This window comes from Struthio camelus, chromosome 2 (assembly GCF_040807025.1).
Source record: "Struthio camelus isolate bStrCam1 chromosome 2, bStrCam1.hap1, whole genome shotgun sequence".
Classification (NCBI taxonomy): Eukaryota; Metazoa; Chordata; class Aves; order Struthioniformes; family Struthionidae; genus Struthio; species Struthio camelus.
The window spans coordinates 138,815,901-138,887,989 of record NC_090943.1 but is presented as its reverse complement, the minus strand read 5'-3'; the positions used below and the strand labels follow the sequence as shown (position 1 = coordinate 138,887,989).

Here is a 72,089-nt window from a genome sequence, read left to right as displayed (position 1 = left end):
AAGAGGAGAAAAAAGAATACACACACACGCATGCGCGTACACACACATACACACAAGAAAAAAATAAGATTCATGAAAATAGCCAAAGTGATAGGACTTAGAACATAGTGAATTATTAGTTGCAAATTAATCTCATCTAACACTCAGAGTACTTCTACTGTTTGCAGATCACCTGAAATTTCATTCTAGTTTCTGCCATTTGTCATTATAAGCATTCACTGAAAAAGCCAAATAAATCATTTTTCCCCTAATGCAATTTTGTCTTTTTGACTTCTCATTACGTGTGGGGTATGTCTTGGACAGAACTGTGGCTTCCTTAGAGGAAGATTCAATTTTGGTATAAGCAATCCCTCTTTGTGCATACAGAGATACTTCTGCCATCATAAACACCTTTGGCATAAATTTATGTGAAATGGCTGCTCTTAGTTTGTATAATGTTTTCAAATAGCAAAGTAAAATATATATGAATCAAGACATTCTCTATAATTCAAAGAAATACTTAAAATAGTATCATTTCAGTACAATAATCAGTTATATTAAGGTAAAAAGCTGAAAAAACATGAGACCAGAAGAAATACTGTAACATACATGTAATATATGTAAATATTTTACATATACACAGAGGCAGTTATTTAGATCTCAAAAAACTAAAACCAAGGGAATAAAAAAGCTTCATTTAAGTTTGACAACATCAGTTTTCCCTATTGGCATATGCTATTAGGCATTGAAGTGAATATAATTCTACCTGTCTTGATATAAAAAGCAAAACCAAAAACAAACAAATACCCACAGATTAAAGCATCTGTATTTTCCTGAAATCTTGACTTCCTCCTGGGAGGAGGGAGGTAGTGGAAAAATTAAAATTTTAACTCTTTTCTTTCCTTTAGCACATACTGAAAGCTAAACTCAAAAAACCTTCATATTTAACTGGGGGCGGGGGAGAAGCTTTTCCTTAATCCCTCTAGAAAATTTTATTGGAAGTCTTAAATTATATGCCTTTTAAAACATAATCATTTCATACATTAAAAAAAATACATTATTGGAAACTGTCTGACTAATACGCAATGGTAGGTACTGTTTGCTGCATAGCGCTTACGCTCATTTGATGCATAAGTGAGACAGATTGAATCAGCATGGACGGAGGGGAAGGAGAGGAAGGAAAGGTTGTCCTCTTGTTAAAGGAACTGGAATTAGACCCAAGTGAGCAGATTTCTACTCTAGTCACCTCTACACAACTTTGTATGTGTGTCTGTCTGTGTGTGACTGAGGTCAAGAAAAGCACTTAAGCAAAGGATTGTACTGAAGTTACATGGGAAGATTTGACTGCACTTTATGTAGTTTTCATCATGGTAACCAGTTAGATTGGGCCTTTCACCAAATATGAGGACTATACAAACTGTATATGTGACTGATAGTGAAAAGCCTATCACTTTTTAGGGTTCAGTTTTCTGTATGTGTCACGTGTTGTCATGTGCATATGTGTCAGAGGGAATTTTTGCATGCTTTCAGTATAGTCTTAGGTAAAGTGCAGGAGAAACAAAGAACCAGATCTGCAGACACCGCCCGAAATGTGAACTTTTGTATCTTGCATCTGCTATATCAGAATGAGAGACTGATTTCATTTGGTACCTAGTCTTTCCCGCCCAGGATTGGAAGGAGAAGGCTTACTGACAATAGAGAACAGAAGAGTAGGCCAAAAAAGATCCAGAAATCCCTGCTGTGCACATTTTTAATTTTCTAATTTAAGGGATGGGATTGTCCTGATAGGAAAATGCAGTCCTAAACATTGTGTGATTTGTACAAGAGCCTGAGAAGAGAAATACCCCTGCAGCATATAGATAGCAGTTAGTTTTCCCTAGACAGAAATTTTTATCTTTTAAAGACAGTGAGGAATAAAATTGCTAAGTCAAATAAACAAAAAGTCATTTACCATTTTAGACTTATCGATGTTTACCTGTAACATCATGTGCTCTGGTTTATTTCCCATTCACAGAGTACTATTGCTTAGTGACATCCATCCAAGACTGCTAGCTCAGCTTTTCTGCACCTACCCTCAGCATCTTCCTACCCCGAAAGGATCTTTAAATATAGGGGTTTTTTTTGTTTTTGTTTTTCTTTAATCACAACCTGAAGATAACTATATGAAACAGAATACTTTCAAAATTAATAGATATATATTTTGGAGTTTAATTACCAACAAACCTTTGGGATCTGAAATTCAGGGTAGACTCCTGTGATTCAGTGAATCAAAAATACCCTTGATAGATCTCAATATTTTCAACTTATGTGTTTTGTGAACCAGCCCAGCTGTTCTTCTGAGCTTGTGTGAAATACATTTGCAGTCAGAATTACTATTCAATCTGGCTGAAAATGCTCATACCTTAGTAAAATCCAGCTTGCGTGCCTTTGCCTGCATTAGCTCTTCAGAGGTGTCATGAGCAGAATGCATTAAGCGTTCACCCACACGGGCAAACAGCTGCTCTCTTGAGCCAACACAGCATGTATCATCATTCTTTGTTAATCACTTTACAGAGCAGATTGAATTTGAAACTTCGGAGATGCCACTGCATTTTTATACTCTGCCTTCATCTTAAGTGCTTACGTTTGCAACAGTTTCCTCATTTCACTTATTTATAACTGAGCAAAGGTATCACATACATGAAAGCTTATTTACTATTCCCAGTTGAATGAGTAGGTCAAACAAAAGATACTACCTCTCTGAATAAGCCTTCTTACATCCTTGGTCTAAGGATGCCATCATTGCTACAACATTTTGCTTTACTTTAACAAGTACAGTCATGTCGTAAGAATTAATGATGTTTTTTATTTGTATTCTACAATGACACCTTTAGATGCAGAATCACTTCTGGTGTAGGAAATAAAACAAGTCTTCTCATCTCTGTTGTCCTGCAATACTCTAAGAAGGACCACACACTAGCTGCATTAAAAATTTATTGAGTTTTCACAAAATGAATGATGCCCAAAGCTAAAGTAAGCTGGCCTGCTTGGATCCCTGGTATTTTGACAGTAATACTTTTTTTTTCTGCTATCATTAAGAATTACCTTAAATATTCAAAATACAATTTTTTTTGTTTGAAAATGAAGATATTTTGAAACTGAATTGTGCTTCTTTCAAAATAGTGGGCTTATACAAAGTTACCCTACGCAAATTGAAATTATTATTTTTCAAAAATCTTTTGATAAACTTTGCTGAGATAATAGAATTTAAAGAATACTGTCAGCTATCTGCTGCAATACAACAGGGAGTCTTGCTCAAAATTATTAGAAAAAAATTATATTTCAAATAGGGGATATAGACATGCAAGTTCATTGATTATAAAACAAAATTTGTACACCGATGGAACTGAGGATTAACTCTGGGAGTAAGAAGGCAAGCGACTCAGCCGTCAGACTAACGTTTGAGATTCTAGATTCGATTCTCAGCATCACTTCAGCAGCACTTGTGTCACTTAATTTGTACTATGCCTCAAATCCCCACTTTTAAAACTAATTTGATATGTTTTACCTTACTGTTTTGTTAGGAATATAAAGACCTATTTCTGACTGTGACAGGCTCACAGTCCAAAGATGATCAGGCTATGGACAGATTTCCTTCACAAAAAAAAAACAAAAAACAAAAAAACAAAAAAAACCACACACACACATACACACACACACACAAAAAAAAAAAAACTAACAAAAAAACCCCAGAGAAATATGTTTAATATTTTCAGTTAAAGATTAAGGGGAAAATCTAAGGGCTGACACATGCTGACAGAGTCCAAATTGTAAGGGTTATACAGGAATTAATCATAAAGTACTCGAAACAATCCAGATGGCAAAGTACACACCTGCTGACACAGGTGATCTGAAAAGCCTCAACTTTGTATCTCAAGTTTCCAAGAAAGCCTAGTAGAAAACACAGGACAAAAATGACAAAATCTTCCTACACTTCTGGACACCAATAAGGCCAATGGCATAGAGAGTTCAGATAGTAGGAGAGCTGGGCACTGGAGACAGTGACAGAAACAAAAGAGCATACACAAAAATGCATATATTGCTTTGAGCTGTTGCATTTTCTTGCTTTCTGACCAGTAGGAGTCCCGAGCTGAACCACAAGCAGGGGATTTGGTATTCTGCATACAGCATCACATGAAAAAAAACATAATCAGAGGTCTTTCAAAATGAACTCTTGTATAAGACAGCTCAGATTCTTTTCATACAACGTTAGGACACATCCTGAGGACATCTGTCACTCCTGGGCCAATGTGTTTTCAGGATCTTTTTTGTTTTCTCCCCTTCGTAACAGTGGTCAAGTTTTGCTTGTTTGTGGGTAACTGCTTTGAAAGAGAAACGGAAAGCTTACAGGGGGGAGTTTGTACCTGTTGGGTGTCAGGAGCTGAGGAACAGCAAAGAGCCTTTCTTACTAGAAACCTGTGCACTGCAGTGTCTCTGACAACAGACCAGATGGCACTCTGTATCTCTTACAGGAAACAGGACAGCTGGTCAATGGTGTGGTACATCCTCAGATGAGGACTTCTGCTGGCCAGAGTAACTCATTTTCCAGAGCCCATCAGCCAGGTGAACATCCTTACTGCCACCTCACCCACATCCTCATAACCGATCAAGAACTTTCACAACCTCACAGGGTAAGTACCTTGCTGGAGGAGATGAGAAGAAAAGTCCATTCTAAAGACTGAAGGTCTCGCTTCTTCTTACTTTCAATAGTAACCAGCCTTTCCTTCCCCATGGGATTCATACCTGCTCCTGTGGTCATGTGATGCCCATGGGCAGTTACCCCAAGCTGAGGGATTTTGGAAGGGTTGCTGATGGCCCCACTGCCAGCACCCGTGGGGCTTCTAGGCCTCACATCCAGGACTTCAAGCTCCCCCTTACCAAGCGCTCTGCAGGGTGCCTGTCTTGGGGATCCAATTATTATCAATGGACTGACATGCATTGCAATATAATCATGCATTTTTTTTTCAATGAGCCCATTTAATGAAGAATCTTCTTGGAGGCTGGAAGTATATCATGTGAGAAACGCAACATCCAAGAATTTTTTCTTAATAGAGATTTTAAAAATATCTGTATAATAGAACACTTGCAAAACTTGTAGTTCATGCATAGTTAGAAAGAGACATTCATGGGAATTTTATACTGAATAGTTGATTTTTCAAGTGTTAAAACCTTCACCTGAAGTCAGTGAAGACTTCTGGTGCATCTCATCTCAGAAAAATAAACTTTAGATGATTTTTTTGAGAATATTATTTAGTGCTTTGTTCTGTTTTCTAGTTGCTTTCAGATGATCCCAATTTCCATAAAAAAAATTTTTGTGTTTTTTTTTCCTTTCCTTCAGTCACTGTGAGAAAATAGTTTTCAGCCAAAGATTTGTTAATTAACAACTAACTTTTCCTGTTTGTTTTTTGCAGTTTCTTGTGTGGGAATCTATAAAGTTAGAAGCTGTTTTTGCTGTCATTTGATTGCATGAAAGACTTGCAATTGGATAATAATGTTTGTCAAATATCTGATTTGAAATAGCAGTAAGCATAGCATTTTTTTTTTTTTTTTTTTTTTTTAATAGAAGAAGTGGTCTTTGGACTTGCATTTGTACTTCTTTCCAAAATAGTAACATTTTATAAATAGCTGATAATTATCCAAACAGCTAGGGATAATAAATAATTAACAAAAAACAGAGAATCAATTTTACATTTTTGTTTGTAAAGATATTTCAATTTCTGTTACATACATACCTGTTAAAATAAACTTATACATGTTTTTGCTACTTTGAAGTTAAAAAGAGCAGAACAAACCTGACCAACTTGTGACTGTTTAGTGTTCACTAAGTCACTGGGCAGTCTCCAGGTGATTTCAATGACTGTTGAAGCATGCCTTTTGTATCCGACGGGAAATTCAAGAACAAAAGACAAAGTTGTCACCTCTACCACTATGCACAGGAGACTACCCCGCTTAAGAGTTACTTAGTATCTTATAAGATTAAGCTGACATAAGAAGTAACTCTGTATTGCAACTCCAGTAGGCCCCGCACATAGCACTTGTCGCATGACATGCTGAGTACATCTGTAATTTCACGGTATGTCCAATACATACAAGCGAGATCAATTGTGCATACATACAGCATGTGATGCAGAATACACCAGACACATATTTTTAGTCCTGCCAAAGTGGACTGAACTGAGACAGAACACCTCTGAATGTGAGAAGAGTGCTTGCCTTCTTTACGCAGCTTACATCTACCTAATTTTCTCAGAACTTTCGCCTAACCACCAATACACGCTGTTCCACAGCTCTCATTAACTCAGAACAGGGCACCACTGTTTTTGCTCATAAAGTGCTAGGATGAAAACGACATAAAAACAGAAGGATCTGATGCAGAGGGATAGCTATTGAAGCTACCAGCTACTTCCAGTTGCAGGCGTTTGTCATATAACACTCTACTGAGTTTTCCAAAGAAATTGAGTAGATTTCCTGTCTGTGCTAAAAGAAATCGGAAGCTTAACAACCCAGATATTATTTGAGAGGACTGAAATTCCCCACTAACATTCTTTTATTCGTAGTATTCTTGAATTCTAAGTTCTATCACTCAAAATAACCTATTTGAAATTCAGTAGATAAGAATGTAATACCAAGTACGCCATGCTGAATGTTTAAAATGAGACTTCATGAAATATGCAGAAAGGAAGTGTTTTACACATAAAACCCATTTATAACACATCAACATCTGGACAGATTTCTATATTACCAAGTAATACTTTTAAAAATCCCATAACTTGAAAGAATTCGTTTTAAATAATTAATCACACATTTATTGGACTATATATCTCATACATGGGAACAATTAGTTACAATATTTCATTAGGTAAGGAAAGACAGAGGCTATGATACGTAATAATGATAGGCTATATGACCTAAGAAAGGTCAAGTCCAAGGTAATATTTGACATTTTCTCTAATCTGTCAATGTTTTCTCTCAGGAAGGAAGAGAGACTAAAACAGATTACTTTTATCCAGTCTGCTGGGTTTATTTTCTATTCCCTTATTCTTAGCCTCTAGAAATAATAAACCGGTTGTATCTACTGACATTTTTCTGGAAGATTGATCTTTTCAGTCACATAGGTTTTGCAAACATAACACCAGCTTGCATTTATATAGCTCATTTCATCTCAAAGAATCTCAAAACCTTTTACAAATTTAATGTAGTGGAATATATACTCATCCAATACTGGATGCAACCATCTCCAGGACAGAGTATACTATGAGACTAGCCAATATTACAGTTCAGGACAGGAAGTAAGAAAGAATATCTTCAAAGACTACTTTCGTGTATCACCTTAAAGTTTTAGGACAAAATTTAGCATTGCTGCATGAAATCAGTAAAGCTACACATCCTTTCTCTTTCTTTTCTAATTGATGAAAGTTGAAGACCCTTCACAGAGTCTCAGAAAAACTATACCAAAGCCAGGCCCTAACAGTACCCGTACTGGACAGACCAGAAGCCCTTTCAACACAGTATCTTATTTCTGAGAACCGGAAGTGCCTGGAAAAGAGCTCAAGAGTAAAGGACTCACACAGTGATACTTCCCCATGTCTCTCTCTGAGTCCCCAAAATTTTGTGGATGAGGAACTTCCTGAACAAAAATAATGTTTTATTAATGACTCTCCATAAACTTTTCCTTTACATGTCTGGCTCTTCTTCAAGCTGCCTCTTCCCCGTTTTTTCTGGTCATCTCTAAATCCTTGAGGAAAAAAGTTCCAAGCTAAACTTTAAGCAATTTTCTTACAGTGAAAATTTCCAAAGCTCACCCAACATGAACCCCAAACCAAGGTGCAACAAGAATCTGCCACTTTTATATAATATTCCTTCATTTTTGTATCAAAAGAAAAGTGAAGTCATTTGCTAATGATCTTCTCCATGGCACTTAAGATTTCTAGGTGTTTATTATCTCTCTCCTCAGTTGTCCCTTTTCCAAACCTGAAAAATCATATTGTATTTATTCATTTCTCAGACACCTGTCATTCCATACTTTCAGCCATCACTGCTGCCCTTTTCCTCTTTATTCTGTAGTTTTACTATATTGTTATTAGATGGGAGGAGCCTGACCTCAATGCTCAGTTTACAAGGACACCAGAGCTTCACTCAGTGACATAATAATATTTTCCGTTTTGTTCTCTGTTTCTTATATAGTATGTTTTGAATAAACTTGTGCTGTGAGAAATCTCCCAGTTGCAAGACCACATAAACGTTTCAGAAAGGTCTTTGCCACTGTAGTTCTGAAAAACTTCACATCTCAGAAGAGCCATCTGTGAAGACCTATTGATCCTCACTCACCCCACGCCCAAAGCAGCACTGCTCCCAAATGGCTAGGAACAGTGCAGGTGGCTAAAAAAGGGAAAGGAGGACTTTAACTAACTCCAGTTCTTCCCATTGCAGGTATATATAGCAGAGTAGAGGCACAGCTACAGACCCAGGCCATTTGGAGAGGGGCTAGGCCAGGTTAGGCCCTGTAAAGGAATGTAAAAATATTTGAATGCAAGACAGCTACAGCCCCTATGCCTAGAAAGTCTGGCTTCATTTGCTATATGTTTTCAGAACTACAGCACTCCTGGTCTATCTTGGTAGCAGGCAGGAGCCTATTGTGACAAACAGTGGTGGGCGACAGGGGATGGTAACTTCCGAAATTACAATGGCTGAAGCCTATGAGGGATCAAGCACTGGAAGTCAAATGTAAGAAATGACTGTGAGTTTCCAACCATTCCACTGAGTTTCACTCTCTATAATGTAAAGGCTTTCATCCTCACCACCCCAAACATATTTTTCACAGATACTTAAATCCTTTTTGGTAGCAGCATTTATCGTTTGTCATTTTCCAGAAAGAAGAGCCCAAAGAGTATTTTAAGCGTGTTTTCACCAAAGCAGTACACTGACTGACACTATGATGTGTGATTTTCTGTATATTTAGATCAGTCATACTGTTTCCATCTTTCACTGCTTCATACTCCCCCTTTTCCTTTACGTTAGTGCATTCTATATTCATAACTGTTTTGGTGTCCGCTTTCAAAACCCCTGATATTTCTTAGCATTTCTGATTTTCAAGTAACTCCACCCAATTAAAAACCTGTGCTTTATTTTTTTGTTTTTAATAAACTCCTGACTTTTAATATTCTCCTGACTTTTTTAAATCTAAATTTCGTTATCTTTCTTTCTTTCATTATCTTTCTAACTTAAACTGGTTCACCACTCCATTTGATATGTTCCTGCCTCTACTGCACAATCTTCATGTGCTCCTTCCTAGGTCATTATGGAGAACTCAAAAAAGGATAAACTTAACATCAACTCCAGCAAATCTCCCTATCTTCCCCTCCACTATTTCCCTGCTGAGAACAATAGAATAGCACCACACTCTTGATTAAGTAAGATACTGTTCCTAATTGCAAGGATAGAAGTATTTCTGTTCAAGGCAAATATAGAAAAAAAAAAAAAATCACATTCTTAGATTAAGATATATACCTAAATTGCTCTTTATACTGAGTTCCATACCTGCTGCAAAGATCATTAACATAATCCCTAGAGGAAAGGATAGAATTTTTCTTTATATTTTGAGGAAAGAAAATACAAATAAAAAGTACAATTTAAATGTTATTTCCTGGTAAAAAATTGTGTATATTCACATGTATACCAACTATTTTCGAAAAAAGTATAAGTCTAAGAGGTTTTTGACTTTAATATCAATATTCACCTGAAAAATCTGCACTTCAAAATATATTATTCTTTGCACAGTATTCATTATACTTTTTTCTGAGGAGTCATCTAATTACAGTACCGTTCCAACTCTAACTCAGCCTGTCCCATCCTCTCATACTAGAAACTAATAACTGAAAAAAATATATGCATAGTTTATGTTGTGCTGAGCTGACTCTGGTCGTCTGAATTGAGTGGGCAGTGGTAATCACCTAGGGTGCCCACGACTAGATGGAGCCACACAATGGCAGACATGGAGATATTGCCAGAGACAGGCTTCCCAATCTTCCTCTTTGCTTTCCTCCAGCCCACCCACCTCCAACCAGTGTGCATGTTACCAGTCTTAGGGGTGGTACATAGAAGCAGCATGTGCTGCTGAGGATGCAGCAGGGGGCAGCACATTATCACAGCGAGCATGTTCTGGGGACATTCACAGTGGTGCAATTCCCAGCTGACCGTAACATGAGGACTATGCTTTGTTCACAGTCAAGTCATTTTCATGAGTATATGAGAACAGAAACAACGATATACTGAGATTTGTTAAGATAAAATAATCATCCATGCAAAAGCAAGAATAGACGGGACGTTAAAGCAGTGGATATGAAGAAAAAAGTTATTTTCTAGAGCCTTAAGAAACTTAACAATGTATTTATAAATATTTATAAATATTTATTTGAAACAAGTAAAATAAAGACAACTATTCTGAATAACTATTGGTTGTGTGTTCTAAGAGAGCAGAAAAAATAACTAACAAGTTCAACTTTATACATATTGATCATGGATTAGAAGGTTGATGGCAGCACAGACCATGGATATGAATGGCAAATGCTAGAGTGATGAAATTCTTCAGTTTCGTAAAGGTGCCTGATGGGATTTTGTGTATCCTGTTAAACCACAGAACCCTGGAAGAGAGAGAACAGTAAACTGCATCAATCTTATCTTCCCGTCATGGGGAAGTGCTGAGAAATGGAGAGAAACTGAGAATGACTGTTTTTGGCTTAGTATGTAAAGCTCTTGTATTTCCCATCTCTTAAAATGAAGAACAATATGATGATGATAAGTATAAAGCAAAAGAGAAACAGCTGCATCCGACAGAAATTTCACATTGTGGTAATTAAATCCACAGTAGGGTCTGCCAGAATTTTCTCCTCTTCATTCCATAAAATTCCTTCCCTTCACAAGTGCTTAAACGTAAGTACAGATATACGGTTACTGTGGCACCATCTGCAAAAGCAAGCCACTTTGAAGTGTTATTTTTCAGGAGCATCACATCTAGAACAAGATAATTCTTATCAGGAAAATATTAAGAACAAGCTGTACAGTGTCATCATCCACCTTTCAGATAGGGCCATCACACAGAGCACCTCCTGCTTATCACAACAAATTAATTCATCCTAAGCTCTGAACTTAGCTGCATACAATTTAAAATAACAGAAGAGGAGACTGGAATATTTTATATTCTATTTGTAGTGGCAACGAGAATTAAAACTAATCACAGCAATGAAATAAAGAGCTAGATAAATGAAAACAGGAAGGTTTATGGGTTGTTTATATACTCAGACTGCCTTTAAAAAGTGTGATTCATTGCATTATTCTCTAAATGCTATTTAGAAGAAGATTAGCAGTTTCATGTTCACTGTTTTTGGAGTAAACAGATAACTATTAAACTTGCTTATCCTTCAGCTCATGGATAGAGGAGGTCTGAAGTCTCGAAAAAAGTTGCAATTTCCATAATTTCATTTTAACTTTAGTTTGAAGTTAGGGGTTAAGTTATAAAGAAAATTACAAGTTTCAGATTTCTTTTACCCTAATCCTATTATAAATTATAAAATCTGTATCAAGATTTTACTGAAATTCTAAAGGCTGTCCTTTATATTGCTCCCCAAAAGCTGGAGTTAAAGAAAAGGTAAGGAATTCAGATTCATCTTCCATACCTGAACATCAATATGGTGATAATTTTTGAAGCATCAGCAGCCTACAGAACTAGTGAAAGAACTCAGATTAATTATTAATGCAGAAATGACCTATCTTCTTAAGGAAATGCATCTTTCTTTTCCTCGCTGGCTTTCTGTATTTTCACAAGGGCAAGCTTTTCTCTTCTTACTTGACTGCTGCTATGAGAATTGCTAAATCACAAGAAATGCTTCTCAAGCACCTGCAGAGTGAAAACTCTGACAAAAAAAAAATCCTACGTATGCTCATAGCCGTTTAAGCTAATGCAGTAGACCGATAGGAAATCTCCCTGGATCCACATATATGTGACTTCTCATGGTAAAGGAGAATGCAGACCTATAGCAAAAGATGTGTAATGAAATAACAATTCAGAGCTTTATTTCAGCTCCAGAAATCTTGTATGTATTTTGCACTGTAGCATGTTTAAAATTAGAATTAGCCATTGTGAATAAGTTCATCCATTTACTCAAATTCTAACACGTTATAACTCCCTTCTGAGTTTGAGAATGGCATTGTCAGCTTGTCAAATAGTAAAAAATTGCTTTTGATACACAAACACGTGGTCATAAAGCATAGAAGAATATTTTCTGCCTTGCAATTAGTGCATACTAAAATGATACAAACTCATCTGAGTTCATGGACAGCTTGGGTTTTATCTCATTCCAACGCCATCCCCTGAACACTCACAACTAGTGGCAAGAACACTGCTATGGCCACTGCTGGTTTTGTAGATATTTTGAGATAAAATCAGAAAATAAAATAACAACATATAACACACTTAATAGATTACTCAAATATGTGCTATAAAGAGCATATTCTTTGCTAACTTGAGCAGACGTTGTCTTTTGAGTCAATATAAAAATGAATCTACTGAATCACACTACTAATACATCACTCAAAACTTAACTATCTTTTAATTTTTGGCCATTCTGTACAATAGCCTTTTCATATTTAAAACCAGCCTCTTTATTTATCCTAGAGACCCATGTATTCCTCCAACACAGAGCTTATTGAATTGCCTATTTATACTATATTCTCTCAGAGAATATTGACAATTAATTAATGCTATTGAATTATTCTGAGCAAGCATTTGATATTTCACTTGCATTCATCTACGCCTTTGACCTGCTCTACTTGCATGTTGAAAGAGGCTTTCAGTTAATTTGTTACAAGTTAGAAAAGTGATGATTAGGGAATTTTTGGCATTTGTTTCTCAACTAAGTCAAAATATGTTTGTCGGATCTAATTGCTGTTAAATCAGTTCAGGGAGTGAACACCATTTTGAAGTGCAGGTATCATGCAGCATTTTCAGGAAAAGGTAACTAGCTGTGCCTTAGCTATCGGCATATGGAACTATTCCCTATTAATAAAATACCTAGCTATCACCATGTTTATAAATTCTTGCTAGCTAGAAATCTTTTATAAAGTATACAAGTAGCTGAAAACGGTAAGACCTATGCAGACACATTAAATATTATCTTTCATTCAAATCGTGCTATTAGAGAAGAAAAAGCAAGTTTTATGTGGAAAACGATTCGACATCCAAAGTACTCGAGCAACTACTGATTCCTCACTTGCTTTTGCCTGTGCTAGCTACTCATTCCCAAAAAAAAGTATCACTGCAGAGTACACGTGATATTCAAAATCATACAATGTGTGACTTCTTAGGAAGTCAAAGAAAGGTTTGCCTACCCTGTCCACACCATCCTTGTTCCCATAAGACTCCTGACTTTAACCCTTCCATCGTCACTCCTTCAACTCTTGTCATCTTATTTCACAGACTGGATTCCAAAGGAGCTATTTATTCTTCTGACTGCTAAATTGGAGAACGGAGGCATTGCCCCATAAGCCAAGACAGGAACCACAATTTAATAAGGATTCTCCACATTAATTTCAAATGAAATCATTCTCCTGGTAGAAGTAAGTCACCTTGCAATGTAGGGAAGAAGCTACTTAGGCAAACAAAGAGCTTAATCTGAATCCTGCTATCCTGCTAAGTAAAATAAAGTACTCCAATTTTAATCAATTTTTTGATCATTTCAATTTATTTTAGAAATAAAGTCTTAACTTGATGAGGTTTTTTTTTTTAAGCTGAGCTTGTAAAACTGATACTATTTTCGTTTATTAGATATCATGTTCCATCAAAATGTCACACATGACAATGCCTTTTATTAGCTACAGGACAAACAAGTCATTACTAGATCTACGCAACAAATCTGCAGCCTACTCCATCACTGGATACCATTCTTTCATTTTCATTATTATTCAGAAGGCAAGAGCTGAGAGCAGTCTCACTGGAATATTCTTGAACTGGTAGGTCAACCAGTTCTTCAATTCAAGACAATATATTTGCCTAATTTAAAGGCATGAAATAATATAGCCTCACAGTGTACAACTATCTGAGAAGAAGGAGTCTAATATCTGATAAGAAGAGTAGGAAATATGAAACTCCTTCAAAACAATCAGAAATCTGGAGGGAGTTGATGAGAAAAAGGATGCTATACTGGTCAGAAGGAAGTCCCTGCTCAGCTGGGATTCTAAAGGAGCAACCAACTTGTGAGGAAGTTTTTAATTTTGAGTCCTGGATAGGAGTATAAAGTCTAAAAAGTTCCCAAAGCCCTCCCAAAAATCCCAGACCAAAACAAAAACTCCCCAATACATAATAAAAGCTTGAGTTATTCAAATGTAATATATACATATTTGTTAGCAATAAAGAAGAAAAGTTTTTTCTGCAGAAGAAAAGGTTTTTTTTTTCCATTTTTTTGCTTCAGGCCTCCTTTCATAATGAGAGGAAGCTACCAGACGTAATCCAGGCTGTAATGTAAGTCTTTTCTGACAGCATTTCCTGTATGTAGCACTCCTAATAAGTTCTGTCTTCCAGTGAGCAACTCTGTAGTTGTCAAAACGTAGTTTGGTCCTTTTCCGTAGTTAGGAAAGTATGTAATAAATTCAGGATCAAAATCATACTCAAAAGACCCTTAAGGTTGAGCAATGTTAACCCTATCTTATATCATCTCTAACTAGAGCTACAGGGGATGACTGAGATAGCTGAATCATGAAATATAATTGCACAGAAGCTATGATGTTGACAAAGAACGAAAGGTTTCACAAAAGCTTTTGTCACATCTATATTTCATAAATCAGACAAGCCTATATTAATTTTTAAGTACTCTGTGCTTGCCATTCTACAGCATTTAGAGTAACAAATGCAAGTGGCAACACAGAGGTAACTTGCAACTGCTTTGGACAACCCTAATTTTCAAACACTCAAGCTAATCATATGTGATAACTACTATGAACAGAGCTGCAAGGTCAGAGTGTCCATATACTGAGGGCTACAAGTTTAACTGACAGCTTTATTGTCCTTTCTCATGTGATTTTTTTTTTATTTTTTAATTGGCAATTCAAAGGAAGAAAGGGCAAAGAATAATATCAGAATTATGTAAAGCATTTCTTTCATACATAAATATATATATATTTATACACACTTTACTTATACAACATATACATTTCTCTATATAAGCATTTTGATATATTTATATGCAACTTTTAAATGTATAAAACATTATGGCTACATTAAGCCTTCTAAACATGCCTCTGGATCTGGCTAGCTTTCTAGGAAAAAAAAGAAAAACAGTTCTTCTGTAACTACTGTACATCTCTGGAAAAGCAGGAAAAGTAGCATACAAATTTTGGAGTATCCGCATTCTTGCAAACTATCTAGAAGTACCGCACAGCAATTTCCCTAATGTTTTAAATTCATGCCTGCCTGGAGTACTTGTTTAGCTACTTGCAATTCAATGATCCAATTGCTAGGGAACTGGCTTGGAACATCAACATCTTAGATGAAATTGCTGCTTTGCCCAGCCTTCAGTGCCTGCATAGCACGCACCTGCTATTTATTCTTTCCATATCTTAGATCTGTATTACAGTAGAGGTGCTATGAGAGAAAGTATTCAAGCTTGAAAAGCTTAAGTACGGCAGTATTGAACACCTCTGATACATACTTACAACTAATGATGATGATGATCTCCAGAGGTCCCTTCCAACCTCAACCATTCCGTGATTCTGTGATTCTGTAATGCTGAAGCCCGAGTAATTTAGGTATTTCTTTCATTAGTGGAAAACCAAACTAACTTTTTCAGCTGTGAAATTTCCTTAGTGACTGAAATCAAAAAGCTGCTAACATTACGTCAAATAGTTCAGCAACGAGCACTGTGGTAATATATTTATGCACACAAAAGCAAGAGTACTTTAGATTTCAAACCTCTGGTATATTGGAGCCTGTCAAGAAGAGATTGGAAGGAAAGGCTTTTCCTGGGAGCTTTTACATTTTTTTAATTGGTTCATATTCAGAAGGCAGAGTGTGCTACCAGTTCTTATTTAAGCAGCCAAAAAACCCTCCATGTTGCCAAGAGTAGGCTGAAGAAGCTCTGTGCTCTGCACAGCAAGTAAGGGATCCTTCGCATAAACACTGGCCACAGCTTTGTCTCTGTGGCCTAGACTAGGACAATTTATTTGCAAGATCAGTATTGTCCGGGCCAGGTGTAATACAGAACATTTTAGGCAACCGTCAGACTTGCAACACAGATCAGAAGAGGCACATATTCATTCTCTCCTGTATCTAAGGGGGTATTTGGTAAAGAAGGCATGCTGTCTTTTAGTCTGATGACTGAAGAAGGAAAGTCATGTGATGAAATTGTCAGTATGTTTGATGAATGTTTTATCTTTCAGTTCTGAAATATTTACAAGAGGCACATACTTTCCTCCTATTTCAAAGAAAAATGAGAATGTGGGGGAAAAAATCTGCTAGAGCTGTGTACTTCCTCCGACAACACTGAGTTGATTGGCAGATTTTATGCCAAATTTATAGCAGATCACTTAGTAGCATATGCGTCAGAGAAGCTTCCGTCCAAGATGACTCATCCCTTATAAAAGTATTTGAAGTGGTGAGATAAAGTAAGATAATCAAGCCAAAAACTAACAGATATTTTAGGGTCATGGGACTGCAAAGAACACCCACCATATTAGTGTATGAATTTGGCCACTGGAGAGATACCAGGCCTACAAGAGAGCTCACAAACAGCCTGGGGGCAACAGATGTAAGGCTGAGCCAAAACCACAGCATGCATCTCATACGCAATCTGGTAGGCATGAGAAACGTCAGAAGTGAAAGATTGAGAGGGGCTGCTGTTCACTTGTGGCCTGCACTCTTATCAAAAAGAGGAAAATGCTTTCCTGTGACATGTTCTGGTGGCTGCATCTAACTGCATCATTGGATCACAAACAAACAGACACAGATCAGCCTAGGAACTGCTGTGACAATCGTCTGTCGAAAAATGCAAAGGTTTATTTTGAATCATTTCATTCCCAAGCATCTGAAGAGTATACTGTCCAGGATACTTGATAAAAAGGTCAGAACTATTAGTAGTGCTGAAACGGTCCTTGCAGAGCACTACAATAGTGAGAAAGAAAACTCTAGAAGAGAGCATCTGAGTGGAAAGACAAACAATTAGATACCTCAATAGTAGTCATATTTGACATCGTCAAATAGTTGTCCAGCAGTTAGGGAAGATAACTCCAGGTGGCCAAGCTCAGGAAGTGTCTGTCTTGTGGACTTACAGTTTTCCTTAACGAGGCTGACAGGAAATAATGCCGAGGTATAACCCACAAGCAGATAACTGAGTTGGTAGACAGGCCCTCTGACTGTTCACTGCGGTAAAACCCTCTGAAAATTCATGTACATATGTGAAAATCTTCAATTCTAACAGAAGTACTGTGTCATCTCCATAGTCAGGCACACATCTGCTGGTAAAAAGTTACCAGATCTCCTGTAAAAATAGGAGGTCAGGCTGTAATTTTAGCATCTACAACTGCCAATTTTAGGATTTTTATTTCTCCACCTGAGAGTTAGATTTAATATACCTACTTGTTGTCTAATTCCTCTGCATCTTATATCCTTCAGGAGAGAATAAAACACACTTTAGAAGACATGAAAGAGGTGGTCTGTCATCTTAACAACGTGGTCACATGGTGTCACAGTCATATACTTGCCCTGCACATCAGTTGATAGGAGTTTGAAAGAGATGCCACTAATTTCCTAAGCCACTTCATATCCAAAGGCAGCACTCACCTTGATAAAACAAGCCTGAAGAACTACTATCACGTAGCATCAACCTATCAACCTATCATATCCCTATGTCCCGTAAGGAATATTTCAATATTTCAGCCAATTTTATAGGCAAATTTGCAAACAGAACATCTGTGCTCCAGCAGAACAGATGTAGGGCTCACATCTAATATAACCAAGATGATCCTTAGATTCATTCCGGGTTTGACCATTTTCAAATCCCTGCAAACTAACCAGCACTTTTGGTAGAAAAATGATAATTTTTTAATGAAAACTTTTCAGTTTGCTGACCTTTTTTTTTTAGGAGAAAGTTGGCTGAAATCAATTGAGTCCTTTGTTAATCCTCACCTCTGTGTTCACTTTTTATAATTTGCTGCAGAGAGATCCAGGAAAGAGGTACGGGGGCTGGGAAATCTATGAAAACACAGGAAGGTGCATTGCAAAATTCTTTTACTTCTTATTTTGAAGGTAATACAAGTTAAAATAGAATAGAATAAAATTTGACCAGTTCTACAAATAATACATCTGCTGTAAGAAAACTGACCTGTGCTGGCTTAATGAAATAAATAATGCATACATATGTTTACTCCATGAAATGCAATTGTCCATACCTTACACATAGACACTTCATTGCTTCATCTTAGTTGTGTTATAAAATTTATGCAGGTGTTACTCAGCTTTTCTTTTTTCCAGCTATTGACAATACACCCGAATAGCTAGTGAAGCATCTCAATTAAAGTGATGTAGAATGGGGTAGAAGTCTCCAGATAGTCCTATAGAAGGAGTTTACCTCTTTTCTTTCCAAGTTATTCTGTATTCTGGACTTATTTCCGTAATTAGGAATAAAAAGCTTCCAGCAACACATGGCTTAATGTAAACTTCATCACCAAATATTTATCCCTTTCCCTTTAGGTAAAACTATGAGAAAACTGTTTGCTTGTTTTGCTTAAAATGAAAAAGTAGCTGGAGAGCTTCTCCTGCCTTAAACTCACAGGCAAAAGGGAAGCTTGGTATAAGCACTTTGATCATACTGCCAGCATTTCACCAATGGGCAAAAATCAGTTCCCTTTCAGATAACAGCACCTTCCTTTTTTCAGTACTATAAGCAACTCAAACGATATGCTCCTATAACTCTATGCTATAGTAGAATTAGAATCCACAAAAAAATCACCAGCTCCTGTGGATACAGAAAAAACAGATAGATCTACCATCAAAGATAGCAAAATTTCCATCAGTTGGTACATTTAGAAAACAATATGTAGAGGCAAAAGAGAAAAGTCTCAATCATTTCCATTCTGATATTTTGACTATGGGGGGGGGGGGGTCAAGGGGAGGAGGTTGAGGGATAGAAAGATTAGGATGCCAAAACCCATGGTCAAGAATCTACAACTTGCTAAAAATGAGTAAAAATTGAGAGCTGTATGTAGAACAATAGAACAGCTAGGAAAAGGTTACAGGGCAGCAATGCAGTAACTGTATTTTTTATGAACATTAAAAAAAAGTGACTCATTTCTGGAGGTAATGCCACTTCACCCTTGTCTAGCTGACCAAATAGTCTCTCTGTGGCAGATGAAAAAGGCGGTTCCATACTCAAACTTTATGACATAAGCAGGAAAGATAAAACGCTATGTAACTTGAACCCTCTCAATGTTTAATAACTCTTCACAGTTAAAGAAATTTAAAAATGCGGAGTGAAAGGAAGGCCGAGTCTTACTAAGATATCAGTACAAGTTCCCACAGTTCTCAGAGGTGGTAAAAGATCATATCTTTTTCCATAATCTTAGAAGACTGCTCTGAGTCATGTCTCAGTTTCCATAATTCTCCAATCCTCTCTACTAGGGAAATAACTTTTTCCATCTTAACTGTTTCCTTCTCCTAAAGGAAAAGCTATTTCACTCTACTTTTTTTTGGAAAAAATTTGTACAAACCCTGCCAGCCATACTATTATTAAAAGGTATTGGATCTGCAAGAATGCAAAGGTAATGGCAAACACTGTTGCCCCACCCCAGGAAGGTCCGACGTTGATAAAGGGGTACCAGATTCCTCTCAGAAATATTTCCCAGTTCTGCTTCATTGGCTCTATAAATTCTTTAAAGCAGAGATGCCTCAGAGAGGAGAAGGCTGATAAACTACATCCCATTGCAACATTTTCAAGAAAGTTATTTCCTTTACACTTTTATGTAACTGGCTTTTCTTATTCTCAGTCATATATCCACTAATGTGAGAGATTATACTTTTCTCCTCTTGGAGGACCTGAATCTCCCCGAGCATAGGGAGATTCCAGAGGGAGTGCGTGCATGACAGGGTAGGTGTGTCTGTATGTCACACGTACCCATGCATGTTCTGTATTAAGAAGCCAGTGTGTACTATTTGGCTTTAGAGCCTTTCTCCTTATCCCTGCTACCTGTAGGAGGGATAAAGCAAGAAAAAAGGTCGAGTGCCTGGACAGACAGAGATCTGAATATGTATTCTCCACACTCAGAGATGCTGCTTGAGGGCAAGTCTTACAGCTCTCAGCACCTTGCCAAAGAACTGGCTTGTAAACATCCAAGTGAGACAGAGAGGACTTGAATTTTTGATTCAAGCTTTCATGTAGTGATGCATGAGTTCACAGTGAGTTTACCTGCCCTTCTTTGAGAAGGTCATGAATTCAAAACTTCAGATCTGCCTTTTTCTTGCGCGCGCTCTCATCTGGAAATCAAAACATTCCAAAATGCAGTGCTCTTCCTTCTTCCTCAGTCAATGAAAGATGAGGATCAGCCAGAGAAATTGCGGAGAAATATCTTGTTGATAACTGTCACTTTTCATGAATGTTAACTCCAGTGCAATTATTTTACAAAAAAGATAAAGATAGTCAAAAGAAAAGGAAGGTTCACAGATGGATTTGGTTTAAAAGAATGTTTTCTTCAGAAAGCATATAGAAGCCTCAACTCAGCTTGTGCAAGCAGAAATAAGCAACAACCTTCCCAACCGCAGGACTCGGTGCGCATAACTCACTGCCTCAAAGATCTACTCCCTTCTCACACAGCCATTTCAAACAAGGCACCACCTTAATAATAGAGGATTTCAGAGAGTATCACAGAATGCTTTCCTAAAGGAGAAGAGATGAAGACACAAGAGCTTCTACCTCTGCATAAAATAAAATTTCAGAAGCTTTCAGAATAGGCATTATCAGGTTTGAAAGGCAGAAATCAAACTGATTTCTGCCAAGTGAACACTTGTTTGATGTGTAGGCTGGAGGAGATATATTTATTAGGAAATGCAGCTAGTCACAGAAGCTGTATTTTCTTAATTGCAGAACCGAATGGTCTACAAACGATTCCATATTTTCTTTCAATTTCACTTTCCCCTTATTAGAAAGCAGAGAAAACTCAGAAAATAGGGATTCTTTAGAAAAAAGATCCTCCAAACAAACTCAGATACGGAACTCAAGACCTCATGAGTTAGAAACAGTCCCGGTTGGCATAATGCCTACTCCATTCCTACTAGGACTCATCCCTGGAAATTTTTACTTTTGGACCATCCAAATTTTAACCCAGTATAGGTAGATTCAGCCACACCACTAGTAAAGAATACCCTTTTTCTTCATGTGGAAATAGACAATCTAACGTCCGCATTGAGGAGGTTAAGCTTCTTCCAATTATCACAACCAATTCTACAGATTCCCAAAGAAAAAACGATGTGAATTATTTTAAAGATGTTGGCACGTGCCCATAGAATAATGAAATGAGAAACACCCAATTCATTCTGAGCAGCCTAAGAAGTAGTTTTTTTTCTGGTTAGACATAGAAAGCTTCCCCCATCACCAATCCCAGAACTATCCAATGCTCTAGTTACAAAAAAACATTAAGATAATTAAAGCAGCTGAGGATTGACTATCTCAACTCATTTATGCTGCGGTAAGTTTATATCATGATAAGGAGGAGAAGGTTTAGTGAAAAAAGTCATTGCTGATTTAAAAAAAAAAAAAGTATTATGAATATTATACAAAGGATTGGCTGGCTACACTTAGCCTTAATAAGTATCTCTTCTTCCACTTGCATAGTTTAAAATATATAAAAAAACTACAAAACCTGTTTCTGTGAAAACAGAGATGAAAACGATATTTAACTAGAAGGATGGAAACAGCACGTTATTGAAGAATTAAACAATCAGACAGGCTTGCCAAGTGAAATATCCTTGTTTCCATTTGGTGCTCGCTGAGTACCACATGAAGCGTAAGAGAAAAAAAAAAAAACTAGTTTGAAATAAACTGCAAGCTCTCTCAAGGAAACAGAGCAACTTCCAGTACTACCCAGAGTTGTGCAAGACTTTTTTTAAAGGAATTAGGGATCATTGTTTTTCCATAGAACTCTGAAACTGGAATAGGAATCGGCTACAAACACGTCAGGAGAGGGCTCAACACTTTTCTAGACCTGAAATTTCACACACCTGCCATGCATGAAGGCACCTGACTCACACCACTTTCTGAACTTTGCGGTGGCAATCATCAAACTAGCATCTCAAATAAGCGCTAAGTGCTGTGCTGTTAGTTAAAGCAACAGACATTGTAAGCGAAGGTATAACACACAATCAAACCTAGTAAAATAGGCTATAATCGTGAAGACTCTCGAATTTTCTTTCTGCTAAATATTAAAATTCACTTTCAAGGCTCAGTGACTCTCACATCCAAAAGGACAGCTTAAGGATGGTTAAAGCCCATTTTAGGCCTGGTTAACCCCGCCTGCAAAGGAACAGTTTGTACTCATATCAGTAGCGAGAGACCTTAGAGTAGCAAGAGATGACTCATTCTCCCTCATCCTTTTTCCTCATACTATGACTTCTCAAGACACAAGCAGAGGTAATCCTGCCTAATGAATGTTTTTCTCACTGAATGGGCTTGCAAGAGGGATTCTAGCCCTAAACTTTTCCAACAGAGCAAAATATGTATGAGTAATTCCTATTTCACACAGGAGGAATAACCTAGCATGACTTCTACTAATAAAATGTTAGTTCCTTTGATTCTGAGGAGGAGAGTAATATTATTTCATTTTGAATTAATATGATGAGATCACTACCAGATATAGAATTTATGTTCCTCCTTTATCCTGTATGTTGTTTTGAAAAACAGAAACAATTTTGCTCAGGTGCAATGTTCTAACAGGGCATTTATTTTCAAATGCTACCACCCACACAATCAGTCCATGCAATCTCTTCAATGAGAGAGTGAACACGAGCGCTATCCCTGCGTGTAAGGAATTATCAAAGTTAGAAGCAATCTTTAATGCTGAAGTCACAATCAAGCTCCGTTCCTGGATCCTAAGGAAACTGCTTTGAAGTTAAGATGCATTCGTCCGTGAGGACCCAAAGTAGGCACAGGGAAATGAAACTACTACCTCCAAGTTATTAATATGTTACTTTTCTTTAATGCAATTCGTTTCAGTTTTCCTATAAAAAGCATTAAGTAACCCCATCATTCTGTTAAAAGAATAAAACTGCAACAGTTACTGTAACTGTTATTTGCCCACCTATAAAGCAAAGGAATTAAACTAATATCAAGAGTTTAAACGTTTAGCAGCTTCATTACTTTTCTGAAGCTGGAACAAAGTATATTTTTATCTAGCCGACAGCAATTACTTCAGTGGTTATTTCAAATTCTTGTATAACTTCCCTACTATACCACCTTTCTACAAAAATTTCAAGTGGTTATATAATTACATGACCAAATGAACGAGCACTTAGCTTCCAACACTAAGTACAGAAAAAGAGCCAATATACATCAAACAATTCTTTTACATCTAGTTAAGGCAAGATTAGGATATATTTCTTACATACTTTCTATCCTATAGCCATTAGAAAAATATCATATGGTATATAAGACACTGTTAAGAAATTGCACTGTATCTTTATATAATTTATCAGTGATGCATAGAACTCTGCATGAAAGCTACAGAGATTAATGTAAAGATGGAAGATCTGCAGCAGTGGGAGTTGCACTCCCTCTTTCCTGCCTGATGGAAACACTAGCGGAAGAAAATAGTGAACTATCCGACACAATTAGAAAAGAAGGAAAGGGAATAAAATGTCCAGTTCTTATCAGGTTTCAATACTGTAAGTTTTAAGTAAAAATAGCTTTAACCTAGTTGTCAGTAAAATATTGTTAAGATCTCCCACAGTAAATAGCTTTCCTTTCTTTCTGCTTCAGGACAAGTTAGCACAGTCCCCAGTCCCTGTTCCCGCTGTACGGAGCGTGAAACCCTGAATCCTGTCAATCAGTGACCTTCCTGGCACAAAGACTTCATTGCACCAGCCTAATGGGAAACCTGGTTTAGATCAGAGGCATAGGTCCCCTCCCTGCTCCCAGCTTCTCCAACCACTATCCATCCCTTCCCCCAGGCAAAGGGTAAAACAAAAATACTGTGCTTTAATCTCTTCAAGGGCAATGCGGTAGCAGTCCCCAGGCAAGATCCCAGCAGAGCCAGGAAGCTCCAGCTGACGCAATGACCTTCCGGATCTGCTCCAAGACACCCGGGAGAGTGCTTGATGCAGAACGGACCCGACTGTGCAGAGCTCTCAGGTAAGACTGTTGTAGCTATACATGTGGGGATTCTCCTTAAAAACTGCACAACCTTCACAACTATTTCTCCATGCTATATAGCCACCTTACTCTGTTAAAGGATTATCTATTAGTATTTTAACAAAAATTATGAAGAGAGTTAGTAAATTAAGGTTCTTATCAGCGGTACTGTTCTATAGAAACAGTTTAAAACAAATTACACTTACTCAGCTCAGTAAAATCAGAGGTTAAATACAATTCTTGACTCTAAGTCAGGACTGGACACTCCCTTTGGATCTACCGCAAGTTCAGCATTTCCACTTATGAAAATGCCACTTTGCCTCATAAAACTTGTATGCTTCTCATTTCAGCAACAAAAATACTAGTAAGTTATTATTAAATGATATCCCATATGTTCTAGGAAATGCAATAACTATTTGAGATGTACTCTGAGATCATAAAAAGATAACTGATTGTTCCAATTTAAGGTACTTAGTGCTTATTCTGATCTATGCGTGCTATTTTATACAAATAAACCATACAAATATATAAACTCCTATCTTGCTTTATTTATACCTTCAATTGTATACTGCTGAAACACATATGGTACGTAGTCTTTACTCCAGGCAGTGTGAAACTATGTGACACACAATCAAATAGCACTAACCAGGCAGACTGAAGTCAGTATTACAGAGCATAATGGCAAGAGTACTCTATACCTATCATGCACACTTCATAAATGGCCGACACAGCAAGATTAAGAGAATCACTTCTCTAAAAGTGTCTCAACTTTTATTTATCAGCTAATGAGTTTTAGCTTAATTTGAAAAGTTTTATTTTGCTAAGTTCAGTATTTGGAGATTACCAGACCAGATAACTACAAATAATTAAAAAAAAAATCATAACTTACCAAGGAGCCCCACATGTCACGACCATCACGGTAGTAAAACAAGTTTGTACAGTCACAAATCTCAATTGCTGCAAAGAACTAACCCAATGAAAATGTTATCAAAGCTAAAAATAAGATATTTCAACATAGGATGCACCAGCTGGCATGCACTGCATTAGGCATGCACAAAATATTTATTACAGACACATTCTTCAGTTTGATAAGGTAATACCATAAACAGTTTACGATACAATGGTTTAGCCGTACGGAATAAAACAAATCGTGTGACCCTTGTTTTGGGGGGAAGACTGCACTAAGCATTTTCTGGATTTTTTCTTTTTTCCTCCACTCCTTCAACACTGTTGGCCACCTCCTGTAACAACTTCACCCTTCTGCGAAGTAGCAGCAAAATGCTGGAATCTAGAATGTGTCATACGGAAGACAGCAATTTTGTGCAGGATATGTAGCCTCAGGGCTACATATGGGTATGGACATAAATAATCAGGGATGATTATTTTCTCAGAGAAATATAAATGTGTTATCTCACACATAGGGAGAAAAGGATGCAAACAGGCATTTACCTCAATATCTTGTTTGGTTTCACTAAGTGTTACAACACACAATGAACGCCAACCTTTCTGAAGTTGTCAGAGAAAGGCAAAATGTCAGCAGGTCCCAAAAGTTACTCCAAACTCCTTCCAAGAATAGATAAAGAAGTAAAAAAGCAAAGTCTTTTATCTGTGGAAGTATCTTACCAATCCCAACTGAGCAATAAAACAGCAAATCTAAAACATTCTCAGAAACTAACAACTTCATAACAAGTCACAAAAGAGAACTTGAACTTGGTCAGAAGATTCCAGACAGATCGGTGACAAGCAAAAAAATTACAAAGTGAGAGTACTCAGTGTGCAAGGAGTAAAAAACCACTTTTACTTCTTGCCTCTGAAGATCGCAAGTACAATTTATTCTGTACATAAACAAAAGCAAATATACATTCAGGAAATACTAGAAATGAATGAGACTGCCCCCCCGCCCTCTTTGTAGAGGTGTGCAGGATTTTCCACACATCTCGAGGAGACCAGACTCTTCCTCCCAAAGGACAGGAGGGTAGGGACTGCATCTGCTTAGGTTCCTCGTCCTCCAAGGACTAGCACTGAAACAGCCCTACAGTTTGGCAGTGTTGGCAGCACTACAGCGTTAGGAGCTAAGAACTGCAGAGCAAGAAAATCCTACTGTGGTGCCTGTCAGCCAAGGAGACCAGAAAATACTAGTATCTTCACATCTGCTCTCAGTTACTCTGATGACCACGATCACAAGTAGCAGCTGCACAAAACCAATGACAATTAATGGCCAAAAGTAGGGAGAGCCAGGCAAACTCTGGACATGTATTTTTCTATTAAAGGCCATTGATCAGTCAAAACATATCAGAGTATACATACACCTGGAAAGTGTCTGGGTTTCCCCTCCATCCAACACACACACACTTTCATACTTTGTGTTAGGACAAATCTTCAAAAGGAGAGGAAGAGCGCGAGAGCGAGAGCGAGAGTGAGTTAGCCATTGCACAAAATAACCACTAATTCAGTTGTTAGGACACCTGTACGAAACCTGGGAATATCAGCTGTATTTACTTTATTTTTGCTACATATTTATACAAAGGGATCTACATTAACCATAGCTACTAAGGAATACCTGCTTCAGAACAGCCACAGGTTGGTGATTAGGGTCGTTTTTTGAACATTTATAAAACACGGCATGGAACAGATCACCCAACACAGACACTGTAAACATTTGCTTAAAGAGCAGAAAAAAATCATCACTGAAGTGTCTTGCAGGACTCAGCAATATCCATTTGCTGACAGACAGCAAAACAAGCTACCAGCTCATAGCCTCCAGTATTTAGTCTAAATGAGACAGGGCAGGTCTGTCAAACCCCGTAGTGCTTCATACTCCACAAAAAGGCCAACAGTAGGACTCCTCATTTTTAAAGGTCTTGGTTTCTTCTAATATTAAGAAGGAAAAACATTACAGGATAGCAAATCCATGTCCAGCTCTAATCAGAGCAGTGTGATTCATGAATGCCAGAAAATCTCACTATCATGCACGGCAGTACTAGTCGTACCATTTTTCATTTGTTTTCACATGCACACTCTAATAAGATCATCTCTGCTTCAGTTTTCTTGAGTGGGTGTTCCCTGCAGACTTGAATTCATTATCAGCTTTGATAGCTGAATGCTTTCAACCTTCAGCTTACATCTGGACAAAGCACACAATGAAGAATAGTACAATAAATGTTCCGTCATCACTTACTGTCAAAATACAATGATCTATTCATTGCATGCTTCTCATTTTAACAGAGTATTTGGTTATGTTATGCATCACATTATTTTTCCACGTTCCTCATCTCAGTCATTCTAAAACTATTAGCCATGTCCCATACGCTCATAAAGCCACTTTAAAAATTACTTTGAAAATAAACTAACTCTAAATTTCTTCTATGTGCTTGTGGTCCTTGTGGTCTATCATGCCTTTTAAGTTACAATTTCTTAGGTTTTACATGCACATATAGGATTTCTTTTTAAAAACTCGGAAGAGAGACCCCAAGAATTGGGACTTCAATAGAGACATCAAATGTCATAACCGTACTTTTCAAAGAATAAGGCATAGTGACAATTGTTTCTTGTTTCTTCATTTTCCCCAAAAGGTTTTAAGCATCTGTAGGTATAGTTCAGGCAAACCCTTAACTAAGCAACAAAATTCAGAAATGGAGCCCAACCAAGTGGTTAAATATAAAGGCAAGTCAGACTGTCAGGAGAGATAATCCATCAAAAAAATATATACAGAATAAAACTGAGCCACTATAAGTTGAAGCCGTAAAGATTCATTTATGTAACAGACACATAATGTTGTGAGTATATATCATTTAACCTCTCCTTCCTTACAGTTACAGAGGCAGCCAAAGATGAGGAGGAGATAGGACTCAAAACTTTTCCATATTTCTCAACAAGAGAGAACTAAAATATCTTTCTTGAACTAATATTTCAAAGATATTGTAAATAATCTAACTCAAAATGTTTTGGTCGTTACATTTTTTTGAGATAGAGAAATTCTTCAGGTATCCAAGCACTATATTAACTTGGACACTGACCTGAGAAAGAGAGATTGCCTCTCTCCCTGTCCTCTCTCAGGAAAAAGCATCCACTAGAAAAACACAGTTTTGTTCAACTAATGGATTAAAGAAAAATACCACCCCCCCCAAAAAGTAACAAAAAGAAGCCCTGAATCCTCAGTAAGTCACACAAAATAGAATACTTTTCTTGGGGATATCAGTAACAACAGCAAGAACAAAGGTAACCTACACTTTTTCAAGGAAGTCATTTGTCACATGCTTTTTTTCACCACAAAACTATCTAATAAGAAACTAGAACACTTAAATGGAAATAGGATATATGTTACTACTCTTAAGGACAGTTCATCAATGGTAGTCATAGTATCCATACTAGCAAATTAAGTGATCCTGGAAATGTTCCCAGAAACTTAGCCTAACTGGTTCAGAGCAGTCTGAATCTATGCTTACGAATTATCTTAGCCTCCAAAAGTGGTTGGCATAATGCCTACTCCATTCCTACTAGGATTCATCCCTGGAAATTTTTACTTTTGGACCATACACTTAGGAATTATTTGTGAGAATTCAAGTTTTAATAGTTTAGCAGTACAGTCAGAAATGACCTTGGTCACTGTTTTCACAATATAGCCGCAATCACATGGGGGAAAACATCACACTGGCCCGAAAAAGGACAGTCTACAGTTGGCTTCTAGCATTAGCACACCTGGAGCACCATTTTCCTCTTGGGCATAGCTCTTCAAGAAGGTTTTAAACCAGCAGACGAGGTCTCAAAGGAACAATAACACCACGGGTCCATGAGCAGATATTAAGAATAGAATTGTTTAGACTAGAGAGAACTACAAGGAGACACCATGCCAGCTTTCAAATATGCGAGACTAACACAAAAAAGTTACACTACACTCCTGCTGGAGATAGGGCAATTAGCAGTGGGTGTAATTTTTGCCACAGAAAATATTTAAATTAGATATTAAACAACAACAAAATTCTAATTAAGAAGATAGCTAAATAGTGGGCTAAACAGCAAGTTGATGGATCAAAATTCCATCACTGGAGGTTTTTAAATAAAAGGTTAGGCATACATTTGTTGGGAATGGTTTAGATAAAGTCAACTTTACGCGTGGACAAGAGGATGGACCAAGCTATCCTCTTCAGCTCTATTCTAACTCTATTTCTTATGATTTACTGTACCTTTCTTTCCTAAAGTCTTAGAGACAACAATGCAGAAAAGACATAGCTAATATCACAGCAAATACCTGTCCATAATTTTCCCTCTTTTTGTTACAAGAAGGACTCTAAAGCATGTGGCAAGATACAAAGAGAACTGCTTATTTAGAATATCACAGTAACTTTAAGAAAGTTAACTTCATTTAAGTTTTAAAATTCTCCTTTATAGCTTAGAGGCACAGACCTCCCAGGAGACAACCCATCTGTCCAACACTGGCAGCAAATAGCGCTGTGACAGTATCATCCTGTTTCAACAAAGTTGAATAGACAGAGCAAGTTATTTTGTTTTGTTTTTTGTTTCTGGTTTTTTTTTTTTTTTAATTCTCAGCTCTTGGGGGGGGGGGACGTAGTGTATGTTAAAACAAGGATTAAGCTAACAAAAAAAAATCATCAGGAATCTTTTCCAGGGACATTTGAAGTTTCATTTCAAATAAAGCAAAAATAAAGCAAAATAAAGCCAAAATACTGAATACTTTATTATTCATATTTCCTTATAAATTTTCTCTTACCCTTCCAGCTCTGTCTGCTTCACGCTCTACACCCTCCACACCATACACTCACCAAGCTGGGCCAGTCTACATGCTTAATCACAATTTTGAAAATCTTCAGAAAGTCATTGGGATTTTTCCCAGCAGAGCTTGCTTGAGTGATCTATTTTACAGACTTATTCTTGTCATTTCTAAACATGATCTGGTCTGCAAAGCGACTTTCCAAAGATTTGTAAGGTCAGTGTTGTACTAGAGTAACTTTAAACTAACTGATTAAAACCGAGGCATTCCACTCCTGCTTTCCCAGGAAGTACTATAACCACCTCGGAAGCCACTGAGCGCAATCCAGTCCCCTAGAGAGAAAAAGGAAGGAGTTACAGGTCTGCTTAACTGAGTGCCCGTTTGCCTCGCTCTTTTCTGTGCTTGAAAAAAAGTCACATGAATACCTTAGCGAACATGAATTCCCCAGACCTCGACCTTTCCCAGCCTGATCGTAGTTCCCTTGATGTCAAAGGCAATAAATGCACAAAGAGCGCCTGGCTGAGGATGAGCCTTCCTCCTCTCCTGCAGCCCAGCAGCTTCATGGCTTGGGGGCCAATCTAAGGTTGCCCCGTCCAAGAACAGCAAGGGGTTGGAGGGAAGCCCAGGACAACTCAGAAAACCAGTGACCTGTAGGCTTGGGAGATCAAGGGACCAAGATGCATGACCAGACTTCTGTTACCCTGGATAGCGTGCACGTATGCATTTTCCTTGAGCCAACAGCCTGACCACTCCCCAGAGAGTAGAAACCTCACAGACCAACTTCCAAAGGCTGTCAAACACAGCCAGATAAAATCCCTTCCCTCGCCAAGGCAAACATCAATCAACATAAAAGCAAATGTTGTATATACAGGAAAAAAAAAAGTATTGTTCTTTGAAAGATTTTGAATTGCTTGACCACAGCCTCAAAGGCTCTCAATAATTATGTCACTTCTCAAACTAAAACACATATAGCAATATTAACTGTTCTCATCGTGTAGGAAAGTCAACATAAATCAGGTGTAAAGCCTTCACAATGTTTTCTGTATACACTTCAGGCAGCCAAAGTTATTTAAAAATGTTCTCTTTGTCATTTTCCTTTTCTAAAAGAGCATACCAACACTGATAGAATTAGAGTCTGGCATCAGTTAAATGTCTGACCTTGAAAGTGTTTCAGAAGTAATACCATGAATATATTAAACACTTTTCACTCATCTCAGCAGCCACTATACTATGAATTATGTAAAAAATAGCATCAATTTTTCAAAGCAATATATGTGACACTACTATATGATGAAAACAAAGTTCTTATTAAATGAGAGATGCATTTGGTCCACTGTAAAGTGATGAAAACAGTCTCCATTTACAATATTTAACAGAAGAAAAAATTCCATAGCTACACTTCACAGTTTTCATTTTACAAGCAATCCTTTTTCGTGGTATTTAGTGTATTTGTTCTGATGTGAATATTTTAACAACTTGATAGCCAATACAGGTTTCACAATTACTGGAGTCAGGCCACGAAGGTATCGTGTATGTATGGACTGTGCATATTGCACAATTTTATTCAATTTCCAGGAAATTAGAAGGAAGATAAAAAAAATTGAAAATATTGTCACAAAACCTAACCTTTAACCTCCTTTTAACCACGAAAGAAACATCATCATAGAAAAATCTTAATTTTAAAAGGTTTTCTTGTCACTAAAACTTTACTGGAACATTGTAAATATTATTTAATAGGCAACATTTTATTTTATATATGCATTTTAAGAAATAAAAGTTGCTTGACCACTATATTGTCTTCTTTCTTTATCTGGAGCATAATATTACTGTGATGGCTGTCATCACCTCCCAGGAAAACAGAATAAGATAAAATAGGTATTTCAAAAAATTTCTCTTTCCTTCACAGATTTGTTTTTGGCCTGAAAGAGCCAGAGCATAATAAAATATTAGTACCACATTCAAAATGGTCATCATTAAAACAATATCTAATTCCTTATTAACCAATTGTGGTTTAAATTTTTTAAAAAATGTTGTATAATGTTCCCTAGCACATAGTATAGCAAATAAGCTTCTAGAGTAATTTAGAATAACAATTCTACTTCATACTATCCATAAATAAATCATTTATCATTTGTTGATAATACCTACAACAGTAACATGCACTATAGCTGAAAGTAAGTTCTAGCTTTTTTAGGAAATGATAACACAATCACTGTATCTAAAACTATAAGATAATACAAATGCTTATTTAATATAAATGCTTATTAGTAAGTTCATAAACGTACCTACATAGGAAAGATTCTGTCAAGAGTTGCATGCTAGACATACAAACATTAAAAAAGAAAAGAATGATGCTACTGGTTTACATGTTTGAAATACATTCTTTATTGCAAGGGCACACTGCTGGCTCATAGTCAACTTGTTGTCCGCCAGCACTCCCAGGTCCTTCTCGGCAGAGCTACTTTCCAGAAGGTCAGCCCCCAGCCTGTCCTGGGGAATGGGGTTATTGTTCCCCAGGGGCAGGACCCTGCACTGTCCTTTGTTGAACTTCAGGAGGTTCCTCTCTGCCCACCTCTCCAGCCTGTCCAGGTCCCTCGGAATGGCAGCACAGCCCTCAGGTGTGTCAGCCACTCCCCCCAGTTTAGTATCATCAGCAAACTTGCTGAGGGTGCACTCTGTGCCTTCCTCCAGGTCATTGATGAATATATTGAACAAGACTGGACCCAGGACTGATCCCTGGGGGACACCGCTAGCCTACAACCCTCTGAGGTCTGCCATTCAGCTAGTTCTCAATCCACCTCATTGTCCGCTCATCTAACCCACACTTCCTGAGCTTACCTAGGAGGATGTGATGGGAGACAGTGTCAAAAGCCTTGCTGAAGTCCAGGAAGGCAACATCCACTGCTCTCCCCTCATCTACCCAGCCAGTCATTCCATCACAGAAGGCTATCAGATTGGTCAAGCATGATTTCCCTTTGATGAGTCCTTGCTGACTACTCCTGATCACCACCTTGTCCTCCAGATGCTTAGTGATGACCTTCAGGATGAGCTGTTCCATCACCTTTCCAGGGATGGAGGTGAGGCTGACGGGCCTGTAGTTCCTGGCTCCTCCTTCTTGCCCTTTTGGAAGACTGGCGTGACATGGGCTTTCTTCCAGTCCTCAGGCACCTCTCCTGTTCTCCAGGACATTTCAAAGAGGATGGAGAGTGCAATGCAATGATGTCCAGCAGCTCCCTCAGCACTCATGTGTGAAGATGGCTACTTCTCCGGTGTTGCTACACAAGGAAATTTCATACATATACTTCAATTATATATAAAGTCCACATGCAACAAATAACCACTTTTAATTCAATTATATTTAAGCATCTATGATTTACAATGTCTCTTCTAGTTTCAAAGATGAGCAGGTCTGTGCAGTACAATTCCTATCAGAAAGAAGAGTAGATCTGTCTACTGTCTGAAGTATATTTATGGAGAGTGTTATTCAACATGGAGAACAATATTTAAAAACGGCTCTAGATCTTCAAACTTTGAGTGACTTCTTAACTCTGCAGTACTTAAAGACTCCAAGTCTTGCAAATCAATATTGTTTACTGTTAGACCTCATGTAAATCATAGGAGTGGAAAAATTAGCATTTTGTGAGCATAAAGTTGAAACTCCATTATATTGACAGAAGAGTGGAAAAAGCTCTTCTTGTAAGCAAAAAAAAAAAAAAGAAAAAGAAAAAATCAAGTTCATTGGTTTAAATCTCTTAGAAGGCTTTTAGGCAGCTTACATTTCTCTGTTGCATTTTACCTCTTTAACCACAAAAAATGTTCTTTCCTTCTAAAACTTAAAGGAGACTGAAAATAACTTCAACAGTGAGGAAAAGGTGCAACATACACCACACACTTCTTATTAAAAGGGTCAGTCAAGAAAATTAACTATAATATGGAAGTTTAAAGAGTTATAAAGGAAGGAATGGGCTGGGGGAAGAGGACCTTCTGTGACCTCCCATGTATTTCTACAGAAACTAACACAAGTTTTGCATGATGGGTGATAGGTCAAGTGCTGTATGTTTTCTCCTGCAAGTGCTATTGTGGCAGTAGTCCCTTACAGAGCCAAAGTTGTTTTTCATCAGAAGAAGTACTCTGTCATCTTTTTTAAAGACCACCCAGCATTCCAAAACAAGGAATTTTGATAATTCCTTAATACTGAGACCACGCAAGCCAGTTCTTGGAAAGCTGAAAGGAAATGTGTGTTTTGAGTACAAACACATCAGAGGCAAATGATATAGATATTTTAACCACTTCCATTTGAAATTAGTCCACTTTCATTTAACACTCTTTCAGTTAATCTTTATTTTAAATTACTGAACATTATCTACTGAAAGCACAGTGTTTATTGAAAATAGTTATATCCTGGAACATAAAAATATCCAAAGTTTCAGCAATTATTTTTAATTTTAAAAATAACTGCAGAAACAACTTCCTAAAAATGTTGTAAAAATTGCCATTTTCATAGAAATTTATAGTAAAAATTATACTTTTTGATGGAAAAAGTGAACACAGGCTGCATTCCTAATTAAGAATGCAATTAGCAGCAAAGAGTGTGGTAATTTAAAGGTACATACTTGTGTAATTAATGATAGCATTGATTTTTCAGTTCAGCTCTTGAGCATAAGTTTGCTCAGTTACTGTTATATATCGTTTTAGCATAGTGTTGGAAGCATTCATCATGAGCAACAAGCAAATAAATAGTTTTGAGACAGAAGAACTGAGGATGTAAATATCGAAGCAGCAACACACAGTTTTAAGAAAATGCCTGAAGGGTATGCAAGACAGATCAGCCTCATGGTTGAACGCATACATCCCAAAATGTGTTCTACTTCATGTAACGTACCAACTGCTCTCAGAGACTCAAGGTAAAAAACAAAACATCCAGTGCACACCAGAACGGATATCATTCAGACAGGTGCTAACAGATGGAAACACACTCCTACCCATGCAAGAATATTTTTCATCACACAATCCTCCTATCTCTGGCCTGGGTTGCACAACCACGACCACGCCACTGAGCGCTGCCACTGCTGCTACTACTATTGAGTGATGCAGACCTGATAGCCACAATTTCGTTTCCATCAAAGTAACTGCAGCACCTGTAGTTAATATGTATATGAAAGCCAAATATAGTATAAACAGCTGAAAAAGAAATATGTATATAGTTATAGCAAAAAAACATTAAAATATATTTAATGCTCTTATCACAAAACTGGACCTTTTTCTTCCCTCTCTCAACACAGTTTTTCACTGGAAAAGTTGTGGGGGGTTTTTCATTTGTTTTGGTTTGTCTGTTTTGTGCATTATCAAGTTTGTTCGTTTGAGTTTTCACTGGGAAGTTGAAATGTAAATATCTTCAGATGTAAATTCCTAACTGCGCATTTCCTAGTATTTAGGACTATTTCTGATACTTTATTATATTCATCCACTGCAAGTATGCTCTTCCCCACATAGCCAAAGTGGGGTTCAGATGCCTAACCGTAGGTGGCTAGTGCCTTTTGAAGCACTGTAGAACGTCCTAGATGTTCCCACAGGGCTAGCAGACCAAACCAAAGACTTTCTGGAGACTTGCACCCTCTGGGGCAGGATTTGGAGGCCCAGGGAGGCACCCTCAGGTGTGCTCACAGCATGCAAATCACTTCCCCAGTGTCTCCAGAATTTCTTTGGTTGCACCTTCTAAAGTTATTACATCTGCAGCAACTGAAAACACATTTTATACTGTAACGGATCTTGGATGCTCTGATTACTTGTTGCCAGTAAAGCAATATACTATTACAAATGATTAATGGAGACAGTTATCATAAATAATAAATTTGAACCAGCATTTTTTTGACAATTACAAGGGTTAAATCCAGTCAGTACACTGTAACAATATACTGTTAAACAACTATATTCACTAGCCAGAAACCAGAATGGTTGTCCTTTTTCTTAAGCTGGCTCTTCTATAAGTAAATAAGTACAAATTCAATGTTAATTAGCCCCTTGGCAGTAGATTTCATTTCTCCTAGAAGAATAGTAGTTAATAGACTTCCTAGGAATCTAAACAAGAGACTCATGATATCACTAGTGAGCAGCTAAATGATTTCAATGGATTTTGATATACTGAAAAGCAATTCTGGAAGTGTTAGAATTACAAAATATATATTGCCCCCTCCCTTTTTTCCTTTGATTGCCCTTCCATTGCTTTCACAAAACTGTTCTCTTAAATCCCAACACTTCATTTTTGTAGCTTGGCAAGACACAGTTTACAGCATACAAGAAAGTTATATGTTGCATTTATAAAATTACATGAAACCATACTGTGCCAAGGCAACTTTAGGTAGTTAACCAGCTTCAACAGGACCTTCATTTTAAAAGGCAATGGTTATCCTAAGGCCCATCCTTTCTGACTGTTAATGTGAAATATGCACAAGATTTTAACACAGTGATTGCCTCAAAGACAGCAAGTAATACAAGTATGTGTTAAAAAAAAAGTTAAAAAATAGTTTCAAGCATGTAAGAAGGGATTCTTGTACATTTCCTTAGACAAATTATTCTCAGTATATCGTGCTCAGGTAGTTAGAATATATGAACACACCGTGCTAGAACATGCTCATGCTAGCCTGAGGAAAAGGATCCAACAAACAACACGTCTCTCAGACTGATAGCAAAGAGTGGACCTCCCCTGGCCCTGCTTTCCAGAAGGGAAAAGTTCCCTTTCTTATTTAGCTCCAATAATACTATCGAACAGCTCTGCAATTAGAGTTCCCTAATTTAGAGATACTTAGAAAATTAATAGTGTTTGTCAGGTTCAGTAAGTTTTTTGGAAATAAATACAAGCTTGTACATCATTTAATTTCTTCTTCAGTAAAGTGAAAACAGAAGGAGGAAAGAAATTTCATGCAAAATGCAGTTAACAAGGAACTATATAGGAAGCAAGGCTAAGTTAAAACAAATTTGAGATACTATGCAGTAATTATTTATTTCCTTATTTCCTTATAATGATCTACAGCTGGTCTTTCAATAATTCCTATACACTTTATTACCATCTTATTTTCATCTTCTATTACCACCTTCATTTTCATGTTCGGATATAGTTTTGTCCTAAAACATCTCAATAAGCATTAAAGTGTTAAACATGGTAAATAAAAAGTTATCCAAGTTGAAACTATAGAAAAATTGATGCTTTGGAAAGCTGCCAGCCCTGATGAATCAGTTCAGACACCATGCATTGATTAATGTTTCTACTAGAGGGTAGACGAGACTATTCCAGAGTTTGCTTTATGATCAAGGACAGATCAGAAAGCACTGTATGGTCTTCTAAAATACATTAGTATCAGTCAATGTCCAATGTTACAAAGAAAAATGAAGGAACCACTAGAGATTAAAACACATGCTCTAAATGCCATGCTGCCCTTGACATCAACAGGAATTATGCATGTGGAATTAGGAAAATATTTTTCATTAGAGAGTTGTTCAAACTGAGCACAACAAAAGATTAAATTCGCGTTATTAAAATGAAAATTCATAACTGGGTTGATAGTAACTTTTAGTTCAGTTCAATTCATCAGACAATGACTTTCTCTGAACTGTTGTAGCCACACAAGGATTCAAAGCTAAAGAACCAAGCAACAGATGTATTAAACTAGAATCATGACCATTAAAAATATCATTTGCATTCCCCACATCTTCATTAACTGGCATAAATTTTGAGAAAAAACTAGCATTATAAAAATTTAAGCAGTGTGTTTGGAAATATTTCACTCAGTGCATTGTAACAAATTTTTTATAGCAAGCTGCTTTATTAATGCATTTTAATTGGCATTTTTAATGCTTTATAGCTTGCTTTTTTGAAGAATAAATCTCCTTCATAGGGTTTTTTTCAGCAGAGAATTAAACAGATAATTTTCAGTAACAGCACTTGTTTCAAAACCTGTTGATAATGCTTCTATTTATATCGCTATCATGAACCTTGTCTGGATGTCAACCTCACTGGCATCAAACATACTTCATAACAGATGACAGATGAAAGGAGAGGAAGAAAAAAAAAAGAGGGGGGAAAATGTTTGGACTTTATTGCATTAAACCTTTTAAATTGCCAGGAAAATTCTTGGGTTTTTTTACTCTGCTGCCATTTTAATATCAATACAGTAAACATATCATAAGTTAAATTTACCTAAGTGTGCTTTTTTGCATTTAACTATTTCAGAGCACTGAAGGCTTTTGTCACCAATAGAAGAAAATCTTACTTTTCTCCAGATACTGTAAAAATCTAAGGAAAAAAAATAGCTTTAAGGGATACTAGTTGATGGGTATGCCAATTTTAGAACTTTTTTGTCCTTTCTCATTGCAGTATATGGAATTTATCCCCATGAAGTTCTGTGCAATTCTATGTCACTTTCCTTCCTTTCCCCTCCTTCCCCAAAGTACTTTTGAGGGCATTTCCAACTGAACAGGAGAAATGTCTAGATTCTTTTGAAAATTCATTTCACTAAATTGAACTTTGATTATCTCAGCTGACTTGTCACTCATATTTCAAACATAGGCTTACTGCTAATGTGCAGTAAATAAAAATGGCAACATTCATATCAGAATACACCCTATTTTGTTATTAAAAACCATGCCCAACTGCAAAGCAAGTCTTCAGTTTTGTTGATCTAAGAATACTTATAAAAACATAATCTTGTCTGATCAAGAATATCAATTCTGCCATCATATTGTCACACAAAAGTGATTCTCCCATGTGAAACCAGATAATGAACTGGCAGAACAGATGGGGCCTCCATTTTAGAAGCAACTCTTGCAGCTCACTTTTATCAGCTAAAGACTTACTTTCAACATTGAACGTGAAGCTGTCAGCTAAGCAGGTTGATTGTACAGATAGGGATTATTTTGTTCCCCAAGATAGATATATTTTTCAAGTGCTTCCTGACTACTGAAAGAGAGAGAGTGCACGCTTGCTAAGACCTGGCAGCCAATAGATCACAACTTTTACTGGATAATTAATTTGATTCCTGTCTTGCTTGGGTTCTGCTTCTTTCAAGCCAGTGAATTACTTCATTGTATCATTAGACATATTCTTGTATCACAAACTCTTTAAATTCCAATTAATAGAGAAAGGAGTATTTTTTCAAAACATTATAGAGGCCCAAAAGCAGGAGACCTGTAAATAACAGCCATTCTAAAGGCTGATTCAGTAGCTATGTAATTTCACCAATTCTGATGGTGGTAACCATCTCCTTTGTGAATTGCTACTTATCACTAAAGTGCTTTTAGGAGAAAAATGGGATGTAAGGAGGGAACACTTCTGAAATGGTACAGAACTTGGTAAGGCAACCACAGGACTAAGTGAAACTAGCATAAAGTGGTTGTGAAAGCACTTAGAAAAATTTCTAACAACAGCTTTAGTGAAATTGCCAAAGGCTAAACAGAGAGGTGCATCAAGTAGCTTGATTATTTAAGTGAGAAGTTTTCCAGCTTTTTGGACCTGCAACTACCATCAACTCTCAAATCGGACTGTGTATGACTATAACATTTAACAACATTGCTGTGGAGGCAATACCGTACCCCAAACCAGCAGCAGATCTCTTACCTTGATCACATATTGTTCAGCATAAACTTATTAAATCTGCATAAAATCAGCATGCATTTCAGAAGAAAAGTTCAAATTCAAAGTGATTTCAACACAGTACAGAAGTGGTCTGAAGAGCGTGAAATTCGGTGACAGTGAGTGCAGAGTTCTAAATTTATTAAAAATAATCAACTATGCAAGCACAAGATAAGGAACAAAAAGCTGTAGTTTCACCACAGATCCAGAGAGTTATAACAGATAAAACTGAAAATGGGTCAAAAGATCATACTATAGTTTAAAAAAAAAAAAAAAGACACAGCAATATAAACTGGAACGTTTTACATAAGACGAAGAAATTAATTCTTCACTCTGCACCAATTAAAGCTTCAACTAATAAAGTTAAAAATTCAAAAATATTGTGATCCAAGATAAAGTCTGGGGTGGGGACAAAATGTGATGTCAATTCTGATCTAGAAAATAGGGCCTATAAGAAAATACTGGGAAAATTAGGATTACTTAGTTTAAAGAGAAGTCTGAGGTAGGATCTAATAAACCTGCAGCAATATCTATTTTTTCTGGAATAGATTGCCTGAAGAACTTATGGAATATTCACTGCTAGAAGTTTTTAGGACAAAACATTAGATGAACGTATATTAGAGATGATCAAACTAGGCAAAGCAGTATTCAAACCACTGGAGTCAAACGTTACAGAAAAAGAGACTTGGATTGGTTTCCAGGACAATAAGCTACAGTCATTATAAATAAATGAATATATGCATTAGATCCCCAAAATATCCCCCATTATTGATTTACCTACTGTTTATGCTTTTAAATTGATTTACCTACTGTTTATGCCTTTCCAGATATATTTTCCAATTTTCTGTATTCAATAGGATCCTACTGCATTATACAGAGCCACTCTACATAACCACTACTCAAATTAGGTATACTACTGTCCTATTGGAATTAATAATTCATTGTGACTAATGTCCAGGGTCTCTGGCCTTGGTAAACCATTTCTGACTAGTCCAAGGCTGGTACTTCACAAAGAAATAAGGATAGTTTGTAAACATTTTTCTGATGAGGTTATAGCTTCGAAGAAATTGAGGTTGTTCTTTTGGTTAGGTTATAATAATTTAAAGGGCAATTAAATTCAGTCTTTCCTCCTTTTAACTCGGAGGATCCCTAGTTGGAGTGAGCCCTTCAGCAAAGCTAACTTTCCACTGTGCTCATGTTACAGTTCTTTTTAGCTTTTCAGCTATATGATTAAGACGTGGCACAAAGACTGTAAATGTCGTTGAGTTCTTGTTTATAGACGGCCCATGGATTTTTCCTAAAGTGTTGCGTATTTATTTATTTCCTACTCATATGCTGTACGTGTGTTTTTTTTTTTCCTCCATATGCTGTATATGGGAACAACATCTGCTTTTACCAAAGTTTGTTCAAATCACTTATCTACTGGCACTGCTTGTAGTTTCATTAAGAGGCTCTAGTGACAGACCTTTACTGATCTTTATGCAGTGAGTATGCAGAGCCAATTCTGCTCATCTTATTCTGCCTAACCCCATCAAAAATATTCATACGACTGAGGTGAGAAAGAATTCATATTTGTATGCAAGTACATGCAAATTATTGTGCTTGTCATGAAATAGCCATATATCGAACAATAAACCGATTTTATGGGTGAACACTTCCGCTCCACTGCCTTTGCAACCAAAAAGTTGTTTACTATTCCATTAACTCCAGGGCCAAGAACATTATGCAACCATTAAAAAGCTACACCTCAGACACGTTCCTAATGGGCTGGTATTTACAGGCAATAAGTAGGGCCAGTGTTTTGGAGCAGTAAATTACACGTGCAACACTCTGACCATGGGGAGAAAAAAAAACAAGTATCACAAATTGCTAGTAAAAATTGCCTGAGCTCACAGCCTGCATTTGAATCAAAATATACTTTATTTCATAACAAAAATTGGTTTAAAATGTTTAACTAAGTATTCAAAAGAATTTTAAGAGTGCTGCTCTAAATGACTTTTGGCTCAAGTACAGGCACGCAGAGGCAAGTGGGTAACAAGAACAGCTTTCCTGCTTCACATTTCTTAGGGAAGACCATGTTTGAAGTTTACATCGCTCAGAAAAGTTTGATCTGACTTGGAATGACAGCTGAGTGCTGCCAAGCAGGTATCTTAGGTAAGATTTTTCAACAAAAATAAATTAAGCACAGAAATATTGATGCTCCAGTTTTATATAAATGTATGTAAGACCTCTCTGCTATACACGAGGTCTCGTTTACAAAATTACACAATGCATCATATAAATTTTAAATGATTTCTGAAGTAAGTGAGCATTTAAATTTCACAATCCCAAGTCAGCTGATTGAGTTTGCCAATGGCATGTAAACTAGTGTAAATGTAAATCCATGCAAGCCGTATACCAATCTTCTAAAAATAAAAGACAATTCAAGATAAGATAAATGCATCAGAGTCCTGTAATCAGAAAAAGGCCCAACTCGCACTATTTGGCACCGTACCTTGCGTTAATACTGAGACTTGCCTCTAAACCTGACAAAGTTAAAATAGTAAAGCTATCAATGCAAATGAACAAGTTTAGGTCAAAACTTCTTGAAGTTTTCCATTCCCATTTAAGAATCCATCCTTTTACGACTGAGCACACACAAAAAATATTTCTATCACTATGATAAGTATAGACTTCTTTAGAATACACAGTGGAATATACACTTGGTATTTTGTAGCAAAAACCAGGAGATACAAATATCACTGCTGTTTAAAGAAATTTATTTTAGCTGCCTTTTTTTTTTTAATTTCTACAAGTTATTTCTACAAGTTACAAGCTTGCATGTGTTCTCATGCATGTATGTGCATGCACACACATGTATGCATATCACCAGTGCTTGTGTGCATGCACGTGTATCTTTCCCACGTTTGTAATTTGATGTAATTGAAAGGTGTGGAGAAAGAAAAGATCTCTGGCTCAAATTACCATAAAATGGTTTTAATCACTTTTATTGCCTTCAATTTAGTGATTTAACACCCTGTATTTCCAATTTGATGCTACACGGAGTCAGCAAAATAGTGCCCCACGGATGGATGCTTCACTTGACCCAGAAAATAATCCTTTGTTTTATTTTGTTTACAAGATTGTGACTAACAAGAGAAAAAATAAATAAATTAAGAAATTAATTAACTAATTAATGGAGCTCAGAAATGTGTTTCAATGGAATTGCCACGTATTTGTCTCCTTAGGCTACACGCAGGGTTTAAAATGAGTCGTGCTCAACTGCTCAGCAACTGCTTTTGCAGGCAATAATGCAGATATTTAAGTGAGTTACTACTGTCACTCACCTGACTAAATTAACAATTAGTTTTCTAACAAAACAGTAAATATTTATCAGCCCATGAGAACACAATAATTATTATGCACAGCTGTTTATTTTCCACTGGATGTGTTGGAACAGTATTTTATAATTAAAACATTGAAAAAATAATAAGTACATAGAAAGTAAAATTAAAAAAAAAATTGTAAAACTTCATCAAGGATTATAACAAGAGATTTTATTACATAAAAAAATAACATTAAATTATTCAGTCTTATTCATGCAATCAGCCATACTGATCTTTCGTACTTCAACTATCCTCACCATCAGGCATCAAAGTTGTGCCCTGTACTGGCACTCAGTTGAAATGAACAGCATAAGAGTCCCAACTGTATGGGCAGATAATTGTCCATCGTGAACAAACTACTTCACAGAGGATGACTGGCTTCAAAACACTGAATCCCCATCTGGTGAGACCTAATGAGCAATGGAGAGGTTGGAATGTAATGAAGCAAGTCCCTCTTTGGCAGATGTTACTTGACAGCTGTATCTTGGGATCTTAGCAGCACTATTGTTGCCTCATATTAATACCTTCTTGAAGATATTAATATCTTCATCATATCATGATGAAGCTCATGGAAAACACAGGATCTTTTTCTCTACAATGGATTACATTTTATGTAAATATGTCTTGTCTCTAGTTCATTTAGTGAATCTTGATTTCAAGAGACTTTATCTGTGTTCAAAGTTTATTGAACTGTGCTTAATCAAATGCTTTGCTCATGCTCATGCTTTCTGCAGGTGGGTAGCTGAATCTCAGCAGCAAATAAAACTGACCTAACAAGCCTGTCGGAGTGTTTCTCCTCCTCCATCCCCAAGGCAAGAGGGAGTAAGCACTGTTCTGGGTCACTGCTCATCACATGCATCTTGTGGCATACATGTGCTGCACAGGATCTCATCAAGGGAGCACCACAAAGCTCCAGTCTTTCTGCATCCTGTTCAGCATCTCTTTGCTCTCTCCAGGGAGGGATTCTTGACACTGTTACCTGAACTGCACAGGTTCCCCCAAGGTATGTGGTTTTTAAATGTCAAGTGCATTACTGCATACTACAGCTCTCAGAAAGGCAGAATAAGAGCAGCTCATAAGTAATCAGAAACTACTATCAGGAAGGGCAGAGGGGTTTCTTCTAGCCACAAGCTCCATCTAAAAATTTGCCTGTTGCAGATAGGAAAAGCCTACCCCACAATATCAGGCCCAGGATATTACTGTTAATTGCTTTAACTTAAAAAAAAAAAAAAAAAAAAATCACCCACACACAAATTCAGAACTACGTTTTATTCTACTAGGAAATGAAATGGCCAAAATCAATTTGTGATTTTTTGGCCTAATTGCAGCAATACACTTGCGGATAAGAGAATCCCAAATGATACGATACAAAGCATAACGACATTAACCTGAATACTTTCCCTCATTATACACTGAGTATCAAATGAATGCTAAGTTCCCAGCTTGAGCTTCAGACTTCTTAGCAAGGTTAGACCAGGATTTAAGAGGCAGATTAAGATGTAAGCACTGCAAAAGCAGTTGTGATCCTTAGCAGTAATGACAAAACTAATGAAAAGTAAATGCTGCTGGAGACTAGGGACTCTCAGCAGCTATAGAATTTGCTTTCAAAAAAAAAGCAGAAAGTTGCATCTATTCAGATAAACTGGAATATTAATCCCTTTCTAGAGTTTTCAAAGTATTTTTAAGATTGCTTCTAATGTGGAACATTAAGAATTCATACTAAGATTTAAAGAGGAACCATTCTAATGTTTCCAAGTTTCTCTCCCTCGTATCTGAATTACTTTCCACGGTAATCAAACTTACCAGCTACCTTTATATGCTACAGCTAAAAGACTTTGGCCAAGAAAATGCATTTGTTTTTGCTTTAGGAATTTTATGGAATTCCTCTTCCTATACATTAGCATTTGTAACCCTATCCTACTCTTTCTACCTATGAGAAGTAGTTCTTCAAGGTCTCTGCGTTTTTGTCCATGTACACAGTGTCCTGTGAGCTTACAGATATCCACTGCTCTAAGAAATTTGAAAACTGTTTTTACAGATTTTTCAAGGATTCGCCATGGTTCTTGCACCAAAAAAAGTGCATTTTTAGACTCCAAGAAGCACAGAATTATCAAAACAAAATATCTTTGTAAGTAAGTTTTAGTAGTGGTGACACACTAAGAAAAACAGCTGTTAAGCTAAGTTCTCTCAAACCTAATCTGCATAATTACATTAAATATTTCTTTAACCTTTCAAAGGGTTATCATATTTTTTAAAAATATGTGACACATATTTTTTAAAATCACATTTAACTCCAGGGTTTTGCAAAGATGAATAACCGATGGGTTGGAATATATTCGATGAAATATATACCTGAAGGAAAAAAAGTATCATCTTGGAATTTCTTTCATAGATTTTATTATATTTCATCTTTATAAAAATCAGAAAGCTAAAAAATATACATTGAGTATTTAGGTTAGTAGAGCTATACTAAGGCTAATTACCTATCATGATCTCGAGACATAACTCCACACCCCAATCCCAGCTTGTTTTTTAGATACGCATTCAAGTAGATATATCAGACTATTTGTCACAATTTCGTCATTAATGACCAACAAAGCAGGGAGCACGGAGGTCTGTCTCTTTTGAAGATGTGCCTGGTACTTACAGCCAGACACACACACATAAGGATCAGTCTGAAACACTGTCAATCATATTTGGAGCCTTATCTTTTTTTTAAGCTGGGTAGTTTAAGTAAGTAGCTCATTTAACAGCTAGGTACCAAGGAAAGCCAGGCAGTCCCCAGGATAAGACATCCGAGTAACTTAGCCCACAGCTCCCTCCTGGCTCAGGAGGCCAGGGCACCTGCTCACACTTTCGGACCCAAACCGCAGCCAGGAGCGACCGGCTGTAGACATAGCCTCAGCAGTGATTCTCAGGAGCCATGGCAGGACCTCTGTGCCTAGATTTGATGAGCACCAGAAAATTAAGTGTAGCGTCTCCAAGTAGCTACTTAAAACCACGGCATCTAATGGGCCAGATTTCCAAGAAGAAAGTTCACTCACCACCTGCAGATGATAAGAAACATCTAACTCTTGTCAGCACCCTTGAGCAGGCTCGACGGTATGTCTTTCCTAAGCCCTCTAGCTGCTCTAAGTGCAACTAATGCTAAGACAGAACACCAGTCACTTCTTTCACTAAGGCGAGAACAGGACTTATTCCCTTTAAAATCCCTTAAATCCCTATTCATATATATCTATGAAATGAATTGTGCCAGAGCGCTATAAATTCCCAAGCCGGGTACTATCATATAAGAAAGAAATCCTTCATAAAATGAATATCTCCTAATAACCACTAAGAAGAAAAAGAATTGAAAAGCTTTCTAGTCTTTGAATCTGCCAATACCTCCTTTAGAACAAGGGGAGGAAAAAAATGCTTCTAATGCTTGACCTTACTTTTTTTTGTAAGTATCTTTAAGACAAGAGGGAGGCTCAGTTAAAGAGAGATCTGATGTTTTATCGCATTTCTCTTCTGATATCGTCCTTCACTCAGACAACCATTTGCCCATTCATCTAACAAGGGAATTCAAATGAGAACGTTCCGTTCCTTTATTTCATTCCAGCACCTTTATAACAATGCATAGGAAACATAGCCCACATTATATTGCAGCGGTACAACTCTGAGTCCAGTGTCGTCCCTTTCTTTTCACTGTGAGTCTACAAGGAAGTATTCTTCAAGTGCCATCTCACCAATCAATGAAGCAATACCACAGACTTGCTTTGTTTCTCATTCTTTGACTCCTCACACTTCAGCTTTCTGTATTTCCTTTTGAAGTGGTCTGTGAGAAGTGCCATCTCATAATATTAAAAGTCAATGTATCCAAGTTACTCCTGATTCAAGGTGTATTATAATCAGCACAAAGATTTCTATTGACGTGACTAGATTTGGGAACCAGCACTTACTACTCTTGGTGGCAATTACAAGTTCTGCAAGATAGTAGAATCCTACTTAAAAAACCCATAAGTTTTGCAGTCCTCTACTGCTTTCTTACTGATGTCTATCATCTCCAAAAGGTAATTAATATTCTTTCAAGTGCTCTGTTTTATCAGCATAATAATTTTTGCCCAAGTTGTATTTATTTTTGATTTCTTACAGGATGTGATTCTTTCTTGGTAAGGAAAGAAGAGAAGAAAGGCTCCAGGCCCAAAAGCTTATCTGTTGCTCACTTGCATTTCCCCCCGCTCAAGCTAAGCATCCAGTCAATAGAAAAAAAAAAATAAAGACCATGTTGGCATCATCAATGTCACAACTACTGTGGAAGCAGCTTAAAAACAGCTGCAGGTGATCGCCTCTTAGAGCAGCTTCATTGCCTGCAGCCCTTGTGGCTAAACAAAACAACCTTAGGTGCTCCAATCCAACTGCATTTATCAGCTTGAGTGGAGACCGTGCCAATGTACTTACTCCTATCCCAAAACCAGCTCAATCAATAAGCCCTGCTGGACACATACTAGCAACCTGAAGGCTACTTTAGGTCTCTATCATATTTGTTTTAACAGGACTACTACAGGTGGCTTGGCACAAACCAGCTTGCATCCAGCCAAACAGATGCCTAATAAACCTGGCCAGACCTATGCTGGCTTTGTGCAGAGTCATTCAGATGCATCAGATGCAAGATGGGATCTTACTACCCAACGCCTGTGAGATGATGGATAGACAGAAGCACATGAAATGCCCGCAATCCCAGCAGAAGATGCACAAGTGCCAGCACTTTTCTGCAGTTCTGCTCTCTAGATCATGCGTCTCTCATGGGATTTCCCTCCTGACAATAAAAATAGATGATAAGTAACAACCCTGCTACAGGAAGATGTGCAGGTTCTGAACTCTCCAGAGCCTCCACAGTCATCTCATGTATTTTAAAACTGTTTTGGGGAGAAAGATTTAAAAAAGTTTACAACCTTAAACTATTACAGATCAAAGACAAGGACGTATCCCGTTGGCAAGCAGTTCCAAAAAAGACCATCCTGTCAGCTGTTCTTTCTGTTTTATGCCAAACACACATAAGCAGACCTACTCAGTTCTCCTCCCACACTTAGCAAAATGTTTGCGTATTGCAAAAGGTTGATACAAACCTAAATTTCAAGGTGCTCAACAGAAGGCACACAACATTGCTCCCATTTCACTGCTGTGTGAATTAAGATCAAATAGGTTTTTAGGCACTGCAAAAAAAGTGAGTGGCAGAGAAAGGATTTTTTTCTCACTCAGGATGAAATGCTCCATCCCCTGAACCATGCTATATACATCAGCTTGCTTTATTTCAGATACACTTGACCACTCAACTGTTTCTGGTTTGTCACTTCCTTTGGAAGCAGACAGGAAAAAAAGTGAAGGAAAAAAACTCAAACACCTGAGGAATAAAGTATGTGCTAGAAATCTAAAAAACAAGTTGAAAAGTGCTGTGAGAAAAAGCATTAAGCAAGGAAAGGAAACGAATAATATAACTACACCACCTAACCTGGAGCACTGTGGTAGTAGTCACTGGCTGTAGGCAAACCCAATGCATGTAAAGGGAACAGTTTAGCTACGACAGTTCTAGCTATTCACAGAGTACATTAGCTTGAACAAAGCTCAGGGCTTATGCTATTAACTTGCCTTCAGATCCTGAAAGAACAATATATTCTGTAGAGATTAAGAAAGAAATGCATTGCATAACATTGTAGTGTAAATTGCTAACAAAGGACATCCATCTGTGCTATTCTGATAAAGAGCTCCTGCTTTTCCTAGTTTTTCAACATTTCTATAAGAATATAGAAGGATGACAAGCAAGCATTCCTGGGCCCCTAGAAGCATTCATTTAAGCATATTTAACTATATCTTTAGAGTGAAGATCCCTGCTTGCTCTGCATAAATAGATCAGTTTAGAAATTGTCCATGAAGATAGCAGGAATACATGATAAATCTAAGACTGCTGAATATTTTTGCCATGTTTGTTAATCTAACTTATTCTGATTTTCAATAGCATCTTAATCCTCCAAGTTGCACCTAATTTAACATCCTGATTCAGTAGCTGAAAGAAGGGAAAAACATTTCTTATTGAATACAAATTACAGGTAATGGTAATAAGTGATAATCTTGGGAGATTTTTCCCATCTCGAGAATTAATTAAACAAAGCAAACTAAGAAAGTCTGCGAAAATCAAACCAAAGAAGTCAAAGGCGCTGCAGACACTGTTAACATTTTGGTGTTTGGTGAACCAAAACTGAAACAAGCCGGGTTTAGGATTTAGAAATCCTAAACCCCACTTAGCTCCAAATCTGCTTTCATATTAAACAATATTGCCCAAATGAAATTTAAACGCATAGGTCATCTTGATCTATAGGTTTTGCTGGTGTGGGATCTCTTTAGAGCTTTTGTCGAAACATGGGATTTTGAAGTATTTTGGTCTTGATCCCATTCAAAACTATATGTACTCAAATTTCAGTTTTCCACAAAGACTTGTTTTCCTAGATCAACAGACACTAAAGTAAAAAACCCAGAAAAGATGATAAATAGAAGTTGAAGGACACATTAGCAGAAAACAAAAAGTCAATGTGAAAAATACTGTTAAGAGAATAAAAATAATTCTAAGTATCTTTGCAGAGCTTGTATACTTTACTGTAGGCTCATGTTCACTATACTTTGCATAGTTGCAATTATTTTCAAGGGAAGATTAAAAAAACAAAAAAAGGCTTGACCAACATTTTGACAAAGTATGACTATTACTTTAGATTTACTAGGAAATGTTTTTGCAGCTCTTCCATGGCAGACTTTTGGCAAGTGTAAGAGATGCAGCTGCACTGCCTTCATCTAAACATGTGATACGCATTTTTGAAGTCTCACTTTAGAGCCTACCTGCTCTAAGCATCATAGTACCTCTTATTTTATTCATTTATCCTAGCAATATCAACTTACCAACCCTTGTGATTATTATTCCTTTATCTTTTCCTGAAGTTCCCCAGTATGGAAACATGTTAAAGCATGAGAAACATTTTCTTTGATGATATCTAAGATATTTTCTTTGTTACGGACTAAAACATGAAAACATAGCTTGGGTATGTCATAATTTAAATATACCCTTAAGAGCTCAGAGACTTCATTAGCTTCATTAGTTTTCACACAGCTTCATTAGTTAGCAAGATAGTGTTGGAAACCAGAAATGATTCAGCTACAGGGTCGGTATTAAATGGACCACAAGAAGCCATAAACTACTTTTGCCTTTCTGCAGCACATAAGCAAGGCACTGACCCACCCAGAGAACATAAAAGCAGAAAAATTATGAATCTTACTGAAATGGCTTGACTATTTATCCGAACTGACTCTTCTGGGCATTCTTAACTTCCCATCACTTGGAGCAACATTTTGCTATCTCTGTAACTCCTAGCAAAGTGTTTATTCTCTATCAACTGGCACATATGGCACTATATAACACAGTTGCCACAGCTCATGAAAACAAGAGTTTCACTGTAGATGCTCTGCCAAAGGGTGTAAAACCTGGACTTCAGAGCAATCAGACACATCTCAGGTGACATACTTGGCTCTGAAAAGGGAGAAATGACATTTGTTCGACATATGAACGCTTTATGCTAACTGCTTCATTCACAGACACCTTCTGCCAAAGAGCCTGAAAGGCATTTCTTGTCCCACTGGGATTGTGATGTAAAAGAGTGGAATAATGTAGAAACAAATATTACTGCCAAAGTGAAGAACCTCAGCTAAACTGGAAATGGTACTGCTGGACACAGGTACAGACAGTATCTAAAGGGTGGTAAATGATAGTAACAAGGCCTGTGCTAACTGGACAGCTACATGGTCATTCCTGCCAGTCCCATTTGAAAGACGGCACTTGCAGAAAGACTGTGCTGAGAAATATTGAATAGTTTTGAAGTTTCAAGCTCAAAATCACCCAACACAAGAATGTATGCCTTTGACAGCAACCTACTGTTAAAAGAGTACAAAACATTACATTCAAAAGAAGAATGCCCTGGCTCTCGCAATATCTTTGACACAGTGTCTCAAAGAAGAGGGGAAAATCTACAAGCTGGTGACTTAAAAAAGCAGCACAATCTTCAGAAGTGAGAGAAACCTCTTCCCTTTTAGTGGGAAAACAGAACATATGGACATAACCCTTGGTCTGCAGGGACATAACCTTGGTCTGCGTGGCCAGAGGTTCCTGGGAAAAAAGAATTGCTCTGTCTGGACCACTCAAGCGACTGAGATCAGAGATTGCTGCCCATACAGAACTTCTTACCAGCAGCATCAAACTGCAAATAGCAGCTCTTCTCTAGCTCCTGTTCCATCCTCCCATAACTCCAGTGACCTCAGTGGCGTATCCCTCTGTCCCAAGCATACTTTGTGTAGCTAATGCACACAAAAGCAAGAAAAACCACATACTAGCTACATTTCCATTGCTTCCCCATCATCATGAGGAGAGAAGGAATTTAAACCTGTGGTTTGTATAATCCTAATTAGCTACCTGGCTACATTTGGTGGCATTTGAACCACACAGGTGCAGACTGGCTGAAGGGATCCCTAGCAGCCCTTGCCCATCCTCTCCCAGGACTACTCCTGACCCTTCTGGTAAAGTGAGTTTGCAATGCATGCCACAGTTCGGTCAGCAGATCCCATGGCTTCCTGAAGGCTGTCATTAGGATTTGTTACCCCATCGCTGTATGCCATGGGTAGAGAATGAGACATTTCTATCATTTTCTGACAATTAAAAAAGGTGGACAAAACAAGAGAGAGGTAGGTCTGGATGAGAAAGGCATCATGAAGTTTCGTGATTCTAAAACATGCAAGGAAGAAGACACAAGAATAAGATTTCACATTATGTACGATGGCAATCCAAATATCACAAGGTGATATTACTAAACATTTGAAAAAGACCTAGAGCAACTGCAAAGCCTCCGAATAAGTGCCTGCTAAACACTAAGTAACCCACTTTTTTTCCTCTCCCCTCCTCTCTTTTTTCAACTGGAGAATCAAACCACCTCCTTATTTTGCACAGACATGACACAGCTGCAATAGAGAAAGCACCTGGTAGGCAAGGGAAGTGTAGAACTCTTCATTTTGTGAGTTTTTCTTCTATATGATTGGGCACTTATTTACAGAAAAAAGAGCTGGAAACTTCTTGTCTTTAGATTGTACAAAAACAAAAACAAAACAACCAAACAAATAAAAACTTAATTATTTTTGCCTAACCTCAAAAATGGCCACAACTGCTACAAGAACAGAAAGGAGCACAAATTGCAGAGGGAAACCCCATGAAGGGAGGTGAACTAGGACTGACCTTTAAATAGACAGTATATTTCTCCATTTCCTCTACCTTCATATAATGGTCATACGTCAGGTTAAGACAATTCTGCCTATCAACTTCCTCTTGTTTGGAAACACAGAATGGTAGGAGAAAATGATACAAATTAAGCATCATCACATCAAGAGCATTCCAGTGCAGCTGTACAGTGGCTTTAAGAAAAAATCACCAGATAAAACATTTAGTCACATAGTCTAAGCCAGAGTGTAACATAGGAAAGAACCCTACGAAGGAGTTCATTAACAAAAAGGGGTAAAGTCTTGATATTTACTAAAGCACACGATGTTGAGCTAGATAAACTTCATGGAATGGTTTTTTGAAGTTAATTCTAAAACATAGCTGACATACAAAGAGATAGGGGAGAGGGAGATGGGAGTCTTTCAGGGCAGTAAGCAAGCATTAAAAGAACTCCATTGCAAATCACTGATTGGATTTTCAGAAAAAGAAAAGCTCTTCATTTTTAAGACCTCATTTTAAAACCAAGTAATTACTCAAAAATAATTCAACTTTTTGGCGAATGGAATCTTACAGAAAAGTATAAATATTATTTCCCATGCAAGGAGTTTCTCAACTAAAGTATCTAATTAGAAAGCAATGAAACTTCTCACAAGACAAAGAAATGTTTGCCTATGAAACAACTGAAGTTTATTAAGTCTTCCCCACTGCGTACCCCAAAAAAGGTGAGGGACACACAAGACAAACAGCAACCTGGAGAAAGCAATAGTAAATCAATCTGTATGCACATAACTAAAGTTTTAACACAGGTGCCACATTTATATAAAGAGCTCTTCCATGAACTAAATTATTTTCCAGGCACCTAATGCTTCTGAATCTTTACTTTGTAGATGGTAGGTGTAAAAGGGGCAGCAGGAAGCCCAAGCTCCTCTCTCGGCTCCTGCCGCCAGCTGCAAGCAAGACAGCTGAGGAGGCAAGAACTGATTTACTAAGGATAGCTGACTCTGGGAGCTAGTAGAGGAAATATATAACAGTAAAGTTTTTCTAGATATAAAGGAGGAGAGAGAAAAAAAAACAACAATAACAAAAGCAAGGACAAAATAAAAATCTCCAAAATAATTTTGAAGTGGTTAAAAGTGTTTGAAGGAGATGGCTGCCTTTTCTGCTCCCTGTGATAAAATCTGAGGGAGGAAGTTGCAGTCTACCTTAGAAAGAAAAAAGTAGGAATTTTCAAATACTGTCTGGTGGCGGGTGGGGGGAGAGATCACCTTGAATATTTTGTTTCGCACATTTCAAATGACCTTAGGAACCTAGACTCCATCAGGCAGTTTTTAATATTTGTTTTCTATCAACTCTTTCCTTTGAAGGATGAATTGAGCTTTCAGTGATCTGTCTCCTGAAGCGAGATTAAAGTGGGTAGCCACATCAGCACCCCTGGATGTGCTGCACACCTCCCCTCCTGGCAGCCTGCCAGGAAGGGGGTTGGCGGCTGCTGGTAGCTCAGTGGGAGCCTTGCCCTGGTGCAGTGCTTGCACCCACTCAGAGAGGCCACATACTAGGTAAAGGGCTTCAAACACATCTCTCGCCAATCATTTTCCTGCAGCTCCAACCAAGAAACGTGGCATTTGCTTGAATGGATGCATCCTAACTATGTATCATCCCCACTTACTGAGAGCTGCTGTGTGGCTTTAAATTGCTGCAGACAAGAGGCATCTCTGGAAAGCGTTTTTAAAGAACTGGGTTTTCATTTTTATTCCTACAGGTCTTCTTTATTAAGGTTTATGAGCAAGGTATGCTGACTATAAAGGAAACAGTATGGCGTTCATGACTGTCTATGGGAAGGTTCACAGCAGAACTAATCATGTAACCATTGACATTTTTTCCTGTTACTTCTCCTATTCATTGGATGCAGTCAAATACCTGGGGGATGGGGCAATGCCCTCTGCTTATGTGACTCAAAATGCACCATGAATAGCTAATAGCAATGTCATCACTAGAGCGGGTTCACAGCAAAAAAAAACCTTCTGCTTATGGTTTTCTTGTGAGTTGATCTTTCAGTAGCTAAGCCTAAACAAGATCGTACAAACCAGTGCACTTCCCAACAGCACAGTACAGTTCAACAATTCTGTTAATATGAGCTATCAGATAAGCAGTGTATAGAGTTTTAGTCGGACTATAATTTGAATCATATAATAGCGTAAACGAGATTATCTGCTTATAAACTTTTTGCAGTGTAAATAGGAGTAGGAAATTTGCTCATCCAAAGAAAGGGTCGGGAGGGGGGGCGGGGAGGGGAAGTTCTTTTAAAAAATATCAAGGCCTATGTTGAAGTCTGCTTGGGATTGAATGAATTAGTTTATAGATAAATAAAAACTGCTAAGACATTTAAACTCATTAAATTAGGTACTATGACACTAAGCACAGTTTATTTAGATATAATCATAACATTATAAAAGAAATTAGTTGTTCAATATACAGATGGACTAGCACAAACTGTGCTGACTATATGACTTTTTAAATAGTTTCAACAACAGTATCATTACATGCCAGTTGCAAGGAAATGACAAAAAAAAGCAACTCCTTCCTCCACCAGTGGAACAGAACTTCAAAAGTCCTGAACTTTCATTTCATCAGAGCCTTTACATTTGCTGCTAATATCAATAGATTTTGGCAATATAGAAATTAAGACCAGTCATTGTTGCGACAGAATGGATTAATATGTTTTTGACCCAACGCTGATGCCAGGTTTTGTACTAACTTCTGGTTGGGCTAAACTGTCATAATGTTCCTGTACTGGCAAAGATACCACTGAATCATTAAAATTATTTCCTTTTTTTTCATGTGTTTTCAGTATTACTTGAAAAGTGTTGTAGCTGGGAGTCATACCCTGTTGATTCATTGGCCTTTTTCATTCAATAAGCTGGAATTCTGCTATAGTTTGATACAGAAGTAACCTCAGGTCAAGAGGTACAATTGCACCTAGTACAATACCACTTGAAAGTACCCAGAATTTAACAGCTGAGAAGTTTTGGCACAGTTAGCCAAAACCAGAGGCAGCTTCTGACTGGGGCTGGCTTCCCAGAGTCCAGGCAAAGCTTAATGCTGTTGTTCCCAAAGATGAGCAACATGCAGCTTGCTGGCACTCTGCCATAAATAGGTGTTCCCTTCCCTTGGAAATCTCTTCCCTTGGAAATATATATACATCTAACATCAACCCTATCTCAGAATCACAAGTGTGTTAACCGCATTAGAAGAGTGCCACCTACTGTGCTGCTACACATTTATGTCTAAAAGAACCAGTAACCCATGCATTTCACATAAATTAGCATAGAACATTTTCAGATCTAAAGCCCAAAATACCAGCGAATCATACATAGTGACTTAACTGAATCAACTACTAAGCAATCAGTAAGCAACTCTGAAACTCGCACCCAGGTAACATGGAAACCTATATTAATTTAACATATGGGGAAGAAAGTCAAAGTGCACAAAAAAATGATAATAACTGAGCTCCTTCCCTCAAGGTACTTACATGAGCTGAGCAAAACAGACTTATTTACCAAAAAAACCGCAGAGCAGAATGTCACCAAATGCTGATGAATCTCCATAGGTTTTACTAGATTTACATTTTATATAGTTGGTATTGGTGCTTTTTCTGAAGCGCAGTGCTAGGAATAAGAGCAGAAGAATATGAGAAGGCAATTCCAAATTGCTAGGAGTGAGAGCACTTTTAGTATTTGTCATACAAAAGTAATAGCTTTATTTCAATGGGCAATTTAATTGATACCGAGCCACTGCGTAGACCGAATAAACACAACAAGAATGCTTCATTTCTTTTATTATTTCCTTAATGGCCTTTCTGCCAAGTTTAGCTTCAGATTTTCAACAAATGTACCAAACAGGGTACATAAATGCATTCATAACAGTAAACAAACATTGCAAACACGCTGTGTTCAAATGAGCGCAGTCACAAGGATGGACTGTTTCTCATAGGTGCAAGAAGCCATATTAAAACTGAAGTGGGACCTTGGAAATCGTCCCCTAGTAGCTCTAGAGCACAGATTCTTCACAAGCTCTAGTCGCACGCTCTGCAACCTGGATCGGGGGCATCCCTTCTAAAAGCCTCATCTGGAGCTGGCACCGGCTGCACCCCATTGCACATAACACATAGTGCAAGACAGGCTTGCTACCTCCACCGAGACAGTCTTCTGTCTCCTAAAAGTACCCCCCCACACACACGTTTTACTCCTTTTAGTTCAGAAAACACTGCTCAAAAGCAGCTGCTTGGAAATTAGGGACTTAAACAACTGAACTGTCCTCCAGGGAGGGCACTGGCCTAAATTTCAGTGTGGTCAGAGTTTAATTAAAAAAAAAAAAAAAAAAAAGATTATCTTCAGCTATGAATCTATACTCCTGTATGAACCTATACTTCCACACTTCAAAATCCTGGCATAGAATCATCTGACTTTTCTGAATAGACAAAGAAACAAAGTGAAAACTACTTTAAAATCCTCCCTCCCACCTTTCTGCTAGAAACCTCCCTCCTCTCCTACTACTTTCAGTACACTGTGATGCAGTTCTTCACAACTGATGTCTTCAGGTCCAAAACAAACTAAAATATTTAGAAACAGGTTTCTCAAAGGTCCCAATTGTATACTAGGCTTTTCCAGGTTTCCTTTAAAATGCCAAGACCACTTTTTCTTCCCTGTCTCCTGGAAGATCTCATCAGCCCATAATTCTTACACTGGGGACCAGCCACAGAAATCCCCAAGTGAACGGTGACCCCAGCCAGTACGTCCAGATGGTGCAGCTCGACTCCACGAGGGCACCCAGGAGCATGTCTCAAAGCAACACAGCTACAGTTTCAAGGAAACATATCTACACCAAGAAGCTCTGCACCTCAGCTGCATGTATACTTGTGAGGAGCTAAGTTGAGGATCTCTGCTGTGCCCCTACCAAACAGCAACATTTGCCCAAAAAATATTTTTCAGGATGAGCTAGTAGAGAGTGATTGCCTTCTCTCCATTTCTACAGACAGCAAGGCTGCCTCTGCTACCAAGATATCTGTTAGCATTTTAGGGGCATCTCATCTGAATAGAGGATCCAGGCATTATTCAAAGAGTACTGCTAGATCAGGCTCAGGAGGTCCTGCTTGAGGCTTCAGGTTTAAAACCAAGTTGTCGCAAAGTTATTTGGATGCAGACTTTTGCTAGTTTTACTCTAAGGGGAGAAGGGGGGGGGGGAATAAATGAATAAATGAGAGAGAAAAGTAAGAGCTTTTTTATGCATTAACAACTACTAACCTCCATTTCTGAAACACTAAAGAGGACTAATACTGATCACAATTTCATAACAACTGCTTCTACATTCAACTAAAAAAAAAGAGCAATCCTTCCTGCAGCAACTGCCTGACCACTCCCTTGTAACACAGTATTTCAAGGCTCCATTTTCAATGCAACAGGTAACAGTATCCAGTACCAAATGTCTAGCAGAGACCCTGTCTCCAGGGATCTGTTCAGGTGGTCCAATGCGCATACACATTTAGTATTCCTGCAGGCTGGAAAAGGAACAGAAGTTTTCTCCTCAACTTTAAATTTATTCACTCTTAACCAAAATTTTCAAATCCTCAGCCTGACTTCATGACAAGAATTAAAATAGGCATAATAGAGGTCAGTGCTCTGAGCAAAATCTGAGTGCTTTACAATTACTTGTTTTCTGCTGAAAGAAAGGAGGAAACTTTTGCCAGTATAGCCTTAACAATTCTTTACAAAAATATCTCAGACACACAAAGATGAGATATTAGCCATAAAACCCATAGGGGAAAAAAAGATTCATCTAGAATCCAGATTCATCTAGATATTTCCTGAAGTTCTCTCTGGATGCCTGAACCTCAAAATGTATACAGAAAATTTCATTAAAAAAAAAAAGCTTCTGAAGTTCATTAGATTTAATACACTATATTTTTCATGTATAAGCATGAATATATTTAATTCATAAAAAAATCACCCAAATTGATGCTTACTGTCATAGCAGAATTTTTCTAATTTTGTCAGTAGATTCTAGTAGTAGTTATTAGGAAGAGAGCAGGAGAGCAGCCAGAAGCACTTTGAAATTAAAAGGAAACCTGCTCCTTATTGAAGGGAGAGCGTTATCAATAGAATATAGCATCAATGAACAAGTCTACTTTACCTCAGACAGCATGATGTTTTTGCTATGAGCACAAATTAAAGTATTTGTTTCTGAAAAAAAAAATTCATCATAACAAACTATCCTCAGAGGCACCATTTTGTCACTCCTCAGGGTGTCTGGCCGTTGGAAATGAGTAAACATGGATTCGAAAACTGATTCTGCTAGACTTAATTATGGGAGGGGATCTCACTCAATCATCATCCCAGGGAAGCTAATGGAACTGCTTTTGTGCATGAGAATTAGAGCTGGCTGGGAATGAACCCACTTTGTTTGTCCAAGAAACAATTTTTCCACTGATACTGAAACTGTTGAGGAAATATGAGTTTTTGCACTGAACTTTTACTACGCAACCTTTTGACTGGCCGTGTTGGAACCGAGTGAGGACAGCCAGCATTAAGAGCTCAAAGCCCATTTGGAATACAAATTTAACCGTACCGAGAAACGTGCACAGCAGTACTTATCTGAAGCACATCCCTCTCAAGCTCTCATATGAAGTGGTCTGCTTTGTATAAGTCATTCATTTATACACAAGGCTGGAGAGAAATAAATGGAGCAGCAAGGATGCTAGCCTGAGATGCTAGGGACCCAAGCTGAAGGAGCTGAAGGAACCAAACAATACTTACCTAAAGACATGGTAAAGTGGTTCCACAGGAAGGAAGGTGTGGTAGGGACAACTTCCATTCTGGAATAATTTCTAGTCTGAAGATTAGAGAACTTGCCTAGAAAGCAGGGGAGGAGGGTTGGAGGGGAATCTTTAGCAGAAACTCAATCTTGAATCTCCATAACATGAAATACATTTTCCTGGGGGACTGGGAGACAAGTGTTTCAGCTCCCACCTGCTTCTCTCACAGATTTGGGAAATGATTTTTTTCTATACAGCTTTCAACACAGGGGCTTGGGCTGAAAAGACAGTTTTTGTCTTGCACTTACACAGTGCACAGTCCAGTGAGGAGTTACTTTGGGACTAGCACTCCAGCCTTAGGTTAACTACAGCTATGTGCCATTTCAGTACAGGCAAAATCCTAATAGGCATGTTTGTCCTTATAAGAAGTGCTACTTGCTCCATTAAAAATCCAGAATTACGGAAAAGTCCCCACTTCCTCCATGTTAACTCAGTTCCCCCTCTGATCATTTTGCTAAACCATAACTAGCAACGTTATTTTCTGTGCCTTTGCAGCAGGCCCATAATGCCAGAGCATCACCCTTCAACAGTTGGTTCCTTGTAACACCTCACATACCTTTCCACTCCTGGGCACCACTCATCGCACTATTTCATCTCCTGCCTGCAAGTTCTCACTCCTTGCTTGGAAGTACAATGATACACTGAATCCCACTGTAACCACTGAGTAAATAGACCTTTGTTCTTTACTGTTTGACACTAAACTGCTTGGGATTTAGCTTATCACTTGCCTGTCAGAACAACTTCACACACAAACAACTCAGAGAGATGCTTTAAGACTAACTTTAATTCTGAATTAGAGGAAATATTCAAATACTGTACTACCATGTGCTGTCTGAAAACTTTATAAAGCACTAGTTAGCCTCCAAAAGCATATTTACCCAGAGGCGTGGCACAGCAAGCATTTTAGTCTAGCCATGGAAATTGGCACAGGTGAAAGATTCGGATGTTTTTTCTGCTTCCCCAGCAAGTCCTACAGCTTAGGTTAATCCAGATTTCTCAGCTAGCATACTACCAGTATCCAAGCCAGCTAGTATAAATTCAGACAAGCCGAAATATTAGCTGAAGTCAGCAATACGCACTGTATATAGACTACTAACATGGCTTTGACTTCTTCTGTGCTCACTCACTCACGGGAGAAGCTACAATTCAATAGACACAGATTCCCCTGCTGTGACTTTTAAGGCGCATTTCACAGCTCAGTGCTATGTTAAGGTTATACAGGCTACTTCTGAAGCAAAGAATTTCTCCAGGAAAGGTACAGTGTTACACAATGTCATTACTAAATCCAAATTGAGAAGCAAAACAACTTCATCAGTAAGAACTTGCATCTGTGCTAAATACAGTCAAAGTCCTGACAGGAGAAACAGGGTGATTTTTTGGGTCTCCCCTGCATCCTCCACTATGACCGTTGCATGTTTGTTCTTGGTGCAGATGGGTTTTTCTTTTAACATCTGCTGCAGAGAAAAATAATTTAATTAGATTAATTAAAGCATTAGCCAAGGACCCGGGTAGCAATGCATTTGAGTCTCCTCATCTGGGATAGATTTGCTGTGGAACTTGGCCAAAGGCAAAGTCTTCCTATGCTTAACTTTTACCTGCTTTTCCACTTTTTACAAATGAGTGTCATGCCCCCCACCCACCACCACCATTTCTTTCAGGGATTTTGTAGGGATAAATATGTGGTACTGACAAGTGCCATATAAGAACGTAAAATACATAAAATCTGAATGACAGCCTCAAGAAGATGAGTATGATGCTCACTCTTTTAAAGTAAGGATATTAAATCAGTCAGGCAGAAATATATCATTAAATTATTCCTCTTTCCAAGGTCGTAAGTAAGATCACTCCTCTGAAGGTGACTTCTAAGAAAAGAAATATTTATGTGCTCTGTAAGTTAGTGATATCCACTTGCTGTTTGTTAAGATCAAGGCATTTATTCCTCAACAACCTTGCTGTTGAATCAAATACCTGTTAAATTTTTGCACTGTGCACCAAGAGGAATGAGATTTCTTTTACCTAGTTTTGCAGCGCATTTCAATCTGAGCTAGTCACCCAAGGCTTCCTTTAGAGCCTTGGATGTGAATAGGTGCCTTCTACGGTGTGATTCATCTCATCCTAAAGCAGAAAACTAAAAATGGGTCAGAAGAACTGTAATCTAAAAGCATTTTTACTTCTGTCAATGGGAGTGGGAAGCTAGCATGAGAAGCTTAGCTGAAAAGGTTAATATAGTGTCCTACCACATATCAACATTGTTTTGTGTGGGTTGTCTTCACCTTATTTTTAGGTGTGTTTAGAAAGTTTTTTAGTATAGTCTAAGAGAATAGCTTTCTGAAACATAGCATGTTTAGAAATAATTTTAAATGCAGACTTCATCTTTTCCCTCCTAGAGAATGAATATTTATTGTGCAAATTAATAGTACTAAAAATTTCTGGAGTTTGAGTGTGTCATACATATCTAAGTAGAAAATAGATCAGCCTGCCTTTAAAACTTTCTCTTTTTCTTCTTCCTGTAGTGGGAGAAGAAGTTACTATTTTCACAGAAGGGGAATGCTTCCTGAGCATCCAGGCTGTTCTGGCTATGCGATGAGAAAAGAATGCCTGACATCCCCAAACGATATTACATTTTGATAAAAAATGTGATAAAAATTTGAAAAAAAAAAATAGATTGACTTCGCTTCATAGGGCTTATATCTGTATATTCCTCTTTGTGCAGTGAGAAGACTCTTTGACCTTTCTGCAAGGAAAGGATTAAATGCTCAACTTGTCCACAAGCTCAACGCTGAATATTTATAGACTAGCATAGAAATTTCATAAATTACAGAAGATACCTACGAAAGAATAAAGCTCTGTCACACACACACACACACACACATTTTAATCTCAAACATTGGGATTTAAAAAATCGTTTGTGTCCAAAATAGAGAGCAGCAGTCTTGATAAATTTTCCTAATCTAACTTCAGTGATCAATAACATGTTTTCAGTATAGGCACCTGGGGAAGACCTGCTGCATTAGTGATTATATTTGCTAAAAACACCTTCTTATTAGTAATTACCTTCAAAATAATTACTTTTGAAATGAAAGTCATGAAAGTCATTAATATACCAAGGAGGAATGAAAATAAAAGTGAGCTGAAGAGAAAAGACGTCTTATATTTTTATAGCTTCTTCACATAGCTCTAATGGAGGAAAAAAATCTAAATTTTAGTTACAGAGCAGTAGTACAGATCTGCTTGTCATTTTGATGGTCTTTTAAAGAATGAAAAGTCCTCAGAAAATGATGTTGTTTATTCATTTTAAAAGAGAACAGGGACAGGAGAACAGATCCAATTTCTACATACACCCTTCTCTCCTTTTTCGATATCCTGTCTATGATGACCTGCTTCTCACTTCATTTATAAATATCTTTGTAGGTGTCCCCCTCTCTTTCCCCCCTTCCCCTAAATGTTAAGCTGTGAACTTTTAAGAAAAAGTGATACATCCTTCTCAAGATATGGACTATATTAAAAAGACCATAATCACTTAGTTCTAATGACCAGATGGAAAAATGGCAATCTTCTCACAGTTAGATGTTGTCACAAGAAGCCTGAGCAGTATTAATAGGGCAGGTCATGAAATTTGATTTGCACTCTGGGCAGAGGAGCCACCAGGCACCTGGGGATCATTTCAAATACACCTCAGACGTGCTCTTTATTGCCTATGTACTACTACCTGATGTGGAGTTCGAAAAACATGAAAATTTTGTGAATCAATTCTTGACTATAAGCATTCACTAGTTCAGGAATTTGGTCCTTCCAGTCCTCACTAATAGGAGTATCAGTTATTGAAGTCCACAGCTGCAAACTTTGGTAAGATCACATACACAATTCTTTTGAATGAGTCCTGAATTATATCCAGCACAGGGGAAGAGCAGTAAAACAGTGGCTTTACACTACCGCCAAACTTGCGACCAGGCCTCAGTTGAAGTTAAAGTAATCGCAAAAGTCCTTTATGTCAAGCAAGGACTGTCAAAAATTGAAAACACACTGCTTACATATGATTTTTCTAGGGTGAGTTGAAAGGAGTCAATATAGAAATCATTTTGGAAACTCTACTTTTTTGCCCTCCATGAAAAGGGAGTCCTGGAGGAGAGAAAATTAGTATTAGCTCTTTTGGCAAAGCTATAGTAGAACATTTTATTTTTGATAGCCATGAGCACTGGGAGAGGGAAAAAAAGACATAAAAATCATTTTTTCTTGGAAAATATCTGATTTTGGCTGTGTATAGCTACACAAGATGCAACAAAGGATTTAGATATAGATATCTTTTTAAGAACTTGGCAGTCTGGTTCGGTATTTCACAAGAATTTAGTTTCGTGTGCATGCGCACACGTACACCTGCCTTATGGTTGAGTTTCATAATTTCTTTCTTCTCTTGACAGAGCTGTGCAATAAGGCAGAAAAAGTAACACATAGAATTACCACATAGGAGAGACAGATTGAAAAAACTCATACTTACGTTTATGTTCCTAATTTAAATTTAATTGGCATCTTCAATCAGAATTCCAGCCCAATAGCCAGTTGCAATCTGTGCAAGTCAGTCAGACAAGATTTTTATTATTTCTGTTGAACAATCTCTCAGCTTGCCTGTAAATAATTGTATTTTGTTAAAAACCTGTTAAAGCCTCTGTAGGTAATGAACCCTTTGTGGAATAATCTGTCCTTACTAATAAGGAGAGAAGCACGAACAGGAAACTTTCCTCTGACTTGATAGAATAGCAGCGTCAGTCAGCATCAGTTCTGGCACTTCTCAATTTTGCAATTACAGGAAAGAGTCTGCCCGGGGACAGACTGAAGAGGGAGAAGAAAAAAAAAAAAACAAAAACGGAAACAAACAACAACAACAAAACCCTAACAACTCTTTGCTAAGGAAAATGATTTCCACCAGGTTTCAACTAGCTTTTGAAACATACTTTTGTACTATGTTGCCAAGAAGAGTCAAATGCTCCTAAACATATACAGTATGACACCAAATAAGTTGTCTGTCACAGACCAATTCAGGTGTTTTTCTGAAAGAACTACGTATGAGAAGGTGCAATAAATTACACTGGGTGTTCAAATAGTACCAAAATATAATTTGTTTTTTCAGGTTTTCTTTCATGACAACAGGATAAGTTTTGATCTCAGGTTCAGTATAAGCCTAAGTTCTTGCTAACTACACATGCACGTGCCCCACCAATCCTCATGCATCAGGGCTAGTCAGGTGGCTCTGTAGGAGAATTTTACCCTTTCCAAAACATTCAGCTCAGTTTCACATTCTTGGGAAGTGAGACTGACAAAAATTTTTCAGGCCAAATGCCTCGAACTATCTCCCATCCTTCCTGCCCGTTTCCCCAGCCCAACCACGGGAAAGGCACAGAGCCAGCGTATTCTGCTGCAGTGCAGTCACTATACAAGGCTGGAAAGTCTCAATTCTAATTCTCTTAGGAAGAGAGGGGGAAAAAAGTCAGTATTTTCAAGGAAATTTTCAGTTTTGATAAATATTCATTTCTGCATATCATTCCAACCCATCTAAATCAGTTCCCCTTTTCAGTTCCCACACCTAGGGAAAAGCCTTCCCTGAGTGGCGGGGAGGCTTGTAGGGTCCCTGCAATTGACTGCCATCTTTCCACCTGACGCAAAAGGGACAGGCACATGGGCTGTAACCCTCATCTTTGAGAAACATTCACAGTTTCTCAGGATTTCCCTTTGCTTCTGTGAGAGTGCTTTGAGAAAAACTCTGAAACTATTCTGTAAACTTTTACCCCAAACCCACAATTCTCCGCAGCAGCGGGAATGCGTTAGGACCATGTTCGCAATAAGCCATATATTTGACTTCATATTTTCTTCTTGCATATCTCCCTTCCCTTCTTGCCCCTTAGCAATTCTTCAGTGCCCACACTTTTGTTCTTCAATTACATGGTCAAATCTATATAAAAACATTTTCTATACTGAGAAACCATTTCCTGGGTGAATTATATAGTGAAAAAAGCCTTACTATTCTGCTGCCAAGAATATGAGCACTGGTAGGACCTAAATAGTTCTTAGCTATTCATACAATATATACTTTCTGTTATATGTAACATTTTCTCCTTACCATAAAGGACATCAGTTTAAGCTATAATAAAGTAATTGGTGCAGGTCAAGTTGTACAGTGTGAATATGCCACACTAGCTTCAAACTGCTGCAAATCTACATTCAGTTCCAGCTTTAGCATTCAGCAGAGATGGAGTTTGTCACATTTCAGATACAACTGAATAACTATTCTATTCCCATAATTTGACCTTTTCCTCCAGAGACAGCCTGAAGGCTGTTCAAAATTGAGCAGATTGAAGGTATACAAAACTTGGAAAAGGTCTGTAAACAAAAACGGAGAAGTGATTAGCAGAGCACAGCAATGTTTCTCCTTCTCCATTGGCTGAAAACTCCCTCCTGCAAAGCATTTCTTTGAAACCTGAGCAATAGACTTAAAGCTAAGTCTCGGCTCTCTTTATACTGCTCACACTGCACATGAAAAAGAGCTCAGATGTTCTACCTTAAAGCAGGACAGAGATAGTCTCCATCTTCCTTCCCTTACAGGGAAGCACAAAAGCTACCCCAAAACCTGTAGTTCTAAGTGAACAAGTGCAGCGTACAGCTAATGGTCCTAAAGCAGATTCGTTAAAGCCACTTTTCAGCATCCAAAAGCTTACCCCGAAGTTCAGTTCCCAGTAACAACAGCTCCATACGATCCTAAATTCTTATCAGGGAAAATATATTGCAGAATACATATTCTTGTCTCATGCTCTTGTTAAAGGAATGCAAATATAACTGCAGGGAGTGAACTGCAATCTTGGCCTAGAGACCCACTTAGCACTTTTTCTCCCTTATAGAATCATTCTGACTTTTCAGTATAGTTACTACAATTTTTCTGAAGCATCAGATGATATGGTGAACTCTCCCTCAAAGCTGCCTTTAAAGCCTCGTAAAACCCTTGATTCACCCTGTTACCAAGTACCTATGCCAGCCACCACCAGCAGTTTAAAGCAACGTTCTAGGTTTGGGATAATAATTTATTTTTTTACCATTGATTAGAGGAATGCCCCTAAGCTTGCACTTTATCCCACTTCACAAATAGAGTATATTATTTGCCAAAGCAAAACTTTTAAACAAATGCTTACTACATGTTGGGATGGCTTCCAGGATTTATCTATAAAATTTTAATGTTCATTTTATACTTCAAGGTCAAAGCAATAATCTTTTCTGTATTTAGAAAGATGTATTTTACATATCTCTCTCTCCCCTCATTCTTTACTCTCTATCTTTACAAATAAGATTTCATGGAACAAGTTCAAAATCTGACTTTAAAAAAGAAGAATTAATGCTACAGTGCATTAAACATTCTTTTGGCACTTCCACCACATGATTTAAATTTGAACATTGAACTTGAAAGCTGAACCTCATTAGTTTTGCACCAAGCCAGAGCCACAATGGTACAGATACCAGAACTCAAACACAGCGCACCCTTCATGCTGAAATGTAAAGGGAATTAGGTTGACTTCTAGTTAAGATCCACATCTAAAAGGCACGCAACTTAGGTATGAACACAGTCAGGACTCAAATATCTTCTTGGAGTTTGCCTGCTTTTAAATTAAGGTTTAGGAATACATTTAAGTAAACGGTGTCTGTAAAAGCAAGTACAAAAACTGACAGTGGAAGAGAAAGAATGAAGCACAAACAAGCAAAGACAACAATCTTAACTTACCTTTTCCCTTCCCCTTCATTTCCGCCTGTATGCGACTGCAGCCTTTAACCTGTTCAAGCTTCATTTCCTTAGGGGATGACATGGATTGTGCTGGTAACTAACCTGAGGAGGCAATGAGTAATGGGCTCAACTATGGTTGGAGGCACAACTGGAGAGTTTTAAAAGCTAAAGTTAATCAGGAGGGAAGGGAGTTAAAAAAAATACAAATAAAAGAGTTTTATTTGAGCTAAAGTATCTAATACAATGCTCCTAGGTTTCCAGTGTTCTTGCTGTGTGTTGTTCATTTAAGTTCCTCTTTGGTAAAAAGTATCTTTTTGTATCCTTAAAAAATATATATATTTTTAAACAATCCAAGTGCTTCAAAGGGGCTCATAACAAGGAGAACTTTTGAGAGATGTAAACATCCATATTGAAAACAGCCATGTGTATTCACAAGCACTTTATAGTTTACTAAAACAGTATAATTGAATATCTAATAACTGAATCACTGAATACTGATCGTTGTTTGCTTCCCAGTATACCTCACGACAGTTCAAATCAGCCAAGTCCTAGCAACATTATACCTCTATAAATATTGCAGAAGACATTCTGCCTTTCTGACCATCAAAACCAGTTACATCCTCTAAAGAGACCAAGGAACACAGCGTGCATGGGCTGTCCAGTAGGAGATGGCTCACAGCTGTTCAAGGCAGGCACCATTTGCCTCTTGTGACTTCATGCTTGAAAATATCAGAGGAGTTATAACGAAAGAGTTAGCAGAAATCATTCACAAAACTCTTTATTAAAGAGTGAGATAGGATGCCATTTCATCTGAGAACGTGACTATTTGCAGAAAAAAAAAAAAATGCAGTGTACTAGTTCTACCACACTGAAAATCTAGGCATGATGTTATATGAATTTTTGCAGGAATGCAGTTTGAAAATAATGCTTAATTTTACACCTCACTTTCTACTGAGATTTTCCTAGACAGGTATGGACATTCCTCCTCCAAAATCAGTTCAGCTGTATTTTTACCTTTGTCCATTTTTGCAGTAGTCCTCAATTCCACATGCCGAACAGGCAGGTGCTGCTTTGCACCAGCCAGGCACACAGTGGGTACCTGCATCTCCCCACGCTGGGAACACATACACAATTTGCGCTGCACAGCTGATGATCTTCATTTTACTCAGAACAAACATCACTCCAAGCCCAGGGCAACAGCGAGCTCTGCACACAGGACAGAGGATCAATCTATAAGTATATAATTCTACTTCAAGTCTCACCAAAAAAAAAAAAAATTGAGGTAGGCAGTAACATTTTTATTTCCCTTTGAAAACATAATATCTGAAAATATTCCTATATTTTTGGCGCCCTGAACTTCAGGATTTTTCTGGAGACAAATGGGCCCCATACATGTCTGATTTTATAGTTATGCACATTTTAAATCTAATCAACTCTGGTCATGACCATACAGAGACAACCAAACCTACAGTGAAGAAATAAAACACTACCAAGCCTAGCCTTGATTCTGAATTAACATCTGTAGGAATTAAGGCACTACAAGGAAGTAAACCATCTGGGCCATATATTGTACTTATGCAACATTAACCTAAGAAGCAAAAAAAATTGTAATTTTCATCTAATTTTCTGCTCTGGTTTGGATTGGATTCATGTAGTCAGCTAACGCGAGTGTTAACAAATATTCACACATAGGAACCTCCTGTATGTAAGAGAAAAAAGTCGGCTAATGCATTCTTATGAGTACGTGTTCCCCCTAATCTATCCATTTTCTCCTGTGATATAGCCCCTTGGCCAGTACTGTAAAAGCTTCATCGTTTCATGCAGCTGAGCTGCTCATTAGTATAGTGGTTGATGGCATTGCACAAGGCAGTACCCATACTGTGTCAGAGCAGAAGATAAGAAAGAAAATGAAAGTAGTAATTTTCTTTTGCTCAAGCTTTTTCTTCCACTTTGATGTGATTTGTTAGAATGCACTTAGTAATTTGATAGCGTTCTTTTTTCACCAGTCAAGTTCCCGCAGTACTTTAACAATGCCCCAGGGTGCCTGTCACTATCTGACATCTGTTACAGTTGAAGGCCGTTAGCTGGGTTTGCATGTCGAAAACAAATTCTCAGTAGGTTCTGTAATTTCTTTGCTCTGTTGCTGTGCAGCAAAGTAGTATCTATTGATCACTGACTGGAACTGTGGTAGGTCAACAATTACTGCTGATGGGAGCTCGCCTCTGCCTCTGTGCACCAGCATGCATTTTTATGTAGCTCTAAATGAACAGGTGGAAGGGAGGGTACGTGAGTATATGAGACAAGGAAAGGCTCTGCCTCTGAGAAGTACTTCTATAAACAAAGAAACTTTAAAGCACTTAGATGTATAGAAAAAAAACCACATCATCCAATATGGAGTATCCACGTGGCACCAAAAAAAAGTCCAGGAAAACTGAGACTTATATAATATTAAATTAAATGCCTGCATTAAAAATGCAGAGATGATAATGAATCGTTCCTAAATTCCTCAATACTCCATGCTGCATCTGGTGTTCTGAATGCAAACACTCACACACAAGGAATTAAGGAGGTGCTAACGTCTTCTGAAAAGTACTAAAATAAATTCTGCTTAGAAGTGAAGCTGTTTTACACAATATTTCTTCCCTGCCCTTTCATAACACTATAAAATCTTGCAACTTCAATTCAGTTCAACTCCATATCTAGTAAAAAAATTACACCATTAATTGTAGGTGGAAGAATTGTAAGTGACTAGGCTCTTTTGTACAGAATTACACTGATTTAGACACCTGTGTTGCTTGAGAAAACAATGGAGAGCATGCAACTCAAGCCAGAAATTTGGGAATTACGTGAAACAACACATGTTGCTTTGATTAGATGAGGCAGTGTATAAATGGCAGGCCAATCTCACTGGCTAGAGCCTTGGTATTACGGCAATTAGATCTCCCAAAGAAAGCTGATTTCAGCCTTGGGATCTATGACTGCAAATGGCCACATGCGAGTGCCTGAATGAACGGAATATGTGTAACATCACTGTGAAGTCTTTTAGACAGTTAGCAAATCATATTTATATCCTGCTATCTCCTTCACTCCAGAAATAAACCAATAGTATTTAAAATAGGCACTCTACATACCAAGCCAAGTATATTGCTGCCAGAAATAGGGCTCAGGGTCCCTGGGTCAGCTTACATGAGGTTCTGTTTCTCTACCCAACATGACACAACCAAGGTCTCAAACACCTATAAAGCCCCAGTTACTTTGACGAGACCTTGCTGCCAGCTGGAGGCACCTCTCCTCCCAGGCCACACAACCACCAGTGCTGGGTGTAGCTAATTGGGAGGTGAGGTCTTGAAGGGCTACAGTTCCCTCACCTACCCCCTGTCCCTGTACCTCCAGTCTCCCAAATAAGCTGAACTCACAAAAAAATGTAATTCCTCCCCTTGCTGAATGGAAAAGGTGTTTTGCTTCTGAAGTTACTAGTAACCCACCTCGTCCTGGTCCATTGGTTAAAGGAGTGTGAATAAGCGCTGTCTCAGTCTTGTAAGCTGCTCAGGAGCAGAACAGACAAACTCACTTTACTGCATCAATGTTTTCACCAATTCTATTCCCAGTTTTGGTGTGAAATGGAGACTAAAGAGCAAACACATACAGACAGTTAGGCTTTCCTCTGCAAACATAAAACTCCTTTCATCCGGACAGAAAAGTCTTTGCTACTCTTGCTATTACACATTAAGGATACATTTGCTTCAGAGGACCTCAGCAGAGAGCAGGGATAGAGGGAAACACCATGTACAGGAGTTCATCACTGCTTTTTCCATTGACTGCACAAAAATATAAACCAGAAAAAAAAAAATACACACACACACACACGCACGCACACACACACACACACACACACACACACACACGCACAAAAATATGTTATTTGTTTTAAACCATGGCAGGTAGTTTTAAAGGTGGAGACAGTACCTGAAATATCAGAAATCTCTAGAAAATAACAAGAAAAATAGCCATGATAAAATCAAATTCAAAATTCACACAAGTGCAGCCAAGAGTCAGTGTAGTGCCTCTTAGGCAAAGAGGCTAAAGCATCTCTAATAGTGCCTCTTTCCACTAATTATATTGACACTGCATGGATTAAACCACGCCAACATTTTTTCTGTTTTTAATCAAAGGTTATCATCTGAAACTTGTAGAAACAAAGAAAGCAAGAAGTGGCATTTCAGCTGGACAGCTGAAGTAGAATGATGAGATTTGTGGATTCAGTCATACTCACATAAATAGCTGGTAACAACATTGAGTAAGATGCTTTGTTTTAGAACAGTAACAACATGGCATTTCCTGTACATCATTGCTTAAAACTTTGAAAGCATAAAAAGCACAGCAGGGGCATAAGTTCTTTTTTTTTTCCTACATATATATGTGTTTGGTTGTAGTCAGCCTCTTGTCAGCACAGGAAATTCAGCAATTCTAAATCAGCAGTGAATACCTAAAAACATATTTTCTACATCACTAAAAAGCTGTTTTCCCATTCTATATTTAAAAGGACCAACCAGCATGCAAGTAACTTGCATTCTGTCTTTATGCTAGCGCCATTAGCCATAGCAAGTACAATTATATGAGGGTAAACCAAGCCAAACGCAGACATAGTGTTTTCAATCAGTTGATAAACTTTTCAGATTTTATTTTTCCTCTTTTAGTCGTATTGTCTGTGAAACAAATTTACCACCTGCAACTACAAACACTATTTTTTATAACCTCTGCTTATAATCTGCTCATGCCTTTTTACTCCTAGGCTTTAGCAGCTCTTCAATTTCACTATCATATCTCGAGTATCCGAAACCTTCAGTGTAGACTGAGTGACTTGTTTTGCTTCCCAGAGTTGAATTGCTCTCATCAAGGCTTAAGTCTAGGTGTTAGAAATCTACCGCTGGTGGTTTGTCGCATAGCTGTTTATGTTGTTGCCTTCCCAACCCTAAGACTCTCTTCTACTTAACTCACTCTCAGATTTTCATGTTTTCTTCCTCCTTCTGAAGCTCTTCATAAATTTCGCTTTCATGTATTTATTT

At 37.7% G+C, this 72,089-nt stretch overlaps 1 long non-coding RNA gene across 1 annotated transcript; it reads right to left on the bottom strand.

Moving 5' to 3' along the window:
* Window positions 1–32,810: 32,810 nt before the first annotated feature.
* Window positions 32,811–70,694, bottom strand: LOC104142978 (uncharacterized). Its single transcript, XR_693806.2, has 4 exons — window positions 70,509–70,694; window positions 68,038–68,229; window positions 67,024–67,125; window positions 32,811–33,398 (listed from the first exon to the last, which is right to left on the bottom strand). It is a non-coding gene; the product is annotated as an uncharacterized lncRNA (long non-coding RNA).
* Window positions 70,695–72,089: the final 1,395 nt, after the last annotated feature.